This window comes from Aquarana catesbeiana, linkage group LG09 (genome assembly GCF_042186555.1).
Source record: "Aquarana catesbeiana isolate 2022-GZ linkage group LG09, ASM4218655v1, whole genome shotgun sequence".
Taxonomy (NCBI): Eukaryota; Metazoa; Chordata; class Amphibia; order Anura; family Ranidae; genus Aquarana; species Aquarana catesbeiana.
Window position 1 is genome coordinate 243982244 of NC_133332.1, and position 72089 is coordinate 244054332.

At 43.9% G+C, this 72089-nt stretch overlaps 2 protein-coding genes across 2 annotated transcripts; one reads left to right on the plus strand and one right to left on the minus strand.

Moving 5' to 3' along the window:
• Window positions 1–25561: 25561 nt before the first annotated feature.
• On the minus strand, window positions 25562–48128 carry PTGES2 (prostaglandin E synthase 2). Its single transcript, XM_073600070.1, has 7 exons — window positions 47735–48128; window positions 43068–43262; window positions 37579–37634; window positions 37328–37480; window positions 29802–30002; window positions 28282–28399; window positions 25562–27841 (listed from the first exon to the last, which is right to left on the minus strand). The coding sequence occupies exons 1-7, from the start codon at window positions 48083–48085 to the stop codon at window positions 27713–27715; spliced, it is 1203 nt and encodes a 400-aa protein (XP_073456171.1). The 5' UTR covers window positions 48086–48128; the 3' UTR covers window positions 25562–27712.
• Window positions 48129–48143: 15 nt separating this feature from the next.
• On the plus strand, window positions 48144–57974 carry BBLN (bublin coiled coil protein). Its single transcript, XM_073600071.1, has 2 exons — window positions 48144–48301; window positions 54631–57974. The coding sequence occupies exons 1-2, from the start codon at window positions 48244–48246 to the stop codon at window positions 54819–54821; spliced, it is 249 nt and encodes an 82-aa protein (XP_073456172.1). The 5' UTR covers window positions 48144–48243; the 3' UTR covers window positions 54822–57974.
• Window positions 57975–72089: the final 14115 nt, after the last annotated feature.

Consider the following 72089-nt stretch of genomic DNA (forward strand, 5'->3'; position numbering starts at 1 on the left):
AAAAAAAAAAAAAAAACAGCTGTTTTTAACCACTTCAGCCCCGGAAGGATTTACCCCCTTCCTGACCAGAGCACTTTTTCCAATTTGGCACTGCGTCGCTTTAACTGCTAATTGCGCGGTCATGCAATGCTGTACCCAAACGAAATTTGCGTCCTTTTCTTCCCACAAATAGAGCTTTCTTTTGATGGTATTTGATCACCTCTGCCGTTTTTATTTTTTGCGCTATAAACGGAAAAAGACCGAAAATTTTGAAAAAAAATGATATTTTCTACTTTTTGTTATAAAAAAAATCCAATAAACTCAATTTTAGTCATACATTTAGGCCAAAATGTATTCGGCCACATGTCTTTGGTAAAAAAAAATGTCAATAAGCGTATATTTATTGGTTTGCGCAAAAGTTATAGCGTCTACAAACTAGGGTACATTTTCTGGAATTTACACAGCTTTTATTTTATGACTGCCTATGTCATTTCATGAGGTGCTAAAATGGCAGGGCAGTACAAAACCCCCCCAAATGACCCCATTTTGGAAAGTAGACACCCCAAGGAAATTGCTGAGAGGCATGTTGAACCCATTGAATATTTATTTTTTTTGTCCCAAGTGATTGAATAATGACAAAAAAAAAAAAAAAATTACAAAAAGTTGTCACTAAATGATATATTGCTCACACAGGCCATGCGCATATGTGGAATTGCACCCCAAAATACATTTAGCTGCTTCTCCTGAGTACGGGGATACCACATGTGTGGGACTTTTTGGGAGCCTAGCCGCGTACGGGGCCCCAAAAACCAAGCACCGCCTTCAGGATTTCAAAGGGCATAAATTTTTGATTTCACTCCTCACTACCTATCACAGTTTTGAAGGCCATAAAATGCCAAGATGGCACAAAACCCCCCCAAATGACCCCATTTTGGAAAGTAGACACCCCAAGCTATTTGCTGAGAGGCATGTTGAGTCCATGGAATATTTTATTTTTTGACACAAGTTGCGGGAATGTGACAATTTTTTTTTTTTTTGCACAAAGTTGTCACTAAATGATATATTGCTCACACAGGCCATGGGCATATGTGGAATTGCACCCCAAAATACATTCTGCTGATTCTCCTGAGTATGAGGATACCACATGTGTGGGACTTTTTGGGAGCCTAGCCGCGTACGGGGCCCGAAAACCCAGCACCGCCTTCAGGATTTCTAAGGGCGTAAAGTTGTGATTTCACTCCTCACTACCTATCACATTTTTGAAGGCCATAAAATGCCCAGATGGCACAAACCCCCCCCAAATGACCCCATTTTGGAAAGTAGACACCCCAAGCTATTTTCTGAGAGGCATGATGAGTCCATGGAATATTTTATATTTTGACACAAGTTGCAGGAAAGTGACAATTTTTTTTTTTTTTTTTTGCACAAAGTTGTCACAAAATGATATATTGCTCAAACATGCCATGGGCATATGTGGAATTACACCCCAAAATACATTCTGCTGCTTCTCCTGAGTACGGGGATACCACATGTGTGGGACTTTTTGGGAGCCTATCCGCGTACGGAGCCCCGAAAACCAAGCACCGCCTTCAGGATTTCTAAGGGCATAAATTTTTGATTTCACTCCTCACTACCTATCACAGTTTTGAAGGCCATAAAATGCCAAGATGGCACAAAACCCCCCCAAATGACCCCATTTTGGAAAGTAGACACCCCAAGCTATTTGCTGAGAGGCATGTTGAGTCCATGGAATATTTTATTTTTTGACACAAGTTGCAGGAAAGTGACAATTTTTTTTTTTTTTTGCACAAAGTTGTCACTAAATGATATATTGCTCACACAGGCCATGGGCATATGTGGAATTGCACCCCAAAATACATTCTGCTGATTCTCCTGAGTACGGGGATACCACATGTGTGGGACTTTTTGGGAGCCTAGCCGCGTACGGGGCCCCGAAAACCCAGCACCGCCTTCAGGATTTCTAAGGGCGTAAAGTTGTGATTTCACTCCTCACTACCTATCACATTTTTGAAGGCCATAAAATGCCCAGATGGCACAAAACCCCCCCAAATGACCCCATTTTGGAAAGTAGACACCCCAAGCTATTTGCTGAGAGGCATGTTGAGTCCATGGAATATTTTATATTTTGACACAAGTTGCGGGAAAGTGACAATTTTTTTTTTTTTTTTTGCACAAAGTTGTCACAAAATGATATATTGCTCAAACATGCCATGGGCATATGTGGAATTACACCCCAAAATACATTCTGCTGCTTCTCCTGAGTACGGGGATACCACATGTGTGGGACTTTTTGGGAGCCTAGCCGCGTACGGAGCCCCGAAAACCAAGCACCGCCTTCAGGATTTCTAAGGGCATAAATTTTTGATTTCACTCCTCACTACCTATCACAGTTTTGAAGGCCATAAAATGCCAAGATGGCACAAAACCCCCCCAAATGACCCCATTTTGGAAAGTAGACACCCCAAGCTATTTGCTGAGAGGCATGGTGAGTATTTTGCAGCTCTCATTTGTTTTTGAAAATGAAGAAAGACAAGAAAAACATATTTTTTTTTTTCTTTTTTCAAATTTCAAAAGTTTGTGACAAAAAGTGAGGTCTGCAAAATACTCACTATACCTCTCAGCAAATAGCTTTGGGTGTCTATTTTCCAAAATGGGGTCATTTGGGGGGGGGTTTGTGCCATCTGGGCATTCCATGGCCTCCGAAACTGTGATAGGCAGTGAAGAGTGAAATCAAAAATTTACGCCCTTAGAAAGCCTGAAGGCGGTGATTGGTTTTCGGGGTCCCGTACGCCGCTAGGCTCCCAAAAAGTCTCACACATGTGGTATCCCCATACTCAGGAGAAGCAACAGAATGCATTTTGGGGTGTAATTTCACATATTCCCATGGCATGTTTGAGCAATATATCATTTAGTGACAACTTTGTACAAAAAAAAAAAAAAAAAAAAAAAAATTGTCTTTTTCCCGCAACTTGTGTCACAATATAAAATATTCCATGGACTCGACATGCCTCTCAGCAAATAGCTTGGGGTGTCTACTTTCCAAAATGGGGTCATTTGGGGGGGGTTTGAACTGTCCTGGCATTTTATGCACAACATTTAGAAGCTTATGTCACACATCACCCACTCTTCTAACCACTTGAAGACAAAGCCCTTTCTGACACTTTTTGTTTACATGAAAAAATTATTTTTTTTTGCAAGAAAATTACTTTGAACCCCCAAACATTATATATTTTTTTAAAGCAAATGCCCTACAGATTAAAATGGTGGGTGTTTCATTTTTTTTTTTCACACAGTATTTGCGCAGCGATTTTTCAAACGCATTTTTTGGGGAAAAAACACACTTTTTAAAATTTTAATGCACTAAAACACACTATATTGCCCAAATGTTTGATGATATAAAAAAGATGATCTTAGGCCGAGTACATGGATACCAAACATGACATGCTTTAAAATTGCGCACAAACGTGCAGTGGCGACAAACTAAATACATTTTTAAAAGCCTTTAAAAGCCTTTACAGGTTACCACTTTAGATTTACAGAGGAGGTCTACTGCTAAAATTACTGCCCTCGATCTGACCTTCGCGGTGATACCTCACATGCATGGTGCAATTGCTGTTTACATTTGACGCCAGACCGACGCTTGCGTTCGCCTTTGTGTGAGAGCAGGGGGGGACGGGTGTTTTTTTTTTTTTTTGTTTTTTTTTTCTTTATTTTTTTTTGCTTTTTTATCTTATTTTTAAACTGTTCCTTTCATTTTTGTTTTTTTTAAATAATTTTTATTGTTATCTCAGGGAATGTAAATATCCCCTATCATAGCAATAGGTAGTGACAGGTACTCTTTTTTGAAAAAATTGGGGTCTATTAGACCCTAGATCTCTCCTCTGCCCTCAAAGCATCTGACCACACCAAGATTGGTGTGATAAAATGCTTTCCCAATTTCCCAATGGCGCTGTTTACATCCGGCGAAATCTAAGTTATGAAATGCTCGTAGCTTCCGGTTTCTTAGGCCATAGAGATGTTTGGAGCCATTCTGGTCTCTGATTAGCTCTATGGTCAGCTGGCTGAATCACCAGCTGCATTCTCAGGTTCCCTGTTGGGACAGGAGAGCCAGAGAAAAACATAGAAGACGGTGGGGGTGGGGGGGGGCATTCCCTCCCACTGCTTGTAAAAGCAGTCTAGAGGCTAATTAGCCGCTAGGATTGCTTTTACATGAAAGCCGACCGCTGGCTGAAAATAATGATACCAAGATGATACCTAAACCTGCAGGCATCATTCTGGTATAACCACTCAAAGTCCAGCAACATACCAGTACGTTGCTGGTCCTTGTTGGGCATACATTGTAAACTTTTTTTTCATGCAGCCTGTGGGCTGAATGAAAAAATAATATTGATCGGTGGGTATGCCCACCATTAGAATACCTCCCTTCATCCACCCACTTCTAATGATGGGCATACATGCACCGTTTATATATGCCGAAGCATGGGGGCATCCTCCCGCAAAAGGCCGGAGCAAATCGCTCCTCCACCCACTGCTGCCCCCACGCTTCGGCATATATGCTGAAGTATGTAACTGTGGTGGTGAAATCACCTCCGACAGTGCTGGAGTCGCGGCTTTATGTATCGTGGGAGCAAACGCTGTTGCTGTCAAGATAAATAAATCCGCGCTGCAACTGAATGGCGTACCTGCTAAGCAAATGATGGTTAACAAAAAAACAAAGTAACATTACAGTATAACAGCAATACTTACCATACCTGCAAAGCAAAATACAAAAAAAACATAGTAAAAAATAAAACATTTAATGCAACCTGTGCCTACCTAAAATATATATATGCCGAAGCATGGGGGCATCCTCCCGCAAAAGGCAGGAGCAAATCGCTCCTCCACCCACTGCTGCCCCCACGCTTCGGCATATATGCTGAAGTATGTAACTGTGGTGGTGAAATCACCTCCGACAGCGCTGGAGTCACGGCTTTATGTATCGTGGGAGCAAACGCTGTTGCTGTCAAGATAAATAAATCCGCGCTGCAACTGAATGGCGTACCTGCTAAGCAAATGATGGTTAACAAAAAACAAAGTAACATTACAGTATAACAGTAATACTTACCATACCTGCAAAGCAAAATACAAAAAAAAAACATAGTAAAAAATAAAACATTTAACGCAACCTGTACCTACCTAAAATATATATATGCCGAAGCATGGGGGCATCCTCCCGCAAAAGGCAGGAGCAAATCGCTCCTCCACCCACTACTGCCCCCACGCTTCGGCATATATGCTGAAGTATGTAACTGTGGTGGTGAAATCACCTCCGACAGCGCTGGAGTCACGGCTTTATGTATCGTGGGAGCAAACACTGTTGCTGTCAAGATAAATAAATCCGCTCTGCAGCTGAATGGCGTACCTGAAAACAAAAAAGTAGTTAACAATAAAAAAACAAAGTATAAAAAAATTGCATACCTATAAAGCAAAGATGATAAAAACATAACAATAAAACATTGCAGTATAGAATGCAGAACAATAGAGAGAGAATAGAGAGAGAACAATAAAACAACAACTATTTTTGGTTTTTTTATTTTATATATTTTTTTGTGTTTTTTTCTTACTTTTTTTTGTTTTTTTGTTTTTTTTTACACTTTTTTTTGTAACTTTAACTTTTTTAACTGGTATCAGGTTTGGGTCTCTCAAAATGCGACAGCATCTTGGGAGACCCTGTGAAAGTGTGTCCTAGTCTGTGCAGTGCTGTACCCTACGCTAATACTCCGCTAGTGTATGGTAGCGTTCAAAACATTCACCAAGACAAAGACCAGGACTGCCAGGACAGAGGGGACAATAATACCGGGTGTCACGCCTAAATCCGCGCTTGCTGCAGACACGACATCTTTTTTGGGGGGCTCGTTGGGTAGGGGTACTCGGGAGGACATAAATAAAATGCCTCTCATGCAGCCGGCTTACTGCATTTGGTTGGGGAAGGTGAGGTAGAGCACCGTCTGGAAACAGAAGGGCTCTGACGATCTCTTCCTGGAATTTAAGGAAGGATCCAGTCCGTCCTGAAGCTCTGTATAGCACATGAGCGTTCAGCAAAGCCAATTGAAATAAATAAACAGACACTTTTTTGTACCAGCGTCTGGCCTTACGGGCAATTAGGTACGGCGCCAACAGCTGGTCGTTGAGGTCCACCCCTCCCATATTAAGGTTATATTCGTGGACACAGAGGGGTTTCTCCACAACACCAGTCGCCGTAGGAATTTGGACCGTCGTGTCTGCATGAAGGGAGGTAAGAACGAAAACATTCTTATTGTCCCTCCACTTCATAGCGAGCAAATTATTACACTGCAAGCAGGCTCTCTCCCCCAGCCTAAGACGGGAATCTACAAGCCGCTGGGGAAAGCCCCGGCGATTAGGTCGCACGGTGCCACATGCTCCAATCTGATGATCAAACAAGTGACTAAAAAGTGGCACGCTTGTGTAATAATTGTCCACGTACAAGTGGTACCCCTTTCCGAATAAGGGTGACACCAAGTCCCACACTATCTTGCCAGCGCTTCCTATGTAGTCAGGGCAGTTTGTCGGCTCTACGTGACTATCTTTGCCCTCGTAAACCATAAAACTACATGTATAGCCTGTGGCCCTGTCACAGAGCTTATACATCTTGACCCCGTATCTGGCACGCTTGCTGGGAAGGTACTGTTTGAATGACAAGCGGCCAGAAAACTTAATCAGGGACTCATCAACGCAGACAACTTGATGGGGGGTAAACAAGTCTGCAAAACGTTGGTTGAAGTGGTTTACGAGGGGCCGAATTTTGTAGAGCCGATCGTATGCAGGGTCTCCACGAGGACGACAGAGTTCATTGTCGTTGAAGTGCATGAACCGCAAAATCTGCTCGTATCGTGCCCTGGCCATGGAAGCAGAGAACAAGGGTGAATGGTAAATTGGGTCAGTGGACCAATATGACCGCAACTCACTCTTTTTATTCAACCCCATGAGGAGGGAAAGGCCCAGAAAGGTCTTAAATTCGGAAACCGTAATTGGTTTCCAATCTCTGGCAAGGGTGGACTGGGGAATAGTGGCGATGTGTTGACCAGCGTACAAATTGCTTTGGTCCACAATAGATCTATAGAGATCTTCGGTGAAAAACAGCGAATAAAAATCCAGTGGCGTAAAGTCAACTGTTTCCACCTGAATTCCGGGTTGGCCAGTGAAAGGGGGAAGTACGGGTGCTGCAGAAGTGGAGGGTTCCCAATTCGGATTGGCCAATGCAGCAGGAAGGGCACTATGGGCACGACGGGCCTGTCTTTGTCTTCTTGGTGGCAGCGGGACACTACTTGTGCTTGCCACCTCGCCAGCTTGAACTGCACTTATGGGACTCGCCACGTCACCACGTGATACTGCAGTGCTGGATGTACGACCAGGGTGTACTAGGCCGCTGGTGCTTGCCAGTTCACCAGAAGGAGTAGCGGCACTAGTACTGCTCTGCTCCATACGAGAGCCCTGCGGTTCTTGCACTTCAAGGACAGCATAAGTTCGGGGTCTGGTACGCCTGACCTTAGCAGGGACCACAACTCCGTCGTCAGAGCTATCTGTCATGGAGCCGCTGTCCTCTACAGGATCGTATTCTGAGCCTGAATCTGACAGATGAGTGACTTCCTCTTCACTATCTGTCATGCTCAGAAACCTGTAGGCCTCTTCACTAGTGTACCTTCGATTTGCCATTTTGGGCTCTAAATTTAGGGGTACACTAGTGAGACTCACAGGCAAAAAAGCTCCTGACTGTCAGCGACTGTATAAAAACGCTACCAAAAAACTGTTAGCGATCGCAGGGATCAGGCCTGACTCTGCGAACGCTGCAGTTATGTGTGCTTAGTGTTTTGTAAGTGTCAGTTATCGATCGATACTGCACTTGGGTGGGCTGGGCAGGGCTGGGCCGAGGAGCAAAACGCAGGTGCTAGCAGGTATCTGGGCTGATCCCGCTAACACTGCGTTTCAGGGAACCCTAAACTGCTGGGGAGTATAGATCTGATCGGATCAGATATCGATCCGTTCAGATACTATAGCACTAAGGGAGGTGTATGCTGCGTGCGTGGGTTTTAGCGGTACTGGCGCTAACCTCACGCTGCCTGGGGCGACGCAGACCTTATCTGATCCTAAAAACGTAACTTCTATCACCGCCGGGCAATTAGGGGGTTAAACCTTTATAAGGTAATAAACGGCGGGTGCCCTAAAACTATAATAAACTATAATAAACTGTAATAAACTACAAAAAACAAACTAGCTAACCAGCGTCACCCGTAACACTTATACGGTGATCGCTGGTGAAAGGGTTAACTAGGGGGCAATCAAGGGGTTAAAACCTTTAGCAGGTAGTATATGGGGGTCCCTGTCGCTATAAAACACTCACAGCGAACCTATATACTTACCTCCCCTAACTAGCGTCACCTGTGTCACTAATGCAGCGATCAGAAAAACGATCGCTTAGCGACACTGGCGACGGGGGGTGATCACGGGGTTAACCTTTATTAGGGGGGGGTTAGGGGGGTACCCTGGACCTAAAGGGGGGTACCCTAGACCTAAAGGGGGCTAACCTAACTGCCCTAACACTTATAACTGACACAAACTGACACCAATGCAAAAAAAAAAAAAAACTGCTATTGGTGACAGAGTGACAGGGGGTACAGGGGGGTGATCGGGGGGTGATCGGGGTGTGAAGGGGGGTGAAAAGTGTGCCTGCGTGTTCTACTGTTAGTGTAGTGTTGGTGCACTTACTTGGATGTCTTCTCTCCTCGGCGTCAGATCAAAAAGACCGGCTCCAGGAGAGATGACATCACTTCCTCTCCCTCTGTTTACATTACAGAGGGAGAGGAAGCATTTGATTCGCTGGGAGCGATCGGGAGGGGGTGGCCATCAATGGATGGCCTCCCCCTGACCTTTCATCGCCCGCGAACAAGAGCCGACCGCCTATGGCACCGGGGGGGGGTCCGATTGGACCCCCCGCCCGCGGGAAGGCATCACGTACCAGGTACGTGATTTTGCCTGCCCGTGCCATTCTGCCGACGTATATCGGCGTTAGGCGGTCGGCAAGTGGTTAAAAATATGAGTTATTTTTTTTTTTTAACTAAGGTTTGAAAATAACGGTCATATGACTGAAAGCGGACATCCTTGTCTTTATGTAACCAGCTTCATGAACTGAGCCCAAAGTCCTATATACATCAATACAAGTTTAAAAAAACACCAGCATAAGAATCCTCAATTTTTTTTCATGGGGTGGTCATAATGTTTTGGCTGATCATGTGGTCATAATGTTTTGGCTGATCATGTGGTCATAATGTTTTGGCTGATCATGGTGTGGTCATAATGTTTTGGCTGATCATGGGGTTGTCAGCTTTTGTCACCTCCCACTCTAGTTTTGAACCATTCATTCATTCCTATGGGACCACCATTCATTCCTATGGGACCAATTTCGCCGCAAAAACGACAATATTACGTGAACCATTCGGCGAAACGTTCCACAAAGTAATAGCACACCAATCGGGAACAATCCGCACATTTCGGTATATTACGGTCTATGTAGTGTAAAAGCTGTGGGAGGAGTTAGGGTGGTACATTTGGCTATAATAAGAATAATATATATACTGTATATATGTGAGATAACAGTAGTCCTCATGCACATGGACGTTTTTACAGCTGCTTTTTTGAGCTTTTTTTGCAGCTTAAAAAGGCCTGTCTATGTTAGTCTATGGCTTCATGCCCACCTAGGCGTTTTTGAGCTGCAAGTGGCATAAGCGTTTTTAAGCTGTAAAAAAAACCCAGGACCAGTGCGTTCTGAAAGACGTTTTTCAGCTGTAAAAACGTTCTAACACTGAAAAACGCTCAAAAACGCTCAAAAACGCTCAAAAACGCTCAAAACGCTAACGCGAAAAAACGCTCAAAAACGCTAAAAAACGCTATTGCAAAAACGCTGAAAAAAGCTGAAAAAAGTTAAAAAAATTCACTGCAAAGATACTGGCGTTTTCATAACGTTTTTTTAACAGCCTGTGTGCATGAGGGCTTTGTGGTCTTGCTATATACGAACACTTAATAAAACAGTGAGTGTTTAAAAAAAAATGCCAATTTGTTTTAAGCCCCCAGAGTAGCTTGCGATGTCGAGGACTTAAAAAAGTGGGTGGAACTCCACTTAAAAAAAAAAAAAAATCAGCTGTTTTCAAAAACATGACAGTTTAAAAAAAATAAGATTTGAAAATAACTGTCATGTGACTGAAAGCTGACATCCTTGTCTTTATGTAACCAGCTTCATGAACTGAGCCCAAAGTCCTATATACATCAATACAAGTTTAAAAAAACACCAGCATAAGAATCCTCATATTTTTTTAAAAATAATATTCAATATTCTGCTTGTTTATATAAAAATGATATATTTTATATGCTTATATTTGCCTACATTTGATAATCTATGTGCTAAATTCTGTAATCTCAGATGATGATGTAAATATACTGAGTCATCTGTCCCCAGAATCCAGGAGAGGAGAAGAAATGAACTTACCTCTGCGAGAGTCAACAGCAACTGACACCCAGCAGAGGGCAGAGCTGCCTTATGTGGACCAACTGACAAGTGATGTCATAGAAGGAGAAAAATAACTGCTTTTTTTTTTTTTTTTTTTTTTTCATCAAAAACTTTATTTAGTGTATGTTCAGTGACAAACATGTAAACAACATATCATGTTATGTAATGGGAGCTTATATTATATATTAGTGGTAAAATATAAAAATAAAAATATTGAAAATATAAAATAAAATATTTTTAAAAATCAGACAGATATGGGAATAATTTCTAACCCACAGCTGTGTCCTTGTCCTTACACTTCTCCTCTGACTTTTCAAAAAAAAAAATTTTTAATGATTTTGTTTTCAAAAAATGTTTTTTTTTCAAAAATTATTTTTTTTTCAATAATTATTTATTTATTTAATTTTTTTTTTTTTCATGGGGTGGTCATAATATTTTGGCTGATTATGTTGTGGTCACATGCTTAATAAAACAGTGTTTAAAAAAAAAAATTTAAATGATTTTTTTTTTAATTATTATTTTTTTCAAAAGTAATTTGTTTTTTCAAAAATTATTTTTTTTTCAAAAATTATTTATTTATTTTTTTCAAAAAATTTTTTTTTCAAAAATTTTTATTTTTTCTTTTCATGGGGTGGTCATAATATTTTGGCTGATCATGTTGTGGTCACACGCTTAATTAAACAGTGTTTAAAAAAAATGGCAATTTGTTTTAAGCCCCCAGAGCAGCTTGCGATGTTGAGGACTTAAAAAAGTGGGTGGAACTCCACTTAAAAAAAATATCAGCTGTTTTCAAAAACATGACAGTTAAAAAAAATAAGTTTGAAAATAACTGTCATGTGACTGAAAGCTGACATCCTTGTCTTTATGTAACCAGCTTCATGAACTGAGCCCAAAGTCCTATATACATCAAGTTTAAAAAAACACCAGCATAAGAATCCTCATATTTTTTTAAAATAATATTCAATATTCTGCTTGTTTATATAAAAATGATATATTTTATATGCTTATATTTGCCTACATTTGATAATCTATGTGCTAAATTCTGTAATCTCAGATGATGATGTAAATATACTGAGTCATCTGTCCCCAGAATCCAGGAGAGGAGAAGAAATGAACTTACCTCTGCGAGAGTCAACAGCAACTGACATCCAGCAGAGGGCAGAGCTGCCTTATGTGGACCAACTGACAAGTGATGTCATAGAAGGAGAAAAATAACTGCTTTTTTTTTTTTTTTTTTTTTTTCATCAAAAACTTTATTTAGTGTATGTTCAGTGACAAACATGTAAACAACATATCATGTTATGTAATGGGAGCTTATATTATATATTAGTGGTAAAATATAAAAATAAAAATATTGAAAATATAAAATAAAATATTTTTAAAAATCAGACAGATATGGGAATAATTTCTAACCCACAGCTGTGTCCTTGTCCTTACACTTCTCCTCTGACTTTTCAAAAAAAAAAATTTTTTAATGATTTTGTTTTCAAAAAATGTTTTTTTTTCAAAAATTAATTTTTTTTCAATAATTATTTATTTATTTAATTTTTTTTTTTTCATGGGGTGGTCATAATATTTTGGCTGATTATGTTGTGGTCACATGCTTAATAAAACAGTGTTTAAAAAAAAAAATTTAAATGATTTTTTTTTTAATTATTATTTTTTTCAAAAGTAATTTGTTTTTTCAAAAATTATTTTTTTTTCAAAAATTATTTATTTATTTTTTTCAAAAAATTTTTTTTTCAAAAATTTTTATTTTTTCTTTTCATGGGGTGGTCATAATATTTTGGCTGATCATGTTGTGGTCACACGCTTAATTAAACAGTGTTTAAAAAAAATGGCAATTTGTTTTAAGCCCCCAGAGCAGCTTGCGATGTTGAGGACTTAAAAAAGTGGGTGGAACTCCACTTAAAAAAAATATCAGCTGTTTTCAAAAACATGACAGTTAAAAAAAATAAGTTTGAAAATAACTGTCATGTGACTGAAAGCTGACATCCTTGTCTTTATGTAACCAGCTTCATGAACTGAGCCCAAAGTCCTATATACATCAAGTTTAAAAAAACACCAGCATAAGAATCCTCATATTTTTTTAAAATAATATTCAATATTCTGCTTGTTTATATAAAAATGATATATTTTATATGCTTATATTTGCCTACATTTGATAATCTATGTGCTAAATTCTGTAATCTCAGATGATGATGTAAATATACTGAGTCATCTGTCCCCAGAATCCAGGAGAGGAGAAGAAATGAACTTACCTCTGCGAGAGTCAACAGCAACTGACACCCAGCAGAGGGCAGAGCTGCCTTATGTGGACCAACTGACAAGTGATGTCATAGAAGGAGAAAAATAACTGCTTTTTTTTTTTTTTTTTTTTCGTCAAAAACTTTATTTAGTGTATGTTCAGTGACAAACATGTAACCAACATATCATGTTATGTAATGGGAGCTTATATTATATATTAGTGGTAAAATAAAATAAAAATATTGAAAATATAAAATAAAATATTTTTAAAAATCAGACAGATATGGGAATAATTTCTAACCCACAGCTGTGTCCTTGTCCTTATAACACAATGACTTGTCTATGTACAAATTCTTTATGGCTGGCTGTAGTGTCCTGACTCATATTGTCTGTACTGTAGGACTCTAAATGAAAGGATTTATAATACACATTTTAAAAAAATAAATAAAATCCGCTGTTTTCAAAAACATGACAGTTACTTTTTTATAACTAAGATTTGAAAATAACTGTCATATGACTGAAAGCGGATATCCTTGTCTTTATGTAACCAGCTTCATGAACTGAGCCCAAAGTCCTATATACATCAATACAAGTTTAACCACTTACTGACCGCCTGCCGCTGTTTTACGGCAGCTGTTTGAAGGAGGATATCGTTGTTATGGCAGCAGCTAGCTGCCATAACCCCGGTATCCCCGTCTTCAGCGGGCGGTCCGCTACAAGATAAAAGCGGTCTCTGAGGCGGATTCGCCGCAAGATCACTTTTATCGGTGGCAGGAGAGGGCCCCCCACCGTCACCATCCAGTGCCCTCTGCCTCTTACCGGAGCCGTCTTCAGCGAAGCAGGTGATCGCATCCTGTCTCCTGTCAGGTGTAGAGACTAGTGAGGGGAAGATGGCCCCCACTTGTCTCCATACAATTCCTGGGTGGAAGGGACGTCAAAACATCCCTTCCGCCCACAGCTCTTAAAGGGCCATTTTATTTAAATATTTTTTTTAAATTACATTTTTTTTTTTTTAATTGCATTTTAGTCTAAATATGAGATCTGAGGTCTTTTTGACCCCAGATCTCATATTTAAGAGGACCTGTCATGCTTTTTTCTATTACAAGGGATGTTTACATTTCTTGTAATAGGAATAAAAGTGACAATTTTTGGTTTCTCACCTTATTGCATTCTATGCATTAAGGTGAAAAACCCCCTGTGATGCAGCTCCCCCCCCCAGAGCCCCCCTTTTACTTACCTGAACCCGGTCTTTTCAGCGACGGGGACAAGCACAGCAGCTCCAGCCAGTGTCTCGGGTCCTGATTGGGTAGATTGATAGCAGCACAGCCATTGGCTCCCACTGCTGTCAATCAAATCCAATGACACGGGGGCAGGGCTAAGTCCTGCTGTCTGTGTCAATGGATGCCAGCAGCAGGACATGGGTGCCCCGAGGGAGAGTGGCTTTCCAACGGGGCACTCGAAAAGAGGAGGACCCAGGAGTACCGCTGAGGGACCCCAGAAGAGGAGGACCCAGGAGCGCTGCTGAGGGACCCCAGAAGAGGAGGATCGGGGCCACTCTGTGCAAAACAAACTGCATAGAGGAGTTATGACATGTTTGTTTAAAAAAAAAAAAGCAAAAAAAAACACGAACCTTTAGTTATCCTTTAAAGCGGGAGTCCACCTAAAAAAATATATATTAAAATCCAGCAGCTACAAATACTCTAGCTGCTGACTTTAAATAAATGGACACCTACCTGTCCCAGGGTCCAGTGATGTCGGCAGTCGACGCCGATCACTCGCTCGACTCTCGGCAGCTGCCGCCGCCATCCTACGTGAGGGAATCAGGAAGTGAGGCATTGCGGCTTCACTTCCTGGTTCCCTACTGCGCATGCGCCAGTCTCGCTGCGCTTTCCCAGTAGACAGGCAATCTTCTGGGACCTGTCATGTGTTCCCAGTAGATTGCTGAGAGGGAGGGACCGCCTAGGGCAGAGGAGGAGTAGCCTAGACGGCCCGTGGGCGGAAGGAGGAAGTGGGACAGGAAGTCCCTCTCTAAAGTAGTCACCCACCCCCCCAAAAAAAAAAAAATGACATGACAAATGTGGCATGTAAGGGGGAGAGGAGTGCTTAAAGCGGAACTTCCACTTTTGGGTGGAACTCCGCTTTAAAGTAGAACTTTAGGCAAAACTTTTTTTTTTCTAAATTTGGATAGAGTAAGGGGGAGTTATAACTCCTCTCAGATTTTTTTTCGCCATCTGTGTCCCATTGTGGAGATTTCCCTCACTTCCTGTCCCATAGCCAAACAGGAAGTGCGAGGAAATCCCTGCAAATTAAGGGAACTCCTTGGGGGCCCCCAGGTCACCAGAATTAGTGTCCACATTGGAAGATTTCCAATGTGGACACTGGAATCCACCTCCACTCTATCTAAAGCTAAAAAAAAAAAAAGTTTTGCCTTTTAGTTACACTTTAACCACTTCAATACCGGGCACTTCTTCCCCTTCCTGCCCAGGACAATTTTCAGCTTTCAGCGCTGTCGCACTTTAAATGACCATTGAGCGGTCATACAACACTGTAGCCTAATAAAATTTTTCTTCCCACAAATAGAGCTTTCTTTTGGTGGTATTTGATCACCTCTGAGGTTTTTATTTTTTGCGCTATATACAAAATAAAATAAAATAAAAAATGTTGAAAAAAAAAAGTTTTTCTTAGTTTCTGTCATAAAATTTTGTTTTCTCCTTCACTGATGGGTGCTGATGAGGCGGCACTGATGGGCACTGTTGAGTTGGCACTGATAAGATGGCATTGATGAGAAGGCACTGGGCACTGATAGGTGGCATTGACAGATGGCACTGATAGACACTAATAGATGGCACTGATAGGCAGCACTGATGATGAGGTACGGACAGGTGTTACTGCACTGTGATGGGCACTGAGAGACTTTATTGAGGGGACACTGCTGGCAGCTGTTGGACACTGGCACATCTGATGGGGGCTGTGCTGAAAATCAATGTGCTGATATAGAGAGCCGCCGACCGAGGAATGCCATTTAGACCCTTTCACACTGGGGCTCTTTGCAGACACTACAGCGCTAAAAACAGCGCCCTGAAAGAGCCGCTGCTGTGTCTCTAATGTGAGAGCCCCGAGGGCTTTCACACTGGAGCGGTGCGCTGGCAGGACGCTAAAAAAGTCCTGCCAGCAGCATCTTTGGAGGGGTGTGTATACCGCTCCTTCACCCCTCCTGCCCATTGAAATGAATGGGGCAGTGCAGCTATACCGCCGACATTGTGCTGCTGCAGCAGCGCTTTGCGGTGGTTTTAAACCCTTCTTGCTTTCTCGTCCGCTAGCAGGGGGGTACAAACAGTAAAGCGGCGCTAAAAATAGCGCCGTCTTACCGCCGGCGCCTCCACCGCCCCAGTATGAAAGGGGCCTTACCGACACTATCTGGTTCATGTGATGATCATGCAATTGTTTGGTAAAGTAACACAGTGCCGTATTACAAAAAAATGGCCTAGTCATTGGGGGGAGGGGTAAACCTTCCACAGCTGAAGTGGTTAAACCTTGCATATCATTGGAGCAATTGTCACATATGGCAATATTATTTATTTCACAAATATTATCCATAGAATATGTATAGCTGATGGTGTTCATTTTCACTTATTTGCCATGTTTCTGATGGCACACATTCCCACAATCAGGTCGTACAGTGTATGTGGATCTTATGGCCGCACTTAGTTTGGAACAGCAGGGATTATTATGGGATTGAAAGGATAGCGAGGTAGGCATGGCCTCCACCTCAGCCCTGACACGCGGTGGAGGCGGGGCGATTAAAAAAAACTTCTTGTACCACAAATAAACAGAGCGGTGCTGCTCGCGAGGTCACTTCCAAGGGGAGGAGCTCCGCGGTGCGTGTGTGAGCGGTGTACGGGGCTGTATTCTCTGCAGAGCCATGGCGGAAGGGGTTTGAGGAGAACTGAAGAGCGCACCACGGAGGTGAGGGGAAGAGGAAGGCGCCGAGCTGTGAGGAGAGACCGGAAATTCGGTATCACTTGCCTCTACTGCGCATGTGCCGGTTTCAGACAAAAGAAACCGAGCGCAGAGCTACTGCCGACGAACACAGCTGAGTTATATTAACTCCTCACACGCTGATGGATCGGCTGCATCATGAAGACACAGCGACATGAAGACACAGCGAGACACCTCGGCTACATCTGATTGACAGTGGGGGACACGACGAGGGGTCACAGGTTCACGGGGGGGCAGTCTGCATGTCATATAGACAGAATATATGAATAAAATTCTTGTGTCTCACAGTGGTCGGCAAATTCTACCCCAATGCAGGTCCCCCTTAAAATGAAGCATTGGCCCCAAAAAATGTGTGTGGCCCCTGGGGATCCTCCAGTTTCCCTGTAACAAGTTTGGTGCCCCTGGGCAATGTGGTTTGGCTACCAAGGGGACCCTAAATTTAGGCTAGTTTGGCCCGCTATGTTAATTTATGGTGCAGTCTGGAACTTTGAGGGGCCACAGCCTGGGCCCCAAACATGTCCAGGGGCTCGAGATGTGGGGGTCCGGACTCTTTCGAGTCCGAGCTGTGGCCACTTAAAGTTTCCAACTGTTACTGCGCCATAGATTAACATAGCGAGCTAAGCTAGCCTGAATTTAGGGCCCTGTGGTAGCTGAACCATGGTGCCCAGAGACACCACAATTGGTACAGGGATACTAGAGGACCCCCAGGGGCCACACCCATTTTTTGGGGCCAATGCTTCACTTTCATGGGGACCTGTATGGGGGTAGAATTTGCCCGACCACTGCGGGACACAGGCATTGAGGAGCCCCGCTCTGCAGGTACTGTTAAATAGATAAGGGTCCAGAGATTCCTGGAGTACTCAGCGCTCCCTGTGCCGTGATACTGCCCGAGGGCCACACACTCCCAAGTGGCCCCTGAAAAAGTTGACCAGAAAAATTCAGACCCCAAAATGTTAGTGGCGGTAAAGGAGGACCTCCCCTAACGCTGGGCCAAATTTGGACCCCTGGACATGTTCAGGGCCCAAGTTGTGCCCACTCTAAAGCTTCCCATACTGCACCAAGCTGACCAAAAACCCAGAAGGGCTAGGGGCACCAAACTTGGTACAGGGATACTAAAGGCCCCCAGAGGTAGACCTCCGCTATTTCTGTGCCAAATTTGGGACCCCGGACATTTGGGTAAAGTATTGCCTGACCGAGTAATTGCCAATTCTCCGCATCCAATTTGCATGTCAGGAGATTGTGCCTGGCTCTCTATGTGCGTCTTTTGTTCTGTTTCAGCTCAAATTTCGGGCTGAAATTCGGACCTGAAACGGTGAATGGGCACTTACCGGATCCCTGCTGTGAGCCACTCCGGTGTGCAGTCTGAACCCAGCCTAAGGCTACTTTCACACTGAGGCGCTTGCACCTTGAAAGAGCCTCTTCTTTCACACATGAGCGGTGCGCTGGCAGGACGGTAAAAAAAGTCCAGCTAGCCGCATCTTTGAGGCACTGTATGAGCGGTATATACACCGCTCCAACAGCGCCACTACCCATTAAAATCAATGGGCAGTGCCACCAGCAAATCGCTTTTTTGGCCGCTAGCAGGGGTTAAAAGTGCCCTGCTAGTGGCCGAATAGCGCCGCAAAAACGTCGGTAAAGCGCTGCTAAAAATAGTGGCGCTTTACCGCCAACTCCCCCCAGCGCCCCAATGTGAAAGTAGCACAGTGCTGGATAGCAAACAATACTATGGTCATAAAGGGGGTAAAACCTTCCGGAGGTCAAAAACAGAAATAAGCAACAAGACAAGAGTATGAGCAAAAATAAGCACTGACCATTTTATTGATGTTAAAAGCATATCATTTTTAAACTTTTAAAAATAATGAATTTTATTCAAAAAATGTGGCATGAAAACAAGAATAAAAGTGAATAAATACCTGACACCAAAGCTCAGACAGCAAGACTCAAGCTAAACAATAGTTCATTTAAGTATTTAATCACAATGTTTACCAAAAAAAAGTGGGCATCAATATCCCTAACAAAGAATAGTTAGGATGAGGAAAGGAAGGGTGAGCCAGGTCAGCTTGATTGGAAAGCCATTTCTGCTGACAGACGATACAAGATTGGAAAAATGTAAAAGGTGAGCTGCATAAAGAACTGGTATATACATTTCCAATCCAAAAGTACACGGCCAATCACGGGTGGATGAGAAAATTGCAGATCGGCATGGCGACAGCCAAAACAGATGGGGGAAGCTGAAAAATAAAAAAATTTAAAAAAATCGAAGAGTCAGAAACTGACAAATTTAGAAATACATTGTAACATACCTCTTTAACTTTGGTTAACTAAAAAATGGGCGGGCCAGGGATTTAAATTTCCATTTAGCACTGGTTGGGTTCACATGGAGAATGCAGCAGCTCACAGCAGCAGTCCGGTGCGTCTCCATTCACCATTTCAGGTCCGATTTCAGCTCGAAATTTTTTGCTGAATGTGGACCTGAAACTGATCAAAAGACGCACAGGACACGGACAGGAGCGCTGCAGAGATGTGTGAACCGACTCCATAGAGATCCAGTCACAATCTCCTGCTATGTGCATTGGATGCGGGGAAACCCTCATCCAATTCACAATAGTGTAAACCTGGCCACAAAGTTTGTAAAAAATATTTTGATTAAAATATAATAAGTACGCTGAGGAGTGAGGAAACCTACTTACTTCAAACCACTAAAAATTAGGAATCACCCCGACCGCTGGCTACACAGACGGATAGATCACTACCCCCCAGACTGACACCCCCCATAACAAACAACTGACACCTCAGACTGACCCCTGTCCAACTGAAACACCAGAGTGAGCCTCTGCCCTGACTAATACACGTCACCCCCAACTAATGACAATGCTACTGGTTTCCTTTTTTTCCCCTCTATGGCAGTTGGGGGGGTTAAATTTGTGTCCTTCCACAATAGTACTAATGCAGGCCATGAAATTCTGTATCCCCTCTTATAATATTACAGGCCATGAAATTCTGTATCCCCTCTTATAATATTACAGGCCATGAAATTCTGTACCTCTCTTATAATATTACAGGCCATGAAATTCTGTATCCCCTCTTATATTATTACAGGCCATGAAATTTAGCATCCCCTCTTATATTACAGGCTATGAAACTCTGTACCCCTCTTATAATATTACAGGCCATGAAATTCTGTACACCTCTTATAATATTACAGGCCATGAAATTCTGTACACCTCTTATAATATTACAGGCCATGATATTCAGCATCCCTCTTATAATATTACAGGCCATGAAATTCAGCATACCTCTTATAATATTACAGGCCATGATATTCAGCATCCCCTCTTATAATATTACAAGCCATGAAACTCTGTACCCCTGTTATAATATTACAGGCCATGAAATTCTGTCCCCTCCGATCCAGCCTGTGCCCCCTGTGCCATGCAGCCTGTGCCAAACATTGTGTGCAGCCTGTGGCCCTATGTGCCATGCAGCCTGTGTTGTCTCCCCCCCCCCCGTGACATCCATTGTGTGTCCCCTGTGCCATGCAGCCTGTGTCTGTGCCCCCCCTGTGACATCCATCGTGTGCCCCCTGTACCATGGAGCCTGTGTTGTCTGTGCCCCCCCGTGACATCCATCATGTGCCCCCTGTGCCATCAAGACTGTGTTGCCTGTGCCATGCAGCCTGTGTTTAATTTAAATATTATAAGTACACTGAGGAGTGAGGAAAACCACTTACTCCAAACCAAAAAATAATTAGAAATTCCCCCCCACCGTTGGCTACACACATGGATAGATCACACCCCCCCCAGACTGACAACCCACATAACAAAATACTGACACCTCAAACTGACCCCCGTCCAACTGAAACACCAGACTGAGCCACCGCCACTAATACACGTCACCCCCAAAATAAAGACAATGATAACTGCTTGCTAGCGGCTTGATTTTCGACCTCTATGGCAGTTGGTGGGTTAAAATTGTGTCCTCCCACAATAATAATAATGCAGACTGTGAAATTGTGTATACCCTCTTCTAATAATGCAGGCCATAAAAATAGGTGTCCCCCCTCTAATAATGCAGGCCGTGAAAATAGGTATACCCCCCCTCTAATAATGCAGGCCGTGAAAATAGGTATCCCCCCCTCTAATAATGCAGGCCATGAAAATAGGTACCCCACTCTAATAATGCAGGCCGTGAAAATAGGTATCCCCCCTCTAATAATGTAGGCCGTGAAAATAGGTACCCCACTCTAATAATGCAGGCCGTGAAAATAGGTATCCCCCCTCTAATAATGCAGGCCGTGAAAATAGGTATCCCCCCTCTAATAATGCAGGCCGTGAAAATAGGTATCCCCCCCTCTAATAATGCAGGCCGTGAAAATAGGTATACCCCCCTCTAATAATGCAGGCCGTGAAAATAGGTATCCCCCCCTCTAATAATGCAGGCTGTGAAAATAGGGATCCCCCCTCTAATAATGCAGGCCGTGAAAATAGGTATACCCCCCTCTAATAATGCAGGCTGTGAAAATAGGGATCCCCCTCTAATAATGCAGGCTGCCTGTGCCTCCCTGTGACATCCAGCCATGTGTCCCCGTGCCATGCAGTTTGTGGCCCCCCTGTGACATCCAGCCAGTGCAGCCTGTGCCCGCCTGTGGCCCCCTGTGATATCCAGCCAGCCTGTGGCAACCATCATGTGCCTCCTGTGCCATGCAGCCTGTGGCCCCCGTGACACCCCAGCCAGTGTAGCCTGTGGCCCCTGTGACATGCAGCCAGCTTGTGCCAACCATCGTGTGCCCCCTGGTGACATCCAGCCAGTGCAGCCTGTGCTAGCCTGCGACATCCAGCCAGCCTGTGGCAACCATCGTGTGCCCCCCCTGTGATATGCGGCCCCCCTGTGACATCCAGTCTGTGGCCCCCTATGACATCCAGACTGCCCCCCCATGTGACATGCAGAGTGCCCCCCCCGTGACATCCAGACTGCCCCCCATGTGACATGCAGAGTGCCCCCCCTGTGACATCCAGACTGCCCCCCCCCCGAGCCTGTGACCCCCCGTCGTGTCCCCCACTGTCAATCAGATGTAGCCGAGGTGTCTCGCTGTGTCTTCATGATGCAGCCGATCAATCAGCGCGTGAGGAGTTAATATAACTCAGCTGTGTTCGTCGGCAGTAGCTCTGCGCTCGGTTTCTTTTGTCTGAAACCGGCACATGCGCAGTAGAGGCAAGTGATACAGAATTTCATGGGATACTGTATTTACTGCTACACCGGGACTATGCCATCACACCGCTACGTTTTTTAGAGCCGACGCTCGGCTCTCTTGTAATAGCAATCAGCGTGGCTAACTAGCCACTATTACAAGTAGTTGGAGGGGCCGCCCCCCTGCCTTCCGCGGTTCTCTCTGGCTCACCCGTCCCACCGGGAGATCCGAGATACCACGTATCGAATACAGATACCACGTCCGCAGGCTGGCTGGAGACCAATACAAACCCAGAATCGGCTTTGATCGGTTCTCCGCTATGGTAACCCAGAAGCAATAACATGACATCACTTCCGGTTTATCTAACTGTCAATGGCGCCGTTTTTGGAAAATCAAAAGTATTCAAAAACGCGGATCTTGGCGTTTTGAATGCTTTTAAGTGCAAAGAAGGCACAAATTCCTTGTGACAGCAATAAAAGTGCTAAAAATAAAAACAATAAAAGCAACAGTGTAAAAATAAATAAATAAATGAATAATTAAAAAATAAAATTTGAAGTGCCCCCATCTTTCCTGTGCTAGCGCACAAAGACAAACACATGTGCGTCTGTCCCGCACGCACGAAAACAGCGATCATCCTACACATGTGAGATATCGCCGCAAACATCAGATCATGGGCAGTAATTCTAGCACCAGAACTCTTCTGTAGATATAAAGTGGTAACCTGTAAAGGCTTTTAAAGCGTCGCCTATGGATAATAGGCATTTGTCGCGGACGTGCGCAAATTTTAAAGCGTGACATCTTTGGTATCTATTTACTTGGCGCGACATCATCTTCTGTATTTTACAAAAATAATTGGGTTATGTAGTTTGTTTGTTTTTTGCATTAAAATTTTAAAAAGTGTATTTAAAAATTCCATTTGAAAACTGGCTGCGCAAATACCGTGTGACATAAAAAATTGCAACCCCCCCCCCATTTATTCTCTAGGGCAGTGATGGCGAACCTTGGCACCCCAGATGTTTTGGAACTACATTTCCCATGATGCTCTTGCACACTGCAGAATAGTTGAGCATCATGGGAAATGTAGTTTCAAAACGTGGGGTGCCAATGTTCGCCATCACTGCTCTAAAAAAAAAAAAAAAAAAAATTATATATATTATATATATATATATATATATATATATATATTATATTATATAATATTTGGAGGTCCTAAGTAATTTTCTAGCAAAAAAAGTGTATAATCTGACACGACATGAGCTCAGCATTGGTCCTGTGGGTGACTATTAGGGGGCGGGGCTCCAGGTGACAGCACAGGAGTTATGTTGGCTCGCTCGGTACGATAGAACCGGCAGGGGGCGCACTTACTTTAGCGTTGCCTGCCGAAAGGGGCGTGACAGAATTAGCTGAAGGGCGGCTCGCGCTCCTGATTCCAGCGAGGTGGAATGGGCTTTGAGGTGACTAGCTGGGGGGGGGCGTGACTGAAGCAGGTGAGGGGCAGAGGTATGTGCGCATGGAATTGGGGGCGTATTGTTGGCGGTGACGTAACTCGGCGAGGCGGGGTTGGATGTGACAGGACTGGCTGCGGGCTCGGGACTCCAGTCAGTCATTCGGTAGCTGCGGGCGGCGAAGTTCAGAGATTGTCCCCGCAGCGAGCATGGCGGTGAGCGGCGGTACGAAGAGCTGGTCCAGGCTGGAGCCGGGTAAGATGCCGGCCTGGAAGCTGGAGGTGCTTGAGAGGAAGCGGCAGAAGATGGCGAGCGGTGGTGGTGTCCTGTCCTCCCGGGGGAAGGATGTGTCCTGTTTTAATTCTTTTTTTCAGATTACAATATTCTGTATGTAATTACTTTTTGAGAACATTATGTTGGAGTTTATAATGCAAAAGCCGAGGTGACTTTCTACTTGGCTGGTAAATCATGATGAATCTGAATGAGATTTGTCATGGTGTTTCCCTTCTATAGGCTTTAGACAAGGGGTCTCAAACTGGCGGCCCTCCAGCTGTTGTGAAACTACAAGTCCCATCATGCTTCTGGGAGTCATGCTTGTAACTATCAGCCTTGCAATGCCTCATGGGACTTGTAGTTTCATAACAGCTGGAGGGCCACCAGTTTGAGACCCCTGGTAGACTGTTGCTAACTAGTGGAAATACAGAGACCAGGAACTGTTGCAGGACCCGCTCTTAGAACCATTAACGTGGATGTAAACCCAATGTCATCCTTTCTAACCCCTATGGTAGTAGTTTATCTATAAGGATATATATGCCTCCTGCATGTATTTTTACCTGTCAAATGTCTCCCCTCTGTCTGTTATGAGACCCGAAAAACTGCAGATTCTGTGGGTGGGTCTGTTGTCTGGAGCTCGGTGGGTGGAGTCGTAACGTCAGTAGACTCCCCGCCCACCTCTACACTCCTTGTCAATATGCATTTTCTCCTGTGTATTTCTAACACTGAACTTCTGCTATGATCTCTAACATCCAGTGAAAAGACAGGAAAGTAACCACATGACTTCAGCATGCCCAATTATGCTGAGGTGTGGAACAGCCAATCCTTGCAGAGCTGCTGAAGAAAGGAGTGGGGGTGGGAATTAAAAAATAATGCCTGTGTCTTAGGCTAGTGCACAAGATATGTAAATCACCTGTCACTCACAGCAAGGGGGAGGATTTGACAAAGTTTTTCTGTTTGTCAAGATTTATCTCACTGGACAATAAAAGAGGATTGCTCAGAGCTGGATTAACTCTGTGTGGCAAGACTGGGCTCAAATGATAAGAAATTGTATACTCTACATTATGACATCAAAAAAAAAAAAAAATTTCAAGTTTACATCCACTTAAATTATGGCTGATGGCTAGCATTAGTAAATTGATAGGAATTTTTTTTCATTATAAACTTTTTCTCCCTTTTACACTTCAGCTGCTTCCTTCTTTCTGGCCAAGGAAAAAATGACATACATTCCAGGAGTCTTCAGGGGTATTTTTTTTTTTTTATCAGGAGATGGTGCTTTTTCAGCTAAGCACACACTCTTGTCTGCATGCCTGAGCTAAGGGCAGGTGGATGTCCTTACTTAATGTGGCCATGGCTCAATATGCTAGGAGGTGTTTTTCAAAGTGATTTCTCAACAAAATAAAAGCATGGGGACGTGGATGGGCAAGTTTTTTTGAATATTAAAAATAAACGAAAGCAGCATTCTTGGCTCAGACACAGTTAAGTTCCACTTTAAGCTTGTTTTAACCTCTTCAGATTCTCGATGTACCAGACACATCCAAAGAGCAGAAGAGGCTAAAACAAATCCTTTGGCAAGAAAAGCAGCTCCCTTATATGCATGTATTCTGTGTTTACCTGGAGTGTAGATTTATTTCAGTCATTATCATAGTGTCATAAAATGAGTTCAACGCACAAAACTGTGAAACCACCCTGCTCCAACACAATCCATAAGAAAATAAATGGAGTTACATAGGTGTAAATTGTTGATGTTGTTTCATTGCACCATGACATTATTACTGAACAACTCCAGTTAAAGGTGTCAATCTACTAGTAGCTTTGCATTGATCTGGATAAATGAAAACAAAGACGGTCTTTATTCCACTCATCTTTAATCTACTGACCAGCAGTCCAAAATAAACAAAACATTAGTAAAGGGATCAGCAAGAACCATTTTCCAATTTATTTCTAAATTAGGAAGTAACCGAGAAAAGCCACATTTCTCTAAAGTGCTTTATTATAAATGGAAAGAACCACACGCACTGCCATTGAGTCTTGCATATAACAGGAGTACCTGCTGCCTCTTCACAGCAGAGGCAGATGTTTCCTCACACATGATGCCTTGGTGATGTCTAAAGTCTGATATGTTTTCCAGAACTGTGTGGCAGTTCTATTTTACCAGTTTCTAACTATTCAATCAGAACACATCGAGATAGAGATGATGGAGATGCCATTGCCAACTTGTTTTTGTAGACGCTTGCTCCAGAGTGGTCATCTTTTCCATTTTTTCACTACTTTGTGAGTAAGTTGCTTAGGACAAGCATGCAGCTGATGTTCTGGGACACCTGATGTGCACATACATGATGGAGGAGGATTCTGGATTAGGATGAGATCTCTGGAGCTTGGGTCTTTAAAAGCAATTCGGCAATTTGGGCCTATATCATTTATATCCCAATAGGATCCTCCTAACGTGAGCCAGTCACAAAAGTACACCATGCTCTTTCTTAAGATTAAAAAAAAAAAATTTAAAAAATTGAATTCTAATAATCAGTTAAATGTAAAGCAATCCACTCATAAGAAGGGCTAGTCTCAACCAAGAGTCATGCCCATTTTCTACCCCACATCACATCTCTCCCTCATCCGGGGTCCTTATCCCAGGATCCAAACAGAGCTCACCGGATATTGCAGAAGACAGATTTGCTGCAGGAGCAAAGCAGTCAGCCATTTGCAGATAGAATTTGAGACTGCTGGATGTACATCACACGTCACCTAAGTAACAGTCTTTAATTATACCAATTTTGAAAGCTTTCTTAATCAAATGTTAGGGAAACCTTGTTCACAGAAACACTAGACTGTGTCTGATTTCAGTACTTTGAGTCAATGACCTAAGACAAGCGTGCAGCTCGGAATGTCCGAACCTCTTATCTGCATACATATACCAGGTCAGGGCCTCAGGATGTATTAGATTCATTGGTCAGCATGACAGCTAGGTAACTAGAATTTTCAAAACAGAGGCCTTGGCAGCCATTATATATTCTCACTACAGACTTCTCTTAAATATTAACTCTTAATCCTGAAATCTCTCAAGAAATATATTTTAAAGCGTAACACTACTTTTGTTGAGAAAAAAAAAAACATTCCCCTCGGGGTGATCGATGTACATTGCAAGGATTATAACAACAACCTTTGTTGCAGATTCCTACCTTTTATTATTCTGAAGAAATCCCTGTGTGTTTGTCTGTGCCTCGGTTTTGAGTGGATCTAATGGGAGTGGTTTCATAATTAACTGTCAGGTGTGGAGCTGAACGGCACTAATGAGGAAATCTGTGGGCCTGCATTACTTTAGATGGGTTCCTATTGAAAGTATCTCTCAAAAAATGAAATTTTTGTTGCAAGGGATGCCTGAAATCGGATTTGTATCTTAGGCAGACTTCTGGGAAAATTGGTGAGCCAATCACAAACAGGAAATTATTAAATGAAAAATTGTTTCTGGGGAGTGGTTAGTACATGCTCTGTGTACAGAACAGCTCCAGGTAGCCATATTGCAATGTATTCTCAGAAAATTACATTGACTGCAGATTGAAAAGGAAAGGTAATTTTTAATAACATTCAATGACAATAGGATTAGTGTCGCAATTATATGCGCTATACCATTTTTTCTTTATTTGCCATTTTTTTCCCCATGAAAGTGGAGTTACCGTTTAAACCAAGAAACTTGTATGAGAAGAGTTAATTAAGCTTCCTTCACCGGTGCCAAACTGCAAACTAGTTGCCCCTACCTCTCTGAAAAATTTCCCATGGCTGTGTTTTAGCACAAATAGACTGTTTTTAAACCATTAATAATTTTCTGCAGAATATTACCTTATTGCAGAGGGGACCATCTTATGACCATTATGTTCCAATTGGAACATGTAAATTGTATTTATCACAAGGATTGTGCTAAGCAGATACAATTCACTATTTCAGGTTTGGTCAGTTTTTAAAGCCCTTGAAGAACAATGGATTCCCATATAGGAATGTTTTTTCTCAGTGCAAAGCTGCTTTTTCTTGTATGGCGTTGGTCATCCTTTGGTACCATGGTTTTATCTTGGTATTTGCCATCATATCATCAAAGGCTTTCAATCCCTCCATAACTCTCAGGACCCCATAAACAGCCTGTGAAAAAGTAAAACGCGCAGAATCAATGGATTGGCCAGACATACAAAAGGGTTTTATACATTTCATTAAAGTAGTTAAACTGTGCTGGAGGAAAGGGGGGGGGGGGAGAGCACTTGTTATATTGTGCTGGTATGTATATAACTTTACATCATGCCACACTCACCATTATTTCCTCTGGACAGGCGTCTTCTTTCCTGGGCCACTGATGACGAACCTCCTGTCCATGAACCCTCGAGCTATGTTATCAAGGCGCTTGGCTGCCCATATTGGCATTTTATAGATGCCAAGGGTATGACCAGAGTGTACACTCAACATGCGCTGTATTACAAAGCCTTTTTGACCAATATTAATTTATTTTTTCAATTAGTTGCAGTCTAAATCATATGCGGGCTGGGAAGGGAGTGTGTGTGTAGGGGGGGGTTAGGGACCAGCCTTACCAGATCTGCCAGATTTGGCTCTGAGCCTCCCAGGAACTTTTTGCCCTTCCCCACAGCTTTAACCCAGGTGTCAGCAGCTTTATATAGGTCCTGCCGCACATCGTCTTGCAAGTTGTGCCTGTAATGACAAACAATTGTATAAGAGTTCCAACAGATACAGTGGGCTTTGCATTAGGGGTCGATGGATAGTTTTTTTTCAGGGTCGATACAGAATTTTTTTGGCTGCCTTTCAGACTGATAGCCAATATCAGGTGACGATATTCTGTAGATTTAAAGTTTTTATTTGTGCACTGTCCTTTTAATTTTTTTTTTTTTTTATCATAACTTTTATTGCCGTCACAAGGAATTTAAACATCCCTTGTGACAGTAATAGGCAGTGACAGGTACTCTCTATGGAGGGATCGGGGCTCTAGAGACACCAAACCCCTCCTTCTGCACTTGAAAGTATTCAAAAACGCTAAGGTTGGCGTTTTGAATACTTTCTATTTTTTAAAACTGCCACCCGAAGTGATGTCATGACATAGCTTCCAGGTTACTAGATCCAAAACCTGAACAAAGCCAATCTGTCTTTGCTCGGGCCTCTGGCCAACCAGCGGACACAACGGCTGCTCGCTCGGGCCTACCGGTGGGGCAGGAGATCCGGGCGGAGCGGCGGAAAGGCTAAGCCGCATCGGTTGTTATTACAAGAAAACCAACTGTCTGCTCTAAAAAAATGGTACCGGGGTGAGGCCTGCACTTTCAAGGTACAACCCCTTGAAGCAATATCGGTAGGTTTGTGACCAATAACGATTCTTCAAAAATAAAAAAAAAAAGCGAATATCGGTCGACTTTAATCGGCCTCACGATAAGTGGTCGACCCCTACTTTGCATATAAAAACGTTTCAAAGAAGAGCTGTTTGCATTACCAATTCCAGTTAGGACGACACAGACTTATGCACAAATCCAAATTATCAACGAACAAGTACATTCCTAGTCTGCAATACAATGGAAACTTGTTATGTACACTAAAATTTGCCTTGCCCTTTTTGTTAACGTGTGACATGTCCATTGAGCTGCATTTTTCTACACACCACTGCACATGTATGTTATGAACAAAGAACATGGAAAACAGTTGTTTTCCAATGTGCTCTGTTTACACCATACATGTGTGGCTGTGTGCAGAAAAAAAAAGGCAGCTCAACAAACATGGTGTGAACAAGCTCTTAAGCTCTGCAAGGTTCCACCCCTTGCCATCCCACAGTCTGTGGAGGAGAGGTTTCTTTCAGCTGCTGTGCTGCTATCATGGGATTGTCAGTTAAAGTGGAACTGAAGGCAATGCACAGGAGTTATATAATCTCATGCTAGCCAATGGAGATGCCCAAAGACCAGTAGCCTGGAAGAAGATGCCTGCGAGGGACCCAAGTCAATCGAGAGGAGGTAAAATGTAGTCTCTTTAGTTACGCTTTAATGTCAAGCGCTGTGCATAGAGGAAGGACACAGACAAAAAAAAAAAAAAAAGAATAAAAAAAAGATTCACAGACCTCTTTTTCAGCCTCTTGCCAATGAAAAACATGGCTGCTGCTCCCACATATTTAGCAAAAAGGCCTTCCACAGAGCCGAAGTTCCCTTCACGTACAATGTAGTCAAATGATGCAAGTGCTTCTCCTGGGGTGCGGTAAACATTTGGTGAAATGAGGTGAACCAGCCAGTTATCGACCCATCGCCGCCATTTCATCTCTTCCCTGTAAAAGAGACAGATGATCTTTTACCATGCACTCTGTCAAAATCTTCTGAGACTAGCAGTCAGAGGTAGCAGTGCTTTAAATCTCAGGCTGCAGATTCACAGCTAGGAGACTGTAAAGGAGCGCCTAGCACCCTCAGATACCAGGAAATACACGGTTATCTTTCGGAGTACTACATTTCTGTATGTTCCATATAGCATAGCAAATGTTAGATTTTTGAGTTTTGGGTCTACTTTTGGTTTTAGGAGAGAATGCATTCCTTTCCAAGTCAACTGTACTCATCTCAAGTATTTTAGAAAAATATATAGCAATTTGTTATTTTGGTACTGCAAATACTGAGACAAGTCATTCTGGTGTATTTGGTAACATTTTTCAGAACAAACCCTAATGCAGACCAGAAACAAGAACATTTTCAGGCATTAACAGCCACTTTTGGTTTTAAAAAAGAACCATATGGATCAGGGCAACCTTCTATCAATGTTTTGATTATTTCATGGTCAAAATTGTTGCTAGTTGGATGCCTTGATCTATTCTCTCATTTCTGAGTTAGGAAACAACCCTGTTTCCCCGAAAATAAGACCTAGCGTGATTGTCGGTGAAGGCTGCAATATAAGCCCTGTCCCCCAAATAAGCCCTAGTTAATGTCCTTGTATGTCTTATTTTCAGGCTAGGGCTTTTTTTCAGGGAAACAGGGTAGGGCTTATTTGGGGGGTAGGGCTTATATTGCAACCATAACTGACAATCAAAGGGATCTGTTCGATTTGGAGTGATGATACTTAACTACCTATTATACCTGGCCATTCCAGCTATGAATAATTAGAACACTTAAACAATTTTATGAATTCTACTACTACTTAAAAAGTGCTGGGTGGCTTAACTCCAATGTAAAAATGCATATAAAAGCAAAAGAAAAGGCCTTCAAAAATACAGGGCTGAGGGGTCATCGTCAGCATTCCAACTTTACAAAGAATGCAATAAGAAATGTAAGGGTGCAATCAGGGCAGCCAAGATGGAACACAAAAGACACATCATAGAGGAGAGTAATAATAAAAAAAAAATCCCAAGAAATTCTTTAAGTATATAAATAGTAAGAAAGGGAGGTCAGAACACATTGGCCCCATAAAGGATGAAGGGAAACGGGTTACAAAAGACAGAGAAATGGCGAAGGTTTTGAATATATTCTTTTCCTCAGTCTTCACAAGGGGAACGGGGGATACAGTAACCAAGACAGTAATGTTAATCTTCATAACACGTCACAGGAAGCACCCTCAAAGCTAACAGAGGACAGAATTAGAAATATAAGTCACCGGGACCCGATGGCTTGCACCCAAGGGTCCTTGAGGAACTCAGTCAAGTGACAGACTATTGTATACAATTTTTATGGACACTTTTCTGACTGGAATGGTACCAGCTGATTGGAGAAAAGCCAATGTAGCACCAATATTTAAAAAAAGGACTGAGATATATCCCTGGGAACTACAGGCCAGTTAGCCCAACATCAATAGTCTGCAAGCTATTGGAGGGGATGATAAGGGACTACATACAAGATTTCAGTAATGAAAATGGTATTATTAGCAGTAATCAGCATGGATTCATGAAGAATCATTCTTGCCAAACCAATCTATTAACATTCTATGAGGGGGAGAGCAGCCATCTAGATAAAGGAAGTCCTGTAGACGTGGTGTATCTGGATTTTGCAAAGGCATTTGACACAGTTCCCCATAAACATTTACTGTACAAAGTAAGGTCCGTTGGCATGGACCATAGGGTGAGTACATGGATTAAAAACTGGCTACAGGGGCGAGTTCAGAGGGTGGTGATAAATGGCGAGTACTCGGAATGGTCTGATGTGGAAAGTGAAAATTAGAAGAGAAGCGATTTAACCTTAAACTGCATAGAGGGTTCTTTACTGTAGGAGCGGTAAGGATGTGGAATTCTGTTACACAAACATTGGTTTCAGCGGAGAGCATCGACAATTTCAAAAAACCATTAGATGGTCACCTTAACGACCACAACATTCAGGGGTCACGACCAGTACATTCAATGTACTAATAACATATAAGCACTCACATAGGTTGGACTGGATGGAGTGGTGTCTTTTTTCAACCTCACCAGCTATGTAACTACAACTAGGAAAATTACCAAAAAACAAACCCAAACACCAAAACTGCATAAAAGTTTTAAAACATTAATTACATTTCACAAGTAATTTTCTATAGTTTCAAATCTGCAACTTTCAATAAAATACTCGGTAATCCTACCATAAAGGTCCTTGTACAGGCAGATATTATTCGAGAGTGACAATGCTCTGTCCCTGTCTCCCAACTGTGTCCCTGTGTTGTCACACACTCTCCCAATGGAGACAATGCACATAGCACAGGCATAGTCCGCTGTTATCACCACCAGGAAAGCTGGCCTGTGAAAAGCCACCCAGGCATCACTGGAGTGCATGTAGAATGAAAGCTGCTAAGAGAGGCTGCAGGTCTCACCCACCAGATTTTACCCAGAAATCCCTTAGGCTGCTTTCACACTGAGGGGGTTTTCAGGCGTTTTAGCACTAGAAATAGCCTCTAATGCCTGAAAACTGCCTCCCCATTCATTTCAGTGTAACTTTTCACACTGGGGCGGTGCGCTTGCGGGACATTCTGAAAAGTCCTGCAAGCAGCATCTTTGGGGTGGTATGGGAGCAGGTGTATACACCCCTCCAAAACGCCCTGCCCATTGAAATGAATGGGCAACGCTGCTGCAGCGCCTACAATGCGCTTTGGCAGCGCCACAATGCGAGCGCTTTTAACCCTTTCTTTGGCTGCTAGCAGGGGTTAGAAGCACCCCGCTAGCAGCCAAAAAGGCAAAATGACCTTAAAGTCAAGTTTACGGACAAATAGAAAGATAGAATTCTCCAGACACGTAGGGCCTTCATATTAAGTGCCGTATAGGAAACAGGATACTAAATTCTCCCTCCCAATAACGTAGGGTCCCCGTGATTTTGCAAAAGTTGTTTCCACAATGTCCTTCCATGTGCTGGAGGTGCCAGGGGGAAGAAGGGCTCCATATTTTTTGGTCTTGCCCTAAATTAACGCTTTTCTGGCATCAAGTCAAACAAATCATCTTCAGGTTAATGGACGTCCAGATGCCAAATGATCCTGCGGCATTTTTACTGCATTTGCCCCCCCGATATTCTTTAAGATAGGGGTCAGCAACTTACAGCCCACTAAATGTCTGGCCCGTCAGTGCATGTGATGAATTCACAGGCACCTGGCCTGTGGATATACACACAGCAGCTCTGATAAGACAGCGGGAGTTAACTTTCCAGGCGATTGGTTGCTAGGTGGTCCAAGCAACCAATTACCATCTTGTTAATATGAATAATTAACTCCAGAAGCTCCCGCTGTCTTATCAGCGCTGCTGTGTGTCTCCACTGTGTTCTCATTTAGCATCCTGCTCCGCTCTGACTCCCTCTCAGCATGGAGCAAGGTAGGAAAGAGCAGAGCTGTGTGTGTTTTGTAATATGCAGGTGGTCTGTGTAATGTAAAAGGGTGCAGAGGTACGGGGGCAGTGTAATGTAAAGTTTCTTGTATTTTGTTGATTATTATCATACAGCGGGATAGGGATCAGAGCCCTGCTATAAAGTGAAAACCATCTTAATGTGCAGCAAAGAGATTTACACTTTTTAACACCAGCATCAGTCACCGGGTGTCACAAGGAAAGGGTCCAGAGACATGCTGAAGCTGCATGAGAGCAATGGAGAGGGCGAGTATAAGTTGAACAATCTAATGCCAGAGGCATGAGGGAGTAAACCTGCTTGCTCCCTCAGGGTGGGCTGGCTTTGTATTGGTGAAGCACCCTAAAGTGAGGTAAGCATTTACTGTTATTACTATGTTAGGATTATTATTATTTTCATTTATTAGCAGGTGAATGCAGCCCTCCATGCATTCACTTACATTGAATCCGGCCCTTAAGTGGAAAAAGGTTGCTCACGTCTTATCTATTTACTTAATGTAGCTAAAGCATGCATTCCATTGTGTTGAAAGCAAATCTCGCCTCCGTTGGGTGTATGGTTTGCTAAAATTAATGAAATCCAATGGATGGAAGAGCTGCTTGCTTTTGAGAACAAATAGAGAGGGGAACAATGCCAAAAATCGCTGGTTGCATTTGATCAACTTTACCTCCTCCACGGATTACCAGGCTGCACTGGCCTCCAAGGGTTGAGATGTAGACTACGTTGTGTACCCCTTCCAACACCTGCAAATAATTGTGAGCCGTGCAGGGGAGAATCCCACATCAACACTGTCTGTGTTGCTTCGATGGGGCTTCAAGCGAGCTTTACCAAAGACTTTTATGGGGGCTTTGAAGCACAACTAAAGCGGCATGGGGTATAATTTTTGAAGCGAAGCAAAAGCAAGGTGTAAACAGGACTGTAAACTAACCATTTTATTTAGTGACAGAGGCTTTGACTGGTGTGTCCAAAGTTTTGTTTTGAAGCAAGTGTAAACTAGCTGTTAATGTGTATTGAAGCCGAAGCAAGTGTAAATGAGCCCTTTAGGCTGGGTACACACTGCTGTTTTTTTTTTTTTATGCAACCCAGCTGATTGCACAAACAAAAAACTGACAGCTCCGGTCGAAGCCACTGTACCAACCTTGCAAGGTTAGTCCAGCGATCTCCCCTGCTGAGCTGTTCTGAAAGGGACAACCCCCCCCCGCCAGAACACTCTGGTCAGAGCTCTCTGCCATTGGCTGAGAGTGCTGATCAGGAGTCGGTTGGACGCTGGTTTTCCAGCAGGCACGTCAGACAGAAGCTGACATACACACAGGCAGAATGTCGGCCAACTTTTTGAACCAGCAAAGGAGGCTGCAAGAGATCACCCTATTTTGCTACAATCCTTTGACTCCCACCTATTCATGAAAAAACTCCCTGAAGATATAGGATGACAATATATTTTCTTGTATATTATCCACCATCTGCCCTTTATACATTTTAGGATAATCCCGCTTTTGCCCAAGGTGGAATCCCCACGTTTATTTTGATGGTGGTGTTCTGTTATGACAAGTAGAACTTCATATCTCTTCACAAGGGGATAGATTGTTTGAAGCTCCAATAAATCCACATAAAATACTTTCATTGTGGAGATCCCTGTTTAAATGCTCGTACAGATGATTGCTATTGTTATTTTATTGCGATATACTATGGATTTCTCAATGACCCTGTTTTCCTGAGGTTTAATTGTCATTGGACTTGTGGAAAGTATATTTCTTGGCTATCATGTTACACATGCATTGCTGTTTGTTTGCCTTTAAATAATTTTGTCCCTACCTCAGTTCATAGCTAGGGTAAGTCACGGTCGCCACAGCTACTTTGAGCTTGAGATCCGCCCAGCCTCCTGGTACTCCTCGTTTTCGGCCCTGACCCTGCCTTCCGGATTCAGTGCGCGCCATCCAGAGCGCCCTCCAGCATGCCAGGTTCCAGCCAGCTTGACCAAGGTCGTTCAGAGGCGCGATCTACAAGACACCTCCTGGATCACAGCGAGTCTGATATCCAGAATACAGCCACTAAGTGCACCTCAGAGAGCAGTGTCTCTCCACCTCTATTTTTCTCCTCCCTGCACATTGAGCCATTGGGTCTGACAATTAGGATTGGAGCACACTTGCTGACATTAACCCCTTGTCATCTGGAAGTCTTGGTGGTATCATATATACTAATTTTCGGATTGGTTCAACCACGATAATGAGTTGTGCTTATGAAGTCTAATAATTTTATCATATCATTTTTTCATTGACAGTTGTTTTTAATATCAAATCTCAGCATGCATCCAATAAATGAACTTTATTGATTATACCATCAGCAATAGTTCTTTACTACTGGTCCCATTGAGCACTGCATTTTTGTTTATTTTTGTTGTCTACTTTTCTTTCAGAAGTTTGCAGCTGCACTGGTGTCCAGTTATTCCTTGCATAATTGTTATGACATGACAAAAGTTTCTAATGACTGCCAGTTTTAGCGCTTCAGAACTCTTTTTGTTTTCCATAGCTAGGGGATGTTCTATGTAGTTAGCCCCACACTTCTTCATGCTTTAGCCTCCATTCACCACATGTACTGTCTTCTCCTAGTGCTAGACAAACTATGATTTGTTTTACCTATCTAATGCTCTTCTGCTATGCTCTGTACAAGTCTTTGGATTAAAGCTATGACCTGCAAGATGTCATTTGGATGAAGTCACTGTCTGCTAAGCTATCTCACCAGAACTAGAACAGTTATAGGGATCACACTTTCGGTGCTTAGATTGCAGAAGCAGACCAACAAACAGTATTAGCTTCCTCTTTGCCAGTGAAAGCTTTCTGGAAAAAAAACATCCTTATCAGAAATGACCTGTAAGGTTACCTGCAATTGAAAAACAATGCTATGTCTACTTCAAAACACAGAGTCTCTGCTCATTCTAACCCCTTTCAAGAGGATTTTTGATGATGACCCACATTCTTTGGGAATAATCACATCAATTTATTCCCCCATCATCTCTGCCACTTTTCTAATACACCCCCCCCCCCCCAGCCATGCAGAAGTGGGAAGACATATGTCTAACTTTTGTATTGGAGGATTGGGAAGATATGTGGTTAGCTACCTCCAAACGCTTGATGTCATTGTTTTCAAACAGAATTATATACACACACATCAGGTAGGTACCTTGTACCTACCTGATAAGCCCTCATATTAACCAGCATATTTTCTACATCGCTTTAGAGGACGTCCTCAAAATGGCATGTATCCCCTTATCTGGTGTACCTATCCTGTAAGCACACAATTCTTGCATTCAATACAGCATATCATCTTCCCCCTTACTGGACAGTACCCTTGAATAAGACCCTGGGAAGCCTTTTTAAAGCAGCCACCAACTTGTATGAAACCCACCAGCTTACCCATGTCTTTATAATGGCAGGGCAAACCATTGCAAAGCCTAGAAAACACCCAACACTTAGAAAAAATAATTTAGATCATGCATGCATCAAAACTAAAACTACCATTTAATGTAAAAAGCTAAACAAGTTCCAGATCATATGGTACCTCTGAACATTCCACTATCTGTATGCTACTACTGACTGCTCTTAAGTTTGAGCAGCGTTTTTTAGACGCCCAAACTGCGCTCCCCCCTATGTTCTTGGAACTTCTGCTTCAAAACCCTCCCTTCTACCACAAAGCTGTCACTCTCCAAGATTCAGGCATTAAATGTCAGGTACTTTGTATCTGCTCTCACACTACGGAGTTTGTGACTGGTGCCTGACAGAGTCAGGTGATGTGACATTTCGGCTTAGCACACAACACCCTATATACTCACATCTGTGCCTCCTTAGAAGCATACAATTGCTTGGTTTCCTGCTCATCCAGCATGAGCCAGTATCTGTTCTGATACTCTGTCACCGCCTTCCCTTTTTCATCTGTTGATTTTAAAGCTGGATAATAAGATACAATCTCTTCCAAACTTTTCTGCCTGCAAACCAGAAAGAGAAAAAAAAAAAAAAAAGCACAAGGACAATTATACCCCTGACCTTGACAGACCTTTCAAGGCCAGAATTTTATAGGACTTACTTAGAGATAACGAAGGTTTTCATAGCACTGATGATAACAGAAGAGTCATTTAGTTGCTGCAGAAAGAAAATGTGCATTAGTATTGACCACTAACTTCTAATTAGTAAATAGAAGCTATTAAAAATTAGATCACAGTATCCAGTTTTCTCAAACTACTGCAGCAGAAAGGGGGTTTCCTCGGGTTATAGTCAAACTATATGGACTATATCTTACAAATGATCTCCCGGCACATAACAGACTCTGGCAATCCCCTCTACAGCAGAGCTCAAACTACGGGAGAGAGAAGCAGCACAAGGAGCCTATTAGTTGTGCTACAATGTTCGTATAATTACAAGGAACATGCTGATAGAATAAAAACAAAGCAACAGAGAGAGATGAGCTCATCCGTCTGCTGCTTCTCCTTTCATTGTCCAATCACAGGCTGGGAGAGGGAGAAGACTTGTAACTGCAGCAAAGAAAATCCAGGTTTCCTGTCCTGCCAGACAAAACTGTGCTGTGTACTAGAGCTGTGTAAGATTAAGGACTGGATAGACAGAATTATAAATCCTTTGACAGATAAATCCACTCCCTTATATGCATTATATCTGTGAATTCTGCTATTTGCTTGTGGTTCAGGTATGAGACATTTAACCAACATGCTTCAACCATAAATGATCAGACTCCAAACAGAAGGAACTTTAAGGAAGAACGCCGGGGAAAAAAAACAGTTTTTAAAAGTTTGCTAGGTTACAAAGAGTTCAATCGCAAGAGGTGTATGCCACCTCCCAGACTGCTGCCTGTTATTTACAATTTATAACTAAACTGTTTAAGGACCACCCTACGTACATATACTGCAGCAGGGCGAGCCTTAAGTGCAAAATCACGTACCTGTACGCAATTTCTTTCTTTGGATCTGGGGAGCACGCCGCCAGAGCCCCGCTTGGACACAGCGGGAGCCAATCAGTGGGTCCGGCGGATCCGATGTCCGCTGGAAACTGGTCGATCGTTCTGAGAGGGGCAGAATGACAGTCTGCCTATGTAAATGAGGCAGATCGCCGTTCTGCTAGTAAGAAAGACAGATCTTGTGTTTCTGCTAAGCAAGAACACAGATATCTGTCTTTCTTCAGTTAACCACTTGACAACTGGGCACTTAAACCCCCTTCCTAACCAGACCAATTTTCAGCTTTTGGTGCTCTCACATTTTGAATGACAATTACTCAGTCATGCAACACTGTATCTTTATGAAATTTTTGTCCTTTTTTTCACACAAATAGAGCTTTCTTTTGGTGGTATTTAATCACTGCTGGGTTCTTTATTTTTTGCGCCGTAAAAGAAAAAAGACCGAAAAATCTGTAAAAAAAATACATTTTTCTTCATTTCTGTTATAATATTTTGCAAATTAGTAATTTTTCTTCATATATTTTGGCCAAAATTTATACCGCTACATATCTTTGGTAAAAATAACCCAAATCGGTGGATATTATTTGGTCTTTTTGAAAGTTATAGAGTCCAAAAGCTATGGTGCGCATATCTGAAAATTGATCACACCTGAAGTACTGACGGCCTATCTCATTTCTTGAGACCCTAACATGCCGGAAAAGTACAAATACCCCCCAAATTACCCCTTTTTGGAAAGAAGACATTCCAAGGTATTTAGAAAGATGCATGGTGAGTTTTTTGAAGTTGTCATTTTTTCCCACAATTCTTTGCAAAATCAAGGTTTTTTTTTTACTTTTTTTTTTTTCCACAAAATTGTCATATTAGCAGGGTATTTCTCACAGACCGCATATGCATACCACAAATTACACCACAAAACACATTCTGCTATTACTCCCGAGTATGGTGATACCACATGTGTGAGACTTTTACACAGCGTGGCCACATAGAGGCCCAACATGCAGGGGAGCACCTTCAGGCGTTCTGGAGCACCCAGGCCAATTCTGACATTTCTCTCCTACATGTAAAAATCATCATTTATTAGCTAGAAAATTACTTAGAACCCCAAAACATTATATATGTTTTTTTAGCAAAGACCCTAGAGAATACAATGGCGGTCGTTGCAACTTTTTATCTCGCACGGTATTTGTGCAGCAATTTTTTTAACGCTTTTTTTTGGAAAAAAAACTGTTTTGTGCTTTACAAAAACCAAAACAGTAAAGTTAGCCCAATGTTTTTGCATAATGTGAAAGATGAAGTTACGCCGAGTAAATAGATACCCAACATGTCACCCTTCAAAATTGCACGCGCTTGTGGAATGGCGCCAAACTTTGCTACTCAAAAATCCCCATAGGCGACGCTTTAAAATTTTTTACTGGTTACATGTTTTGAGTTACAGAGGAGGTCTAGGGCCAAAATTATTGCTCTCGCTCTACCGATCGCAGCGATACCTCACATGTGTGGTTTGAACACCGTTTTCATATGTGGGCGGGACTTACGTATGCGTTCGCTTCTGCATGCGAGCACACAGGGACAGGGGCGCTTTAAAATTTTTTTTTTTTTTTTTTATTGTTCATTTTACTTTATTTATTTTAGTTTGATGCTTTTTTCCAAAAAAAAAAATTTTTTTGACCACTTTTATTCCTATTACAAGGAATATAAACATCCTTGTAATAGGAATATGGCATGAAAGGTCCTCTTTACAGTGAGATATGGGGTCAATAAGACCCCACATCTCACCTCTAGGCTGGGAAGCCTGAAATAAAAAAAAAAAAAAAAAAAAGATCCTGGCTTCGATCATAGCGGTGAGTCGGTAGAAGCACCGCAAGGCGGCGGGAGGGGGGAAGTCCCCTCTCGCCTCCCGTAAGAACGATCAAGCAGTGGAACAGCTGCTATGATCGTTCTCATGGTGTAGGGAATCGCCGGCTCAAAAAACTGATATCTGAATGATGCCTGTAGCTGCAACAATCATTCAGATATCTCCGCACAAAGTCAAGGACGTTGTATGACGGCCGGCGGGCGGGAAGTGGTTAAAACGCTTTTTTTTTTAACACAAAGTTGTCCATTTATACAATATTTTTACCACATAACATGTACATGCCAAAAATTACACCCCAAAATAGATTCTCCTGCTCCTCCTGAGTACGGCGATACCCCATGTGTGAGACTTCTACAGCCTGGCCACATACAGAGGGCGAGTACAGCTGAGCATGGCTCAGCATGGCAGGGTATGGCGGGGTATTGCGGAGTATGGCGGAGTATGGCGGGGTATGGCGGGGTATGGCGGGGGCATGGCAGAGTATGGCGGGGGCATGGCAGAGTATGGCGGGGGCATGGCAGAGTATGGCGGGGGCATGGCAGAGTATGGCGGGGGCATGGCAGAGTATGGCGGGGGCATGGCAGAGTATGGCGGGGGCATGGCAGAGTATGGCGGGGGCATGGCAGAGTATGGCGGGGGCATGGCAGAGTATGGCGGGGGCATGGCAGAGTATGGCGGGGGCATGGCAGAGTATGGCGGGGGCATGGCAGAGTATGGCGGGGGCATGGCAGAGTATGGTGGGGGCATGGCAGAGTATTGTGGGGGCATTGCAGAGTATTGCACAGCATTGCAGAGTATTGTGGGGGCATTGCAGAGTATTGCACAGCATTGCAGAGTATTGTGGGGGCATTGCAGAGTATTGCACAGCATTGCAGAGTATTGTGGGGGCATTGCAGAGTATTGCACAGCATTGCAGAGTATTGTGGGGGCATTGCAGAGTATTGCACAGCAATGCAGAGTATTGTGGGGGCATTGCAGAGTATTGCACAGCAATGCAGAGTATTGTGGGGGTATTGCAGAGTATTGCACAGCATTGCAGAGTATTGTGGGGGCATTGCAGAGTATTGCACAGCATTGCAGAGTATTGTGGGGGTATTGCAGAGTATTGCACAGCATTGCAGAGTATTGTGGGGGCATTGCAGAGTATTGCACAGCATTGCAGAGTATTGTGAGGGTATTGCAGAGTATTGTGGGGGTATTGCAGAGTATTGTGGGGGTATTGCAGAGTATTGCACAGCATTAGTAGTGAGGGATGGCTGAGCATGGATGGATGGATGTCTCTGTGCAGCGCTGTGGGCACTACACATACAGCCCACAGCGCTGCAGACATCCATCCATCCCCCTCCCCGCTCACTGTGTACCGATCGGTACACAGGAGGGGAGGAGAGGAACCGGCGTCATCAGATGACGCCGGTCTGTTTACATGTGATCGCGCCGTCATTTGACGGCTCGATCACATGGTAAACGGCCGCGATCAGCGGCCATTTACCGGGATCCGTGATGCGCCGGGTCCCCTGGACCCGGCGGTCACGGATGTGTTCGGGTGCGTGCCCCAGGGGGCGCGCAAGAGGGGAATTCTGGGAGGACGTCATAGTACGTCCACCCAGAGTTATCCAACCGCCCTGCAGCCGTCATTCGGCTATGGGCCGGTTGGTAAGTGGTTAAACCATCCCCCACACAGTTAGAAAACACTCCCAGGGAACACAGTTAACCCTTTGATCACCCTTGATGTTAACCCCTTCCCTGCCAGTGCATTTTATTTAGCACTGATCAATGTATTAGTGTCACTGGTCCGCAAAAAGCGTCAGATTTGTCTGCCACAATGTTGCAGTCCCGCTAAAAATTGCTGGCCGCTGCCATTACTAGTAAAAACTATAAAAAATAAAAGTCCATAAATCTATGTCATAGTTTGTAGACGCTATAACTTTTGCACAAACCAATCAATATACACTTATTGGGATTTTTTTACCAAAACATTATGTAGAAGAATACATATTGGCCTAAACTGATAAAGAAATTAGATTTTTTACATTTTTTTATTAGATGTGTTTTATAGCATAAAGTAAAAAATTTTTATTATTTTGCAAAATTGACGTTTTATTTTTTGTTTATAGCGCAAAAAATAAAAACCGCAGAGGTGATCAAATACCAACAAAAGAAAGCTTTATTTTTTTGGAAAAAAAAAAAAGACATCAATTTTGTGTACAGTGTCACACAACCACGGAATTGTCAGTTAAAGTAACGCAGTGCCGTATCGCAAAGAAATGGCCTGGTCAGGAATAGGGTAAAACCTTCCAGAGCTGAAGTGGTTAATTGATGTTGGGAATAATAACGATCACTATACTTTTGGCTCTCTAACAAACCTGCTCTCCTAGACATCCGCCATCCTGCCGTTTGTTTGCCCCTCCTCTCATCTTGTCCATTTAATGGACAATTCGGTTTCTGTGAATTCATTCACAGTATACAGAGCATTCTGTGAATGAACGAGGAGGGGCAGAAAGGATAGCTTGTGTAGGAAAGCCGCAAGTCTTGTTGGGGCACTTCCTAGCATTAGTGAGGATGTAAATTTTAAAAGAACAGGCAGCAACTCAAAAGGTGACATACCCCACCTGAGATGTACCCATTTGTAACCCAACCCGAATTTTTAAAAAACAACAGTTTTTCCTTGAGTCGTTTAAAACAAAGAGAACGCAAAATAAATTTCAACTTCAAAAGAAATCTACAAGAGCTTATATAGCAGAAAACAAAAACTCACAATAGGGCAGCCAGCATTAGCCAAAAGGATGGGAACCTTTCTATAGGAGGAGAATTTAATCTCTTTCCTCATGACTGGATTGACTTCCACTATCTCATGCGGCAGCTGGTGATAGTCCAGGAAGGCTCGCACTTTACTGCAGAAGGGACAGGTCTTGTACTGGTAGAGTGTAAGCTGTACGCCACCCACTGGGACCTGAAAAAGATAAAAAGAATGATTTCAACAATCCATCCCTTAAAAGAAAAAAGAAAAAACACCATCCCACACATTACAGGATACCTGTACTTTTACACAAATGAGCTCTCGTAGTATAGCCAAGGATACCAAGCAGCTCTGCAAGTAGAAGCTGTTATTTTTTTCCAGCCTTTTACTCTCCTGTGCTTTAAGAAATGACAGCTAGGCCCAGAACAGTAAGCATTGCTCAGTTTACATTAAAGAGGTTGTAAACCTTTGTGTTTTTTTCACCTTTATGAATCCTATGCATTAAGGTGAAAAAACACCTGGCAGTCACCGGCCCCCCAGTTTTACTTACCTGAGCCCCTTCATCTTTTCGGCAGGGACACGCTATGGGGTGCCAAGGTTAACCATCACCGTCCTAGGGGGTTATCTGATGTGAGGAGGAGCCACAAGAGCCGCCAGGGGACCCCAGAAGAGGATGTTCGGGGCCACTCTGTGCAAAACGAGCTGCACAGGTGTCCAAATACTTTTGGTGACATGATTTTTATTTAAAAAACAAAAACGATCCTTTACAATCACTTTAAGCTGGTCTGCTCTGTACAGTGTAATGAGCAATGACTTCACACCAGGCCTGAGAACAGGGAACAGATCTAGATATTGTGGCGGCAGTGGTGCAGTGGGTAGCACTTTCGCCTAGCAGTAAGAAGGGTCGCTTGTTCGAATCCCAACCACGACACTACCTGCTTGGAGTTTGCATGTTCTCCCTGTGCCTGCGTGGGTTTCCTCCGGGTACTCCGGTTTCCTCCCACACTCTAAAGACATGCTGGTAGGTTAATTGGATCCTGTCTAAATTGTCCTTAGTATGTATGAATGTGAGTTAGGGACCTTAGATTGTAAGCTCCTTGAGGGTAGGGACTGATGTGAATGTACAAGGTATATGTAAAGCGCTGCGTAAATTGACGGCGCTATATAAGTACCTGAAATAAATAAAATAATAAATAAATATGAATTCAGTTTCTGCAGTTGGCTCTGGACTGATGGGCAGGGTGTAACTAAACTCATACAGTATTGTCTTCTTACAGCAGTCTGTGATCTGCTTCCACCGTGACTACACAGGTGCAGTATTCTACATTCCACTTTGCTACCCTCAGAAACCTGCCATTCACATTGAACAGTAGACTTCTACAGATTTTGAAAATGCATAGATTTCTTCCCTGGGCAAGCCATCCAATTCCATGAGAGCAAGAACGCCATCACTTTGGAAGTATTTGTACAGCATTTTCCCATAAAATGCGACCTATTTAAACATATGCAAGCGCTTCATACATCTTGTAGGGGCAAGTAACCAAGTCGAAGGGGTATCTTCCCAAGTGCCACCTCTCCTGTCTTCTGCATGCCACTGTATAAGTACATCGTACAACTCATCTCTTTGGTAGGTTCAGTCATAGGAAGTCATCGGTGTCCACAAGAAACCACACACGTGAATGAAGACTGGAATTGGCCATTAACCACCTCAATACCGGGCACTTTCACACCCTTCCTGCCCAGGCAAGCTTTCAGCGCTGTCACACTTTGAATGACAATGGCGCAGTCATACAATGCTGAACCCAAATAATATTTTTATCATTTTTTCCCCCCACAAATAGAGCTTTCTTTTGGTGGTATTTCATCACCACTGGGTTTTTAATTTTTTTGCTAAACAAAAGAAAAAAAAAAAAAAAAAGACAGAAAATTTTGAAAAAAAAAAAAAGTTTTTCTTTGTCATAAAATTTTGTAAATAAGTACGTTTTCTCCATCACTGATGGGCACTGATGAGGAGACACTAATATTCAGAACTGTCCAAATTCTTTATTCGATAATCACTAAGTACAAAGTAACTATTAACATGTTTCGGCGAAGAGCCTTGTGAACATATCCCCCTTGTGAACACATCCCCCCTTGTGAACACATCCCCCCCTTGTGAACACATCCCCCCCTTGTGAACACATCCCCCCTTGTGAACACATCCCCCCTTGTGAACACATCCCCCCCTTGTGAACACATCCCCCCCTTGTGAACACATCCCCCCCTTGTGAACACATCCCCCCTTGTGAACACATCCCCCCTTGTGAACACACCCCCCTTGTGAACACCCCCCCTTGTGAACACCCCCCCTTGTGAACACATCCCCCCCTTGTGAACACATCCCCCCCTTGTGAACACATCCCCCCCTTGTGAACACATCCCCCCTTGTGAACACATCCCCCCTTGTGAACACATCCCCCCTTGTGAACACCCCCCCTTGTGAACACCCCCCCTTGTGAACACCCCCCCTTGTGAACAAGGCTCTTCGCCGAAACAGGTTAGCAATTACTTTGTACTTGGTGATTATCGAATAAAGAATTTGGATGGATTCCAGTGTGCGGGTTCTTTCCATTTATCCACATTCTGAGTTTGTGACGCGTGAGAGGTCATCTGAACCTGGAACCTGGAGTACCCGGTACCAGTAACCTACACACATATTTGGAGGTTTTCACAGTTAGATTGGTGCTATACTGCGTTTACTGTGATTGGCGATGTGGTGCATCAAAGTGACGCACCACCGATCGTCGCACTAAGTGCCACCGGGGGTGCGCACAAGCAACTTTTTCTGCTGGACGTAAAACCTTGGATTGAGAGTAACTTGGTTTGAGAGCGTTTAGCAAGACAAGCAACATTTTTAAATAAATTTTGACTTGATATACAAGTAGTGTCACATCTGAGTATAAAAGAGAAGAGAGGCGCCTCTAAGTGTAGCAATATGGTTACATTTAGCAATATATCCTTACACTTAGAGGCGCCTCTCTTCTCTTTTATACTCTGGAGCTCCTGCTGGATTTTACTTCTAATCCCCTTCTGGAGGCTTCCATTTGTGAACGTACATTTTATAGTTACACAACCTGATCACATTGCTATAATCTTTTTATATGGACTATAGACCAAAGGACTTATGAATAAATGGTTGTGGAACGAATCATTTGAGTTTCCATTATTTCTTATGGGGAAATTTGCTTTGATATACAAGTGCTTTGGATTACAAGCATGTTTCCAGAACAAATTATGCAATCCAAGGTTTTACTGTACAATGTCCAGAATGAGAGTCACCGCCCGGCCATCACTTTGCTATGGGCCAGGCAGGATGTGGTAAAACAAAATACACACCAATACATAGTTAGTAAGGTTGAATAAAGACACCAGTCCATCCAGCTCAACCTGAGTGAGTGTGGGTGAGGGTCTACAATTATTCCTATTTTATTCAAGGTACCCGTATAGCGCTGTCAATTTACGTAGCTCTCCACACATACATCACACACTAACATTGGTCCCTTCCCTCAAGGAGCCCAAAATCTAAGGTCCCCAACTCATATTCATATACTAGGGTCAATTCAGTATTCATATACATTCATATACTGGGGCTAATTTTGGACAGAAGCAAATTAATCTACCAGCATGTCTTTGGAGTGTGGGAGGAAACCCACGCAGGCACAGGGAGAACATGCAAACTCCAGGCAGGTAGTGTTGGTTGGTGTGGTTGGGATTCGAACCAGCGACCCTTCTTACTGCTAGGCGAGAGTGCTAACCACTACACCACTGTGCCGCCCACACTATTCATTCTTTTTTCTGTTCAACCAAGAGGGCTGAATGAAAAAAAAAACTGTCAGCTCTGGTTGGAGCCGCTGAACTATGCAAAGTTAGCATAGCGATCTCTCCTGCTAAGCTGTTGTGTTGTGACAGAGGGATGCCCCTCCCCCCTCCAACCAGAACAGACCGGGAGCTGGTTGGCTGTGAGTGCTAATCGGGAGTTGGTCGGCTGCTGGCTTTGTGCACTGGTGTGCAGTTATGTTGGAACAGGAAGAGGCCGTCCCCAAACTGTTCCCACAAAGTTGGGAGCATGAAATTGTCCAAAATGTCTTGGTATGTTGATGCCTTAAGAGTTCCCTTCACAGGAACTAAGGGGCCAAGCCCAACCCCTGAAAAACAACCCCACACCATAATCCCCTCCTCCACCAAATGATTTGGACCAGTGCACAAAGCAAGGTCCATAAAGACATGGATGAGCGAGTTTGGGGTGGAGGCACGGGACTGGCCTGCACAGAGTCCTGACCTCAACCCAATAGAACACCTTTGGGGTGAATTAGAGCGGAGACTGCGAGCCAGGCCTTCTCGTCCAACATCAGTCCCTGACCTCACAAATGTGCTTCTGGAAGAATGGTCAAACATTCCCATAGACACACTCCTAAACCTTGTGGACGGCCTTCCCAGAAGAGTTGAAGCTGTTATAGCTGCAAATGGTGAGCCAACTCAATATTGAACCCTATGGGCTAAGGCTGGGATGACATTAAAGTTCATGTGAGTGTAAAGGCAGGCGTCCCAATACTTTTGGTAATACACTGTGTGCACATATATATATACACACACACTCCGTCCAGATGTGTGTACACATAAAGGAGAGGCTGGGCTCTGGGTCATACCTGTGTCTCCTCCTCCTCGGTCTTCTGCTCCTCCCCCAGGACATAGTTCATAGAGTGTAGGACCCCCAGGGCTCCACCCACAGCAACCATCACACCCCACCCCCTCCTGCCCTCCTCCTGCCCCCTCCAGCCTGTCCTGTACCCTCTCCAGCCGGCACTGAGGGGGATGAGCCCTGTGTGTGGAGAGGTGAATGGAAGGCTCCTCTGGCTCTGCACACACACATATCCGCTACAGCTCTTTACAGCGCCCCGAGCCGCCAACCCACTACCCAGGCCGGCCACACCAGCCCTCCATTGCCCAGCCAAGCGCCATGACAGAGCGCCCAGCTCGTGTACCCTGCGAGCCGCCATCTTCCCTGCAGCCTGGCCCCGCCCACCCCTTGCTACCCGTACACAGGCACATGACCCACACCAGCCAGCGATAGGCTGAGAGCGCCGGTTGCGTCATCCGCTGCCCGGGGAATAGCATAGACGTCACATGACCGGCAGTCACATGACACGGAGGCAGAATGTCAGGACCTAACGGTGACCCGCAGGTTCCTCTGGGCGAGGTGTCCGGGGAGGAAGGTGAATACTCTTCATTATTCTTCTGTCACAGCTGACCTCTCCTTCTGGGGGCGATCGTGTGCTCGGCTGACCTCTCCTTCTGGGGGCGATCGTGTGCTCGGCTGACCTCTCCTTCTGGGGGCGATCGTGTGCTCGGCTGACCTCTCCTTCTGGGGGCGATCGTGTGCTCGGCTGACCTCTCCTTCTGGGGGCGATCGTGTGCTCGGCTGACCTCTCCTTCTGGGGGCGATCGTGTGCTCGGCTGTCACGGCTGACCTCTCCTTCTGGGGGCGATCGTGTGCTCGGCTGACCTCTCCTTCTGGGGGCGATCGTGTGCTCGGCTGTCACGGCTGACCTCTCCTTCTGGGAGCGATCACAGTATCTCACAAAAGTGAGTACACCCCTCACATTGTTGTAAATATTTTATTATACCTTTTCATATGACAACACTGAAGAAATGACACTTTGCTACAATGTAAAGTAGTGAGTGTACAGCTTGTATAACAGTGTAAATTTGCTGTCCCCTCAAAATAACTCAACACACAGCCATTAATATCTAAACCACTGGCAACAAAAGTGAGTACACCCCTAAGTGAAAATGTCCAAATTGGGCCCAATTAGCCATTTTCTCTCCCCAGTGTCATGTGACTGGTTAGTGTTACAAGGTCTCAGGTGTGAATGGGGAGCAGGTGTGTTAAATTTGGTGTTATTGCTCTCACTCTCTCATACTGGTCACTGGAAGTTCAACATGACACCTCATGGCAAAGAACTCTCTGAGGATCTGGAAAAAAAAGAATTGTTCCTCTACATAAAGATGGCCTAGGCTATAAGAAGATTGGCAAGACCCTGAAACTGAGCTGCAGCACGGTGGGCAAGACCATACAGAGGTTTAACAGGACAGGTTCCACTCAGAACAGGCCTCGCCATGGTCGACCAAAGTAGTTGAGTGCACATGCTCAGCATCATATCCAGAGGTTGTCTTTGGGAAATAGACGTATGAGTGCTTCCGGCATTGCTGCAGAGGTTGAAGGGGGTGGGGGGTCAGCCTGTCAGTGCTCAGACCATACGCTGCACACTGCATCAAATTGGTCTGCATGGCTCTCGTCCCAGAAGGAAGCCTCTTCTAAAGATGATGTACAAGAAAGCCCACAAACAGTTTGCTGAAGAGAAGCAGACTAAGGACATGGATTACTGGAACCATGTCCTGTGGTCTGATGAGACCAAGATAAACTTATTTGTTCAGATGGTGTCAGGCGTGTGTGGCGGCAACCAGGTGAGGAGTACAAAGACAAGTGTGTCTTGTCTACAGTCAAGCATGGTGGTGGGAGTGTCATGGTCTGGGGCTGCATGAGTGCTGCCGGCACTGGGGAGCTACAGTTCATTGAGGGAACCATGAATGCCAACATGTACTGTAACATACTGAAGCAGAGCGTGATCCCCTCCCTTCGGGCAGTATTCTAACAGAAGGACTCCAAACACTCCAAGACAACCACTGCCTTTTGTAAAGAAGCTGAGGGTATAGGTGATGGACTGGCCAAGCATGTCTCCAGACCTAAACCCTATTGAGCATCTGTGGGGTATCCTCAAATGGAAGGTGGAGGAGCGCAAGGTCTCTAATATCCACCAGCCCCGTGATGTCATCATGGAGGAGTGGAAGAGGACTGCAGTGACAACCTGTGAAGCTCTGGTGAACTCCATGCCCAAGAAGGTTAATGCAGTGCTGGAAAATAATGGCGGCCACACAAAATATTGACACTTTGGGCCCAATTTGGACATTTTCACTTAGGGATGTACTCACTTTTGTTGCCAGCGGTTTAGACATTAATGGCTGTATGTTGAGTTATTTTGAGGGGACAGCAAATTTACACTGTTATACAAGCTGTACACTCACTACTTTACATTGTAGCAAAGTGTCATTTCTTCAATGTTGTCACATGAAAAGATGGAATAAAATATTTACAAAAATGTAAGGGGTGTACTCACTTTTGTGAGATACTGTGTGTGTGTGTGTGTGTGTGTGTATATGTATAATATATATTTTCAACCTTTTGATATCCTGAATTTAAATAAATATGAACTTGTCAGCCAACATCGGCAACTTTTTCGGCCAATAGGCTGCTTTCACGCTGAGCAGCTTTTGAAGCTTTTGCATCAAAAACACACCCATGTTGCTTTAGTGTTTTTTGAGTCACATGACCTATGAAAAACGCACTATAAGCACAGTATAATTGTGACAAAATTCAGTTGCGTTTTCAGCGCCATTAATGCCACCCTTTTTCTATCAGCAAAACTCAGATAACCCTATTTTTGGCTGAAATTTTGGGGCATCACTAAGATTTACCAATACCATATAATATGAGGTCAAACCTAAACACTTTCAATTTGGATGCAATCAAGCAGGCCCTTGCACTACATAGTTGAAGGTAAATCTAAAGGAAATTGTATAATATATGGCCAGTAAGTTCTCCTTGAAGGACGCATTTGACTTCCCTGAGGAGGACATGCATGTGACATCTCTTGGGGTATGGGGAGTAGGTTTTGCTGCATTATTTTCACCTTGGTCATGTAATAGGGAAATGGATGATATCAGGCTGGCCATAGAGGAGGAGATCTGGAAAGCTTTCTACAACTTTTGATTGAACACCCAATTACATGGAATCTAATGATTGGCTGGAATCTGCCACCAAAGGTTTACATCATCTCGTAATCTCATGTGGATTGAATAATCTACAAACTAGGAAGGCTTGGTAGCCATATTTCAGATGGTTGGGTGGCTTCAGGCCATGAAGCGATTGTAAACCACAGGCGGCAGATTACTGAGGACTATCCAATCTAAAAAATAAAACGCGTAGGCAACTTGTAACAGCTTTCATTCACAAAAACAAACATGAAAGTAAAACCCAACCACCGCCGTGTTCCCTGAAAGCTGGAACAGATCTGAAGTAGCGGGGGTTTACGATTTAGAAATGTAATGTGTTCAATAGGCTCTCTTCATCAGGGCTTAGGAAAGATGTAGACATGTAATTAGACCTTGGAATATTAATGAGGGAAAACTATACAGCCTTCTACAGTCAGTGGTTTGGTATCCTGTGATCAGAGCATGCTGCATACGTTCCCCTATTATTATGCCAAGATCTCATTCCAAGCCCAAATGCTCTGCAGTCTAATATTCAGTCCAGTAGTAGATGGTGGGATACACTGCAATTGCTGGTAATGTACTCCAATTCTTATCCCAAGGAACCACCTCCAGGGGTTGTCCAATGTGTTTATCATTCTGTACATTGGTTCCGGGGTAGTAAGGAATAATCTCACATACAGACATGATGAGCCATGATCTCTACACTCCTCATACAACAGGCTCTGCACATTGTTTATCTATAAACTTTGCTGGGTGTAGAGTGCAGGCCAGCTCTAGTTACATCAGGTATCCGATGGCTGTGGGCTCCAGACATGGCTGGTGCAAGGTGATCAAGCCACCTGCAAAGTTTATTTCTTTAGTAAAGATTTCCTTAGAACCTTATTTACAACAAAAGATATCACAGTGAACACAGCACTGCACCCTGCCTAATACATTTTCAGATTTGCAGATCAGTGTGGGGCCTGTGGTGTCCTTCTGTGTTCTCTTCATAATGCTGTAGAGAAGACTAAAGGATGGAAGGAAGCCGGTCACATCATCATTTCACTGGTTTCTTCCTATTTCCCAGCCATTTGTCCAGGCAGGGCACTGGACAAAGCACCAGGGAAAAAAGGTATGTGAAATGATTTGATACAGTAATGTAATCTTACAGATTACAGTGTATTGTCTGTGTTCTGTATTTCTCACTTTTTTTTTAATTTGCCTGCCGGGCTCCGCCCTGGTGCGTCGCCGCGCTCGCAGGGAACGGAGCCCGGCACTTCTACTCTGTACATACTGCCCAATGTCATACCTTCCACGCTCCTGTCCTGCATATACTGCCCAACACCATACCCTTCCCATTTTTTTCCCCTGTACATACAGCCAACAGTCATACGCTGCACACTCCTCTCCTGTACACACTGCCCCATCATATGCTTCGCACTTCTATCCTGTACATATTACTCACCATTATACCTCCAAACTCCTCTCCTGCACATACTACCCCTTGCTACCCTTGTTTTTTAACCTCCCTGGCCTATGTGATTATATTTGATTTTTGAAGCTCAAAGCGGTACATTGTTTTGCATAGAAATTTGGCGTTTTATATTGTAGGCCTGTAATTCTTTGGAATAACACACTTAAATCTGTCCAAACAAGAGTCCCGGGTATGATAAAGTTTGAAACACAAAACCATAAATTATAATAATAATAATAATAATACATTTAATTCAATAATATAATCAAATCAAAACCACTGAAATTGAAAAGTTGCAAAATTGTCGCGGTCGTCACTTTCAGTTTATGATATTGAATTTCTCCGCGAATCACTATCACTATCGCTCGATTCTGCAAGTGATTCTTGCAGAATCGAGCAAAAATCGATTCTGCAAGTGATTCTGCATTGCTGTTTTCTAGCTGATCTAAAACCACTTTTGACGCAAAGGGACACTTTTGCCATGGACGTTCTCGAGTTTCCAGGCAGAAAGAACAGTGTATATAACCCCTTCCCGCCGAGCGTACGCAGATGTGCGTACTCGGGTTTTCCGGGGTTATACCGGGATGATGCCTGCAGCTGCAGGCATCATCCCGGTAATGTTTTTTTAGAGCCAGCAATTGGCTTTCCTGGTATAACAACCGATGCAGCTAAAAGCCGCTCGGTTGTTATACCGGAAGAGCGGGAGGGGACGTGTCCCCCCCCGCCGCTCATACCGGGCCTCGAGTTCCAGGCCCGATTGACAATACGGCGGCTAGGGACAGACTCCTAATTGTAAACATGAAAACAACGTCGTGACGTCACTTCCCGTTTACTCGGCTGCAAATGGCGCGGGTTTTAAAAAAATACACAGTATTCAGAATCGCTGAAAACGGTGCAAAGGAGGGATCGGGGGTCTTTTAGACCCCCGATCCCTCCATTAAAGAGTACTTGTCACCACCTATTACTGTTTACATTCCTTGTGACAGCAATAAAAGTCATCAAATTTTTTTTTTTTTTTTTTTTTTTTAAAACACAATTTATTAATATAAAAATAAATAAAATTAATAAGAAAAAAAAAAAATGTAAAGCGCCCCGTCCCCGCGAGCTCGCGCAGCAAAGAAAGCGCATACGGAAGTCGCGCCCGCATATGAAAACGGTGTTTAAATCACACATGAGAGGTATCGCCGCGATCGTCAGAACGAGAGCAATAAAAATTTGCATTGAAAACACCGCTGCACAAATACCGCATGATATAAAATATTGCAACAATCGCCATTTTATTCTCTAGATTCTCTGCTAAAAAATATATATATATATGTAATGTTTGGGGGCCTCTAAGTAATTTTCTAGCAAAAAATACGGATTTTAACTTGTAAACACCAGATTTCAAAAATAGGCTTAGTCATGAAAGGGATAATATAAAAGTGCAGGCAGGGCACTGGACAAAGCACCAGGGACACAAGGGATGTGAAATGATTTGATACAGTAATGTAATCTTACAGATTACAGTGTATTGTGTGTGTTCTGTATTTCTCACTTTTTTTTAATTTGCCTCGTGCGTTGCGGCGCTCGCAGGGAATGGAGCCCGGCACAGTGATAAATCGGGCGGAAGAAACAGCCCGTTGATACAACGGGGAGACATCGCAGGATCCTGGGGACAAGGTAAGTAACTTTACCAGGATACTGGGATGCAATCCTGAGTGTGGCTCGAGGTTAATGCTTTTGGTAATGAAAATTCACCCCAAGCCACGCTCGGGAATACTGCCAGGGAAGTTAAGTTGGACCTGTGCTTTTGCACATAGAAAGTTCTTCAGCTCCACCACTCCATTGTAGGCACAAGGGGTAAACAGACCTTTCTCTGTGTAAGCTTTAAGTCATCACTTGGATCATGGATCATGGATGTTACAGAATGTATGTAATAATTCACCTTAATACAAGAAAATGATGACAGTAGCCACCTTCCTAGTGTCAAGAGGTCGTTCCAAGTGTGGAGAGGTCAGAAAATATGCATCGGCCTTAGGAAAGAGTTTGTGAGCACAAGTGATAGGTCTCTGTGTATTAATACAACTTCACCTGCGCCTTTCTCATATGATCTACATCTCCAGCATCCATTTTTCTGGGCTAGGGTCTTCAGTCTGTACACATGCTGGTGATTGGCAGCTTAGTTTGCTTTAGAATTAATCTAGACAATAATCGGCCTGAATGTAGAAAAATGTTATATGTGGCTCCTGTACATTTCACTCTTCTTTAATTCCTCAGATTATGCAGCGTTGGATTTTATGCTGGACCAAATAAACTTTTGCCTGGATCACCTGGAAGAGAAGAATGATATTTTACACGCACAGCTTCAGGACCTTTTGGAATCCAATCGGCAGGCTCGGCGTGATTTCCAGCAGCAGATGAGCCAGAATGGAAATGGGAATACTGCACAACAAGACGCCGAAATGTAACCACCCAATCAGGCGGCTTCCTCCTTAGAACTGTGTTCTATCATTCCTGTGGCCCTCTAAATAGCTGGATGAAGATTAAAGAAAAAAGATAATTGTATGAAAACTACCACTAAAATAGTGTCAGCTTCAAGTGAGTGACTGATGAGCACATAGAGGAATTCCAGTCCAAACAACACTTCTTTTTAAGCATTTCTAATAATGAATATTGAACTACAGACAAACTGCTGAATACATTTCTTCCCACGCAGTTCTGACATTTGCAGCCTTGTCAGACAATATAGGCAGGTTGGTGACTACTATGCTGCAGTTAAACAATACTGTACAGCCTAGTCACCTCTCTGCCTCCGTCTTGATTGGACTTGAAGGAGCAGCACCTCTCTTCTCTTTTTTTCCCCCCATCTTCACTTTATTGGCGCGTAAAGTGGTTCAAAACGCAGACTTTTTTTTTTTTTTACCTTAATGCATTCTCTCCATTAGGGTAAAAAAAAAATCCTGCATGCAGCTCAGGTAAGTATAAGAGCCCAATCTTGATCCAGTGCTGTGCACAAGAGCAGCGGCTCTCTCTGCTTTCTCTCTCCTTACTGGCTCAGAGACAGCAGTGGGAGCCGTTGGCTCTCACTGCTGTCAATTACAGCCCATGGGGGGGGGGGGTGCAGGTGGGGCAAGTCGCGCTCTGTTTGTTTATGGACACAACCGGCTCAGGAGCAAGCCCACATAAGTACCCTCATAGCAGGCAGCTTGCTATGGAGGTATTAGGGAGGAGCTAGGAGTGCTGGCTGGAGAGCTGAAGAGGAGGACCGAGGCTCACCTTAATGCTGCCCCTTCCTCTCCTAGTTCCATGTTCTTTCTACTGTACATGGGGTTAAATGATATTGTCATCGGTACACATTCAGGAATTTAGACTAGTCGCATTAAAATAAATGATGCATAAATAAATAAATTACATGGGCATTTTAATGAATCAATAACTTTGTTCATAAATTATTTTTAATGTATCTGCCTGAAGTTCAGAGATAAACCTTTTGTAGCCTCAGATCCACGTCATGTCTGAACTCTATGCAGCTCTGCATAGTAACCAATCGACTTACATGTTTTGTTGTCGAAGCTTAATTGACCAAAGTAAAGTTAGAAACTGATTGGCTACCATGCAGATTTGCACCAGACTATAATAGCTTAAAGCGGAGTTCCGTCTAATTTTTTTTTTTTTTTTAAGTCAGCAGCTACAAATACTGCAGTTGCTGACTTTTAAAATAAGGACTCTTACCTGTCCAGGGCGACCGTGATGTCTGCACCCGAAGTCAATCTGTCCTTCGGCTGTCAGGTGCTGCCGCCGCCATCCTCAGTAAGGATCCTCAGCCGCAAGGCTTCGCTTCCTGGTTCCCTACTGGGCATGCGCAACTCGCACTGTGCTATCCCACTGGTCCCTGCTGTTTTCTGGGACCCGTGTGTCTCCCAGAAGACAGCGGGGGGCGGGAAGTGGCGTAGATACCCGCGAGTGGCTTGGGTATCTATGTCCGCAAGTGGGAGCAAAATACCTGTATTAGACAGGTATCTGCTCCCCCCTGAAAGGTGCCAGATGTGACACCAGAGGGAGGGAGGAATCCGAAAAACGGAAGTACCATTTTTGAGTGGAACACCACTTTAAGTTTTAGTAAATCTCCCCCTATGTTCTGTTAACACTTTTCTAATCCACCTTTAGTGCCTGAAATAGGCCTTTTTCAGCTGTGCAAAAAATTGGAATGAGATATTTTAAAAGCAATGTCACCGTTCATAATAGCTGCGTGAGAAGCTTTGGATAAATGTTGACAAATGAAATCCAGGTTTGCAGGTTCTGGGGGGCCGTGTCACTTACCAGCATTCTGCTTGGCTGCCCTGGACATCGAACATAACCCACAAGACTGTTCATTCCTTCTGTGTCTTCTCATGCAGGAATTTTGGTTTGTGACAGCTCAATATCTATTTTCCTGCACTGCCAGTCAGCTGATTTTAACATTTTAGCAGTTGATGTACTTGATGGTGGGAATAATATAAGCGATTACTTTTGTTGTGTTATCATGATTTTCTACACATGGCACTGTCGGAGAAAATGTGGGATCTGCCATTTTTGATCTTCTGAAATTGCTAGTTGCTTGACGGTTATGACTGTAAGCAAAATGCACCCGAGTACATATTTTATTAGGATCTGCACTCGCCATTCCCAGCTGTTTCCATTCCAGCATATTTAAGAAGGTGCCATGTGGAGCAACGTTACAAAGTCTCTGCAAAGGATCCCCCCCCCACCATCCCGATCCCTTATACTCACCATACCGATCCCTTATACTACCGATCCCTTATACTCACCCTGCCTGCATTACAGCCAACGCTAAAATCACTTGCATGGTCAACCGAGGGAGGGGTAACGTCATGCCCTTTATGTGACAGTGCTCAGGCCTAGTAGTTGGCTGCTGGAACCAAGAACCATTACAGGAAAGGAGATCACATACACCACCCTACCCCTCCAATGTCGCCAGCCGTAACAAAGGACCACTGGGGAGCGTTAGCAAGGGGATGGGTTGATGGGGGGCCCTTTGCAGAGACAATGTCACTTTGCCCTACACAGGGAGGGAGGGGGATTAGCCAGTGCTATACTTACATTGCTGGCTCAGATATAATAAATTGTGAGTTACTACCCCTAGATAGAACTGATTTTACAATGTATGTAGCCGATTTATTTATATTCTTTATTTTGGAAGATAATTTTATTCTGTGATATACCTGAAATTATTTATGTTTTAAATCTGTGTGTGTGTCTTAAAGTATACCCTGGGGTAGAATGACCATAAGCTGCTACTAGGAATTGACATAGGGTGCCTACAATGACTTCTGGGTATCCTAATAAATCTTAATGAGGACCCCAAAGGCAGGATACTAATCCAGTTCCTGGGGTTTAGTCCAAAACCTCCCACATCTCGCTATTTGTTAGCGATGCTGCTCAGATCAGGCTTCTACACCTCTATGGTCCTGGTAGCAGATTACTTAGATTGTGCTGGACATAGGATTTTCCCGTTGTGGTCAGTGTCTTTGACTTTTTCTTATCTGTTGAGTACGTGTGACACACGTCTGTTCTTTTTTGATTTTGCTCTTTCAGAAATAAAGATATCTGATCTACACAAACGTGTCTGTATTTTCTATTGCCAGGGCAGCTCAGATGTCCAGGGTCTACGTTCACATAGTTAAATGTATTAACCACTTCGCATCCAGGCCATTTCTGACACTTCGCTCCTACATGTCAAAAATCATCATTTCTTTGCTATAAAATTAGATAGAACCCCCAAACATTATATATGTTTTTTTAGCAGAGACCCTAGAGAATACAATGGCAGTCATTGCAACTTTTTATCTTGCACGGTATTTGCGCAGCAATTTTTCAAACGCGTTTTTTTTGAAAAAAAAAAACAGTTTCATGCTTTAAAAAAAAACAAAACAGCAAAGTTAGCCAAATTTTTTTGCATTGTGTGAAAGATGAAGTTACGCCGAGTAAATAGATACCTAACATGTCACGCTTCAAAATTGCACACGCTCGTGGAATGGCGCCAAACTTTGGTACTTAAAAATCCCCATAGGCGACACTTTAACATTTTTTACTGGTTACATGTTTTGAGTTACAGAGGAGGTCTAGGGCCAAAATTATTGCTCTCGCTCTAACGTTCGCGGTGATACCTCACATGTGTGGTTTGAACACCGTTTTCATATGTGGGCGGGACTTACGTATGCGTACGCTTCTGCGTGCGAGCTCACGGGGACAGGGGCGCTTTAAAATTTTTTTTTTTTTTTTTTTATTGTTAATTTTACTTAAAAAATTTTATTTTTACACTTTAAAAAAATTTTTTTTTTTTTTTGATCACTTTTATTCCTATTACAAGGAATGTAAACATCCCTTGTAATAGGAATATGACACGATCAGTCCTCTTTACAGTGAGATATGGGGTCAATAAGACCCCACATCTCACCTCTAGGCTGGGAAGCCTAAAATCAAAAAAAAAAAAAAAAAACGATCGCCGCTTCACAGCCGAAGCGGCGCCGTTTTTTTGAATGCAGAGGCCGGGCGTGACGTCATAACATCGCACCCGGCCTCCGAACGATCATAGAGACTCCGGTGACCATCTGGTCCGCCGGAAATCTCTATGGTGAACATCCGGCGCCGGCGGATCCGCTATCCGACTCACCGATCGCTGAGGTGAGTCGGTAGTAGCACCGGAGGGCGGCGGGAGGGGGGGGACGTCCCCTCCCGCCGCCCGTAAGAACGATCAAGCGGCGGAACAGCCGCTATGATCATTCTTATGGTGTACGGAATCGCCGGCTGAAAATGCGGGTATCTGAATGATGTCTGTAGCCTCAGACATCATTCAGATATAAGCCCCGAAAGTCGAGGACGTCATATGACGTCCTCCGGATGTCAAGCGGTGTGCCTGTCTGCATTGTCTTCAGAAAGACATTTTCAACAGAATCGCATCTAGTCCAGTAAAGAATGAAAAACGGGCAATGCCCTGGTCTAGCTAGATGCCTCTGGGGTGCTTTTACCCTATCTTACAGTTGTCACCAGACAGGTGGTAAGGGAAATCTTCTAATGGGGACACCTGTTCTGGTAACAGTTGTCTCAGAGGGGATTTGAAGAGATTTCCTGTTGACTCCAAATAGTGAAGGGGACTCTCCCCAATCAAACACAGCAAAAAAATTGCTGGGTTTTAACCAGACCCTGCTCTATCCAAAATTGGAAATATCAAAATGTTGTGTTCTTAGATTTACTTATAATCTCTGCTCATCCTGCTTTTGCTCACACACGTCAAAGCAAATGGTTTACTTTAATCCAGCCCCTGCCAGCACATGCTTGCCACCCTTTATGTTTATTTGCCCACATAAAAAGAAAAGCCTTGTGTCATCAACAAGCACCAGAGCTTACACAGGGATATAGATTCTCTGTGTGACTGCTGATTGGCCTGGTGCTATCACATCCTTTTCTTTTTTTTCCATAAAGATTTTATTCAAAATTTGCAAGATAAACAACTGTATCACGTTTAAGTTTACATGTATTCGTACAAACAGAAATAAGTACAAACAAAAAGGAAGAATCACAGAAAAAGGGGGAAACAACGGGGTACACATATCAAAATATGAGGCAATCAAAATTGAAATTGCTTATAGGCCTCCTCCAGGGCTGTCAGAGCGCTCTTTCCATTTATTAATGCATAAAAAGCATCTGAGGGCAGAGGATCGTACTCTCAATTTTCACCTCCCCCCTCTTCCTCCCCCTGCTCAATACAGGGGGCAGGAGAGCCTATTAAGCCAGTGCTTGTAATCCAACATTACCGAGCAGGAACCTAATCAGCCCGCTCGGGTCCTGGAGGGTATATGTAGTACCGTGCTCCCTCATTAAACTAAGTATCTGTTTCCAAAGGGAAACCGATGCTTTACCAACGTTTCAGAACAGTCAGGGGGTAAAGAAAAGATATAAACTAAAAGACAGAGGATTAGCACTAAAAGATAAAGGAAGTAGAGGGGAAAGGGACAGATACGGGGAAGATCTTAGGAAATCTCCGCTCCTCGCCCACCCGCCACGGGCCGACCAAGGTTCGGCGTACTCGTCCCCCAATACTTTTATTGGGTGTATTGACGGTACCTGTCTGTAGTAGTGAAGTGAGACCAGCAAGCCCATATAATTGAGAATTTGTGCATTCTGTCTTGAGATATGTGGATCAGTTCCACCATATCCCTGATCATGGATATTCTTGAGAACCATTCTCTGATTGTCGGTATGCTTGTGGAGCGCCAGTGTTTAGGGATGCATAATCTTGCTGCGTTTACCATATTCATGGACAGAGACTAATATGTTTTCCTGGAAAGTGAGGTGTGGTGCAGGAGAAATTGAGCTGGAGTATAGTCAAGGGAAAATGTGGTGACATGAGAAATGAGGTCGTGGACCTGTTTGCAGAACGGTTGAATTTTTTCACATGTCCACCAAACGTGGAGCATAGTACCCACCTCCCGTTCACAGCGCCAGCAGGTATCAGGAATGTCGGCCGAAAACTTGTGGAGCCGGGAGGGGGTCCTATACCACCTAGTGACAATCTTGTAGCCATTTTCCTGAATGGCCACATTCAATGAGCTCTTGTGAGCATATTCATGGATTGTGCTTGTAATTCGTTGTTCCAAGATGTCTGAGACGGGGCTGGGGAATGATCAGGGTCCTCCGAGAGGAACGAGTAGATGAGTGAGATCAGGTGTCGCTTGGGTTTCTAAGAAGTGCCTAATTTGTCTATAGGTCCAGAAAGAGAAAGTGGACGACACTGACATTGTTTTGAGTTTCTCTAATGTGATAGGTTTGTTATTACTATAGAACTGCTGGGCCAGAACCTCTTCAAAAGGCCATTCCTTACGCAGGAAAAAGTTAAGCTCCCCAGGTGGGAAGGCCAGGTTCCCTCTTAACGTTGTCAGAGGGCCCGGGATAGTAGTGACATTCGCATTCCGGCCTATCCTCTTAAATGCTAGGAGCGAAGGATGGATAAGTGGATGTGTAGATAGGATCTGTGGCCAGCTGCTTGGATGCAGCCAGGGTAGCAGATGCAAGGGTCGGGTTGAGAAGGCTTTCTCTAGGAAGACCCACGCTTTCTCACTAGCATGGATATTCCAGTCTGCGACCCTGGTACGGTGGCAGGCTATATAATATTTATGTAGATCTGGCAGACCTATACCTCCTCTCTGTTTGGCCAGTGTCAGACGTGTAAATTTGATACGGGGTGGAGCCTCTTTCCAGAGAAAAGCAGAGCAAGCTTTTCTATAGATAGAGAAAAAGCCAGCTGGTAGGAGAATCTGGACCGCTTGCATCATGTATAGCAATTGGGGCAGGATCATCATTTTGAGCAGCGCTGCTCGCCAGAACCACGATACATTTAAAGTTGCCCACCCTTTTAGAAGTTTTTGGACTCTAAGGAGAGCCGCGTGATGATTCAAAAGATAAAGTTCTGACATTTTTGTGGGGATCTTAATTCCCAAGTAGGTAATTGCCCTCTTCTCCCAGTGAAATGGGAATGAGTCCCGACAGTGGGCGACTTCTTGAGTTGTTAAAGTAACATTAAGGGCATGAGATTTTGTGTAGTTTATTTTAAGGTTTGAAATTTTACCAAACTCGGATAGATCTCTAAGCCGGTTCGGAAGAGACGTTCTAGGTGCTCTCAGGGATAGTAGAATGTCGTCGGCGAACGCTGCTACTTTAAATTCCCTTTTATTTACCGTTACTCCCTGAATGTCTGGGTTTAGTCTAAGTTTATTAAGAAAAGGTTCTAGGGTTAGTATATAGATTAAGGGGGAAAGTGGACACCCCTGGCGTGTGCCATTATTGATGGAGAAGGCGTTTGACAGGTAGCCGTTGGTCCTCACCGCCGCTGTGGGTTTCGAGTATAGGGCCATGATGTACGCAAGCATACGACTTCCCAGGCCAATGGCTAGGAGAGTTTCTCGCATATAATCCCAGGCCACCTTGTCGAATGCCTTCTCGGAATCTAGTGACAGAAAGAAACCTTGTGTTTTAGTTGATGCAAGCCAATGGTGTAGGTTAAGGGTACGAATCGTGTTGTCCCTGGCTTCTCGTCCAGGAACAAAACCCACCTGGTCTATGGAGATGAATTCTACAATCAGGGGCATCAATCGATTAGCTAGGACCTTCGCATAAATTTTTATATCTACATTTAGTAGGGAAATTGGTCTATAATTTGTCACTAGAGACGGGTCTTTATCTTCTTTAGGAATTACGGTAATATGCGCCCTAAGCATCTCATTCGGTCGGGAATGTGGGTCTGAAAAACTATTGAGGGTCGTCAAAAGTCTGGGGAATAAACTGTCCGCGAAGGATTTGTAATATTGAAGGGTAAAGCCATCGGGGCCTGGGCTTTTCCCAGCCTTCATTTGTTTAACAGCTACAGGTATTTCTATTTCTGTGATGGATATTTCAATTTCTAGGGCTAAAGCTTGTTGAGGCTTCATGGGAGAGGGGCTGCAGGAGGAAAGAAAGTCTTTAATTAGATTTGCACGAACTTCGGGTGTAGTTTGGGAGATATGGTCAGTCTGTAAGTTATAAAGCTTGGAATAATATCTCTCAAATTCTTTGGCAATGTCCTCATTCTTAACCAGGAGATCTCCCCTGTTGTTGCGCAGTGAGTGAATCTTGGAGGAAGATTTAGACGCTTGAACAGAGCGGGCCAGCAGACGGCCGCACTTGTTGCCATGTTCATAAAAGATCCTCTGGCCAAGAATGTAACGTTGTTTCGAGTGTTTATCCAGCTCCTCCAAAAGGAGAGAATGGGATCGTATTAAGTCTTGAAGTGTAGATTGGGCTTGAGTCTGTTTGTGGGTTGTTTCCAGAATTTTAATTTATTAGATAAGGGAGTTGATGGTCTCTTGCTGCAATTTTTTGAATTTCGATGCTAGGGCCAGAAATTCACCCCGAATCACACACTTATGTGCCTCCCATAAAGTGATTGGAGATACTTCTGGACTTGTGTTTTCCTGGAAATACTGACGTATGCGCGTGTGAATGTGTTCTATCGTAGGGATATCTTTAAGTAGGGATGGGTTCAGACGCCAGATTTTCGACTTAGTTTCTACTTCCGGGAAGGTAAGAGTTACCTTGATCGGATGGTGGTCTGATAAGAACATAGGTTCTATTGTGGCTTCTTTTAGATATGGTAGATCTGCCTGGGAGAGGAAGAAATAGTCTATTCTCGAGTACTTTTGATGAGGGGCCGAGTAAAAAGTATAATCCTTTACCGAAGGTGACAGTGCACCATGTATCATGTAGAGTCAGGTGTTGTAAGTTTAGCTTGATCTGTCTTAGTGCTTTGTATGTTAGGTTGGAGGATCCTGTGGAAGAGTCTAGTAGGGGGTTTAGGGGTATGTTGAAGTCCCCCCCCCATTAGGACCAATCCCCTCTGGAAGTCTGCTAGTTTGTCACATACTTTTTGAAAGAAAGAGACCTGATGGTCATTTGGACTGTAAATATTAGCTAACTTCAGTGGTTTTGACGCGTAAGTACCCTTAAGAAAAATGAACCTACCCTCCGGGTCAATAAGGGAGTCTGTTATGAGGAAGTTAGCATGTCTGGAAATTAGTATAGAGACACCTTTGGTCTTGGCTTCAGCATTAGTGGCATGAAATACCTGGCGATATATGTGGTTTGACAATTTGGGGACAGCATCCGTTCGAAAATGGGTCTCTTGTAGAAATATGAAATGAGCTCTGTGCTTAGAGACGAGAGGACTTGCGATCTTTTTTCAGGCAGGTTCAGACCCTTTACATTTAAAGAAATGCACTTCAGTGACAGGGGAGTATTGATAATCTTGCTATGCTGCATCATTGCAGGCGGATAGGGGAGTCGAGCCGACTTACCAGCAGAGGACGAGATAGGCCTCACCTATTCTTAAAACTCTTTCCCCCTCAGGCGGGAGGACGAGGGCGGAGCCAACCCAGAGAAAAAAAAAGGGGGTGGGGGGTAAGCCAAGAGGGGTATCTCAGCGTATGAGGGTGGAGAGGACTAAGAGGGACAAGGAAGGAGGTGGGGGTAAAAGGGAAGGGATAAAACAACAAATAGGGAGGAGCAGAAAGAGGAGAGAGAGAGGGACTGAAATATCAAACCAGAGATGGATATAGAAATACTAATCCACCTAGGAAGAAACAGTTCTGGAGTGTCAGCCTATGTCCTATCAGGACTGCTGTGTGGGGTAGAGAGAACGGACGCAAACCACAGGGTGTGTGTACCGACTGGTTCCAAGAAATTCGTCTAGTGGTTATGCACGTCAATGCATCCCACTTCAAATGAGAGGGCGGGGAGCCTGCATTGGGCAACAAACAGAGCGTAATTGCATCCTGGTCGTAAAAATAAAAAAAAACAAAAACCTTCAAAGAAACTAGAACCTTAATGACAGCTCGATCACTGAACAGCAGAAAACCCTAATGCTGGACACCATCGAACTTTGCATGTGAGCATCTGATAAACATACATCATTTTATAACCCCCTGTGTATCCTCAGCAACCTTTACTTAATCCAGGGATAAAGAAAGGGGGGAAGGGAAGTAGGGTTGGAAAAGAAGGAAGGGGTTGGTAGACAGAATAGCATAGCAGAGAGACCTGAAGAGGATAAAGAGAGGGTAGCCAATAGAATGGAAGAGAAGAGGGAATGATCTGTAGTAAAATGGCAGCAGATACTCAAGGACAAGTGGGGAAGAGCATGTTAGGGTATACAAATGAGTGAGATACACACCTTAATATGATAAAAAGGTTAGCCTAACCTGAGCTTACATAGTCCTCACCTGTAGATATACCCCAAAGTAGGTACTTAAACCCCTCTGCACAGGGGCGTAACTAGAAATAGCAGGGCCCCATAGCAAAATGTTGTATGGGGCCCCCCCTGCAAACAGCCCCCCCCCTACAGCTGCCCTAGTGTCAATGCAGCGTGACCTGTGCCCAATACAGCGTTACCTGTGCCCAATGCAGCGTGACCTGTGCCCAATACAGCGTGACCTGTGCCCCATACAGCGTGACCTGTGCCCCATACAGCCCCACCTATGCAGAGGAAGAGGCAAGCCACCCGGATCAGCAGAGAGCAAGATTGCCCGCTGTAATAGCTTTCATTTGAATTTCCTGTCTTCCCGGGGCTCATCGTCACATAGCCCCACCTCATGGTCCGACACCTTTGATGACGTCACATGTCCCGCATTGGATCGGCATTCTGTCTATCAAAGGCACGGGGCCAAGAGGTGGAGCTATGTGACGTGATCCCCGGGAACACTGGAAGTTCTAATGAAAGCTCTTACATCGGGCAATTCAGCTCTCTGCTGATACGGACAGCTCGCCTCTTCCTTTCCTCTCTCTTCCCCTGGCTGGGAGACTGTGCCGGCGGTGCTCTTATCCTCACTGGGCCCCACTCGGCTGCGGGCCCCATAGCGCCCGCATGGGTCGCTATGGTGGTAGTTACGCCCCTGCCTCTGCAGTATGTTCATGTCTGGGTCAGCTAGAGTATAACGGCTACATAAGCTACATATAACCCCTAGCATCTTAACTAAGTTAAGTTACTTCAACCCTAGTTTGGAATCTTGAGATGTCGGGATAAACCCCGTTGTATCCCAGGTGTCCAAACAGAAAACAGTTAGTTTCTCAAACTTCTGTCATCGCACGTCAACCTGGTCTTGTGGCCGTCCTCAGTGCTACTAGCGTTATGATGAAACTAAATAACCCTGTGGAAGGTCAGAGGCCGTGGTGACAGGGTTCCAAGTGCTCCGATGAAGTCCTCACAGTTTTTGTTGCAGTTCTTCTGAGGGGACGTTAGAGGAGGCTATGGTGAAGTCCACAGGAAAGAATATTCTGTGTCTTCAAGCTCCGTCATGCAAGCTGTAATCCCTCACGTGCACATCTTGATTGCAGATCACAGTCATTCACCGACCAACCTAGAGGAGAACCTTATTGAAAGTCTGGAGGTAAAAGACAAGCCGTCGTACCTTCTCCATCCTCTTATATTTGCTCAGTCTCATGGGTTTCATCTCATCAGGGATCATTTGCATTAAAGTGTGTGAAAGGACTGGGAGCCCAGGGTCAACAAAAGTGCCAGAGGATAGTGATCTCGATGGGATTAAGCAAAAGTCATAGGCAGGTTTAATGATGTATCCAAGACGCATATATCAGTCAGCTCCAAATAATAAGGCTCGGTTCACACTAGAAGCGGCACGACTTGCAGGTCGCCTCACCTGCACACGACTGCCACGGCGACTTGCGAAACGACTTCTGTATAGAAGTCTATGCAAGTCGCCCCAAAGTAGTACAGGAACCTTTTTTCTAAGTCGGAGCGACTTGCGTCGCTCCGATTAGAACGGTTCCATTGTACAGAACGGGAGGCGACTTGTCAGGCAGCTAGGTCGCCTGACAAGTCGCCCCCGTGTGAACCGGGGGCAATAAAAGAGAAAAAAAAAGGAAAAAAAAGACCAAACATCGTGACCAGCATATGAAGAGCAACTCTAGGCTTCCAGACGACCTCTCCTCACTGATGGTCTCTTCCGGAGAGGCAGAGCACCACACGGAGTGACGGATGACATCATCAAAAATCGATTTGGATGTCTCGCAGCATGGGTGCAGCATCAGGAACGTCTGAATCGCGATGCTGCGATTATATTAAACACCCCTACTTTGAATAAAATATTTACATATATTTCTATTTTGTCTGGAGACCATTTAACGCCCAAAACATATACCCCATTGCCCTTCCAATGTTCTATTTGGGGTTGGTACTCCACGACCTTATTATTCTACTAATATATAGGCCTGGACTACATCTCTCCTAGACTTCTATTATGTAACGCGTTTTCTGAAAGCAAACTAAAAGCTCTTGGGCGAGGAATAATATTAAAAATACACAAACCACTTACATTCAATGACATGGTAATATACTTGCATGACCCCAAGGAATTGATCGAACTCTTTATGATAATTAGAGAGTCTGGGACATATTCACATTTCTAAAGCTGGACAAACAGTAATCTTTTTTTTTTTTTTTTTTTCATTCAACCAATGTGTTGAATGGAAAAAAAATAAAATAAAAAAATGTCCGATTCCTCCATCCACACATTCGTGGTGGATGGGAGAATCACTCCTGCACCATCAAAATACAATGCTTGTATTTATAACCGGTGACATTGAACGTTTAGGAAGAACCCAGCAGGCTTGGCTGTACACAAGACGATTGATGGATAAATGATAAACTGTTTTAATATTACACTGAGAAAAAAAAAGCTGGAGGCTCTGGTTATGGCTTCCCTTAGGGCCTGATCACTCGTGCTCCCTGCACTGCAGCCCACATAAACCCCTAATTGTGCTGCTTATCCCTCCCCTCTCTATGAGCTCTACTGTACTGACTTCAGGATGATACTAAATTCATCACACGGCTTGTATTTATAAATACATTTTAGTAATGATTTATTCCATTATGTATTAATTATGTACGTATTTAAAAAATACATTTTTATTCAAGTATTTTTTTAAATCTATTAAAAGGATTAATTATTGCCGCACTGATTAATGTCTTTACCTGCTTTAGTAGGTGACTGCTTACAGTTCTCCAAAACCGCTCCAAACCTTCACCTCCTGCCTAATCCAAGGCCCTCCCCCGCCCAGGAATACTATGACTGGTGAACCCAGAAACCTCAAACTTTCTAAAGAAACAACCAGTTACAATAAGTGATCCTCAGGCTTTAGAGGGGAGCAGACTGTGGCCAATGGGATTAGAAAACTCTCTGTCATCAGTGGAAGTATACAGTGCCCCCTCATTGGTGGGAGGAATAGTGCGCCCTTGTTGGTATCAGCAGGAGAAATGGTGCCCTATTGTTGGTATTTAGGGGAGAAGTAGTGCTCTATCATGATGTCTGTAGATGGAATGGTGCCTCAAGGACTAGATAAGAGCAAAGGGCCACAGTTTGGAGATCACTGGAATAGATGAAGCCTGGCACATAGTGTGCTACCGACATCTCACCTCCTGCAGAGGACTTGTCATTAGAAGACTTCACTGGAACCGAAGAAAAAAAGATCAGCCTCACCCAATCACATTCTCTTTACTTTTCCTCCTGTGCTGTGTCCCAGATGAACACTTCTCATGTATACAGCTGTCCGGCCACAAATCTACAATCACTGATAATACAGGGGAGTGTCATAGTGCCAACCTCACCCACTGACAGCCGATATATATCCATCACTATTCTCTACAGAGCAATGTTTCTCAACTCCAGTCCTCAAGTACCCCCAACAGGTCAGGTTTTCAGGATTTCCCTCAGATGAAACGGCTGTGGTAATTACTAAGACAGTGATACTGATCAAATCACCTGTGTAAAATAATGGAGAGCCTGAAAACATGTTCAAAATGACCAAAATCGCACCCCCGGCCCTTTTATTCTGAAATCAGTCCAAAATCGCACCCCCGGCCCTTTTATCCCTAAAATGGTCCAAAAGGAGCAAAAATGCACCCCCGACCTTTTTATCCCAAAATCGGTCCAAAATTACCAAAATAGCACCCCCGGCCCTTTTAGCCTGAAATTGATCCAAATTGAGCAAAATCGCACTCCCGGCCCTTTTATCACAAAATCAGTCCAAAATGACCAAAATCGCACCACCGGCCCTTTTTTTCTCTAAAATGGTCAAAAATGACCAAAATCGCACCCCCGGCCCTTTTATCACAAAATCAGTCCAAAATGACCAAAATCGCACCACCGGCCCTTTTATCTCTAAAATGGTCCAAAATCGCACCCCCGGCCCTTTTAGCCTGAAATCGGTCCAAAATGCGCAAAATCGCACCCCCGGCCCTTTTAGCCCGAAATCGGTCCAAAATCGCACCCCCGGCCCTTTTTTCACAAAATCAGTCCAAAATTACCAAAATCGCACCCCTGGCCCTTTTTTCTCTTAAATGGTACAAGATGAGCAAAATCGCACCCCCCGTCCCTTTTATCACAAAATAGGTCCAAAATGAGCAAAAACGCACCCCCGGCCCTTTTAGCCTGAAATCGGTCCAAAATGACCAAAATCGCACCCCCGGCACTTTTATCCCAAAATAGGTAAAAAATGGTGAAAATCGCACCCCCGGTCCTTTTATCTCTAAAATGGTCCAAAATCGCACCCCCGGCCCTTTTATCTCAACATAGGTCCAAAATGTGCGAAATCGCACCACTGGCCCTTCTAGCCCGAAATTGGTCCAAAATGACGAAAATCGCACCCCCGGCCCTTTTATCTCTAAAATGGTCCAAAATCGCACCCCCGGCCCTTTTAGCCCGAAATCGGTCCAAAATGCGCAAAATCGCACCCCCGGCCCTTTTAGCCCGAAATCGGTCCAAAATCGCACCCCCGGCCCTTTCAGCCCGAAATCTTTTAAAAAATGACCAAAATCGCACCCCCGGCCCTTTTATCTCTAAAATGGTCCAAAATCGCACCCCAGGCCCTTTTATTCTGAAATCAGTCCAAAATGACCAAAATCACACCCCCAGTCCTTTTATATCTAAAATGGTCCAAAATCGCACACCCGTTTCTTTTATCTCAACATAGGTCCAAAATGTGTGAAATCGCACCCCTGGCCCTTTTAGCCCGAAATCGGTGAAAAATGACCAAATCGCACCCCCGGCCCTTTTATCTCTAAAATGGTCCAAAATGATCAAAATTGCACCCCCGGCCTTTTTATCCCAAAATCGGTCCAAAATGACCAAAATCGCACCCCCGGCCCTTTTATCTCAACATAGGTCCAAAATGACGAAAATCGCACCCCTGGCCCTTTTAGCCCGAAATCGGTCCAAAATCGCACCCCCGGCCCTTTCAGCCCGAAATCTTTTAAAAAATGACCAAAATCGCACCCCGCCCCTTTTATCACAAAATCAGTCCAAAATGACCAAAATCGCACCCCCCCGGCCCTTTTATCTCAACATAGGTCCAAAATGTGCGAAATCGCACTACTGGCCCTTTTAGCCCGAAATTGGTCCAAAATGACGAAAATCGCACCCCCGGCCCTTTTATCTCTAAAATGGTCCAAAATCGCACCCCCGGCCCTTTTAGCCCGAAATCGGTCCAAAATCGCACCCCCGGCCCTTTTAGCCCGAAATCGGTCCAAAATCGCACCCCCGGCCCTTTTATCTCAACATAGGTCCAAAATGACCAAAATCGCATCCCCGGTCCTTTTATCTCTAAAATGGTCCAAAATCGCACCCCTGGCCCTTTTAGCCCGAAATCGGTCCAAAATCGCACCCCCGGCCCTTTTAGCCCGAAATCGGTCCAAAATGCGCAAAATCGCACCCCTGGCCCTTTTAGCCCGAAATCGGTCCAAAATCACACCCCCGGCCCTTTCAGCCCGAAATCTTTTAAAAAATGACCAAAATCGCACCCCCGGCCCTTTTATCTCTAAAATGGTCCAAAATCGCACCCCAGGCCCTTTTATCTCAACATATGTCCAAAATGTGCGAAATCGCACCACCGGCCCTTTTAGCCTGAAATTGGTCCAAAATGACGAAAATCGCACCCCCGGCCCTTTTATCTCTAAAATGGTGCAAAATCGCACCCTCGGCCCTTTTAGCCCGAAATCGGTCCAAAATGCGCAAAATCGCACCCCCGGCCCTTTTAGCCCGAAATCGGTCCAAAATCGCACCCCCGGCCCTTTTATCCCAAAATCGGTCCAAAATTACCATAATCGCACCCCCGGCCCTTTTATCTCTTAAATGGTACAAGATGAGCAAAATCGCACCCCCCCGGACCTTTTTGCCCAAAATAGGTCCAAAATGATGAAAATCGCACCCCCGGCCCTTTTAGCCTAAAATCGGTCCAAAATGCGCAAAATCGCACCCCCGGCCCTTTCATCACTAAATCAGTCTATAATGACCAAAATCGCACCCCCGGCCTTTTTATCTCTTAAATGGTACAAGATGAGCAAAATCGCACCCCCGGACCTTTTAGCCCGAAATCATTCAAAAATGACAAAAATCGCACCCCTGGCCCTTTTTCACTCAAAAAAGGTCCAAAATTGCCAAAATAGCACCCTTAGCCCTTTTAGCTTAAAAAGCGGTCCAAAATGACCAAAATCGCACGGCAGCCCGTTTTAGACCAGAATCAGTCCAAAATGAGCAAAATCGCACCCCCGGCCCTTTTATCTCAACATAAGTCCAAAATGCGCGAAATCGCACCACCGGCCCTTTTATCTCTAAAATGGTCCAAAATCGCACCCCCGGCCCTTTTAGCCCGAAATCGGTCTAAAATGCGCAAAATCGCACCCCCGGCCCTTTTAGCCCGAAATCGGTCCAAAATCGCACCCCCGGCCCTTTTATCTCAACATACGTCCAAAATGACCAAAATCGCACCCCCGGTCCTTTTATCTCTAAAATGGTCCAAAATCGCACCCCCGGCCCTTTTAGCCCGAAATCGGTCCAAAATGCGCAAAATCGCACCCCCGGCCCTTTCAGCCCGAAATCTTTTAAAAATGACCAAAATCGCACCCCCGCCCCTTTTATCACAAAATCAGTCCAAAATGACCAAAATCGCACCCCCGGCCCTTTTATCTCAACATAGGTCCAAAATGTGCGAAATCGCACCACTGGCCCTTTTAGCCCGAAATTGGTCCAAAATGACGAAAATCGCACCCACGGCCCTTTTATCTCTAAAATGGTCCAAAATCGCACCCCCGGCCCTTTTATCTCAACATAGGTCCAAAATGACCAAAATCGCATCCCCGGTCC

Coding starts and splice junctions, on each gene's coding strand:
- PTGES2 (XM_073600070.1), bottom strand. CDS start 48,085: ATGGCGGCTCGCAGGGTACACGAGCTGGGCGCTCTGTCATGGCGCTTG. Junction 43,263..47,734: donor CCGAGGAGGAGGAGACACAG/GTATGACCCAGA, acceptor TATCTTTTTCAG/GTCCCAGTGGGTGGCGTACA. Junction 27,842..28,281: donor AGCCAAATCTGGCAGATCTG/GTAAGGCTGGTC, acceptor ACTTTTTCACAG/GCTGTTTATGGGGTCCTGAG.
- BBLN (XM_073600071.1), top strand. CDS start 48,244: ATGTCAGGACCTAACGGTGACCCGCAGGTTCCTCTGGGCGAGGTGTCC. Junction 48,302..54,630: donor CGAGGTGTCCGGGGAGGAAG/GTGAATACTCTT, acceptor TTAATTCCTCAG/ATTATGCAGCGTTGGATTTT.